The 71,300-nt window shown below is 36.8% G+C and overlaps 7 protein-coding genes, 2 long non-coding RNA genes, 1 other non-coding gene and 1 pseudogene across 14 annotated transcripts in view; 3 read left to right on the plus strand and 8 right to left on the minus strand.

The window, feature by feature from the left end:
* Positions 1-1,055: 1,055 nt before the first annotated feature.
* On the plus strand, positions 1,056-3,052 carry LOC110939459. The gene is made up of 3 exons (XR_002592270.2): positions 1,056-1,184; positions 1,816-1,905; positions 2,843-3,052. It is a non-coding gene; the product is annotated as an uncharacterized LOC110939459 (long non-coding RNA).
* Positions 3,053-5,224: 2,172 nt separating this feature from the next.
* On the plus strand, positions 5,225-5,331 carry LOC118492839. The gene has a single exon (XR_004894840.1). It is a non-coding gene; the product is annotated as a small nucleolar RNA R71 (small nucleolar RNA).
* Positions 5,332-8,237: 2,906 nt separating this feature from the next.
* LOC110939458 (long-chain-alcohol O-fatty-acyltransferase) lies at positions 8,238-9,518 on the minus strand. The gene has a single exon (XM_022181061.2). The coding sequence runs from the start codon at positions 9,435-9,437 to the stop codon at positions 8,355-8,357; it is 1,083 nt and encodes a 360-aa protein (XP_022036753.1). The 5' UTR covers positions 9,438-9,518; the 3' UTR covers positions 8,238-8,354.
* Positions 9,519-11,348: 1,830 nt separating this feature from the next.
* LOC110939457 lies at positions 11,349-11,762 on the plus strand. The gene is made up of 3 exons (XR_002592269.2): positions 11,349-11,402; positions 11,516-11,572; positions 11,690-11,762. It is a non-coding gene; the product is annotated as an uncharacterized LOC110939457 (long non-coding RNA).
* Positions 11,763-22,202: 10,440 nt separating this feature from the next.
* Positions 22,203-23,858, minus strand: LOC110944091 (long-chain-alcohol O-fatty-acyltransferase). The gene is made up of 2 exons (XM_022185806.1): positions 23,094-23,858; positions 22,203-22,472 (listed from the first exon to the last, which is right to left on the minus strand). The coding sequence occupies exons 1-2, from the start codon at positions 23,856-23,858 to the stop codon at positions 22,203-22,205; spliced, it is 1,035 nt and encodes a 344-aa protein (XP_022041498.1).
* A 4,870-nt stretch (positions 23,859-28,728) lies between these two features.
* On the minus strand, positions 28,729-29,853 carry LOC110942099 (long-chain-alcohol O-fatty-acyltransferase). The gene has a single exon (XM_022183815.2). It carries the CDS (start codon positions 29,796-29,798, stop codon positions 28,776-28,778), a length of 1,023 nt encoding a protein of 340 aa, XP_022039507.1. The 5' UTR covers positions 29,799-29,853; the 3' UTR covers positions 28,729-28,775.
* Positions 29,854-31,842: 1,989 nt separating this feature from the next.
* Positions 31,843-34,736, minus strand: LOC110944090 (probable long-chain-alcohol O-fatty-acyltransferase 5). The gene is made up of 2 exons (XM_035990066.1): positions 33,836-34,736; positions 31,843-31,853 (listed from the first exon to the last, which is right to left on the minus strand). Exons 1-2 carry the CDS (start codon positions 34,734-34,736, stop codon positions 31,843-31,845), a joined length of 912 nt encoding a protein of 303 aa, XP_035845959.1.
* Positions 34,737-36,535: 1,799 nt separating this feature from the next.
* On the minus strand, positions 36,536-39,872 carry LOC110942098 (long-chain-alcohol O-fatty-acyltransferase). Its single transcript, XM_022183814.2, has 2 exons — positions 37,672-39,872; positions 36,536-37,332 (listed from the first exon to the last, which is right to left on the minus strand). The coding sequence occupies exons 1-2, from the start codon at positions 38,000-38,002 to the stop codon at positions 36,635-36,637; spliced, it is 1,029 nt and encodes a 342-aa protein (XP_022039506.1). The 5' UTR covers positions 38,003-39,872; the 3' UTR covers positions 36,536-36,634.
* LOC118479412 lies at positions 36,552-44,186 on the minus strand (annotated as a pseudogene).
* A 2,977-nt stretch (positions 44,187-47,163) lies between these two features.
* LOC110942097 (protein ENHANCED DOWNY MILDEW 2) lies at positions 47,164-60,490 on the minus strand. Its single transcript, XM_022183813.2, has 18 exons — positions 60,351-60,490; positions 58,632-59,043; positions 57,407-57,503; positions 56,501-56,551; positions 56,270-56,418; positions 56,072-56,174; positions 55,449-55,547; positions 55,117-55,364; positions 54,149-54,247; positions 53,543-54,058; positions 52,552-52,699; positions 52,298-52,492; positions 52,161-52,202; positions 51,166-51,279; positions 50,944-51,015; positions 50,715-50,833; positions 50,020-50,089; positions 47,164-49,277 (listed from the first exon to the last, which is right to left on the minus strand). The coding sequence occupies exons 2-18, from the start codon at positions 59,039-59,041 to the stop codon at positions 47,307-47,309; spliced, it is 4,503 nt and encodes a 1,500-aa protein (XP_022039505.1). The 5' UTR covers positions 59,042-59,043; positions 60,351-60,490; the 3' UTR covers positions 47,164-47,306.
* Positions 60,491-70,935: 10,445 nt separating this feature from the next.
* Positions 70,936-71,300, minus strand: part of LOC110942096 (protein ENHANCED DOWNY MILDEW 2) — a 5,970-nt gene continuing 5,605 nt past the window's right edge. For all 5 annotated transcript variants that reach the window (XM_022183809.2, XM_022183811.2, XM_035990407.1 and 2 more), the window contains exon 7: positions 70,936-71,251. In XM_022183809.2, the coding sequence (XP_022039501.1) occupies positions 71,143-71,251 (109 nt within the window). In that variant the 3' untranslated portion in view covers positions 70,936-71,142. The remainder of the gene's footprint in view (positions 71,252-71,300) is intronic.

Consider the following 71,300-nt stretch of genomic DNA (forward strand, 5'->3'; position numbering starts at 1 on the left):
TATTAATGAATTTTGCATATCTCCATATTACGATACTAGTTTATAGTCCCGTGTGTTACGTGATAAGATTGGTTGTATTCGAAGAATAGAATAATTACAACATTTGAATTATTCTTGATATTGCAAATGTTAAATAAAAATTTTGATATAAACACATATTACCCTAACATGAACTATCTATACCAAGTTAAAGAGAATATAATATTACTCGCCATAAATGGCGCATTTAAGCAAATACTTTATATTTACTTGTTACTTTAGTAATAATAATTAGATATACATAATATATATATATAATAATTAAATTGATATATTATGTTATGACACGTAAATAATGTGAAGTAAATTCTTAAATCTCATCTTTATCTTAGTGAATGAGACGAAGTAGAAAAAAACTGATGAACAAATAAAAGTTTCTTTAAAATTTTGAGATGATAATGAGAAAACTCTTAAATTTTAATTGAGATAGAGTTGGTGGGGATAGGGATGGATTGTGGTGACTTGTTATTGAAGTTTAAAGTCAAACAATTTACTTTCTCTTTGACTTTCGCTTTAGCTTTAGCTTCTGACCATTTTGGTCAAGGTAAAGTTCAATCCGAACTTTCCTACATGATCGTAATAACATTGGTATGATCCCTCTGTGACCATGTGTAACACCCCGAAAACGGGTTTGGTAATCAAACCCCGTTAATACTAAAAGGCGGGTAAAATACTGTTGGCGCTAAAAGTAACCCAGAAAATATTAGGATTTAAATCAATAAACCTAATATTATATAAAACGTGAGTAAAAGCTTTTAAGAAAATAAAGTTTACAAGAAGCCCGGGTTAACGGGACTTAAAATAAACTTAGTCATAAATATTCCTAAACGCACTAAATTAACTAGGAGTGTTTAACCTAGTTAATAAGAGGAATATGGGTTTAAAATAAGTAGGTTGTAACCTACTTAATATTAACCAAACAGGAGGGACCAAAGTTAGACAATTGGAAAAAGGGTTAGTTTATAAAACAAAAAGAAAATAAAACACCACACACACTAAGTGTGTGTGTATTCTAATCGATCAGGAGACAAGCTCCATGGGAGCTAACCCTAAACTCAACAAAACCTTCAAATTGGAGGATCAATCGAAGGCCAAATTCGGATTTGAATACATAGAAACGATCACCAAGTCAAGGGGATCGTAAGGTATGTCGAATTTCTAACATTCATGAAGTTGTGAAAATTTGTTAACCTTGCATGATGCGATCTATGTATGAATCATAGAGGCTATGGCCGAATTAATGAAGTGTTATTGCTTAGGAACAAACCCTAAGTAGAAATTGAAGTAAAATTTGCTATGATTTGAATAAATTGATGATTTACCACACTTAGACAAGTGGGTTTTGATGATGTAGAGAAGATGATGATATACACTTAAACAATTTGCAGGTTTAAGTATTTGATCATAAGTGATAGTGGTTGAATTTTGATGTTAATCTTGGTAAAAATGACTAGTTATGAACTAGTTAGCAAATGTGTAGAATTATGCCCATTAGATGTTTGTTAAAATGCGTAAATGAGAAGTAAAGTGTTGAAATTCAAGTGAAGCGCGTAATTGGCAAGCTTGACTAATTACATGAGATATAGGATAAAACGGGTTCTAATTATAATGTTGATTTGCCTTAATCGTGCATATTATATGATTAAAGTTAGTTGACTTTATAAAGTCGAACTAACCTATGATGAAGTCGAATAGAAGTTTCGACATAAAATCCGTAAGATGAAATAGTCATAATAATGATGACTAATCTAATCATCTTACGAATTATGATGCTAGTTTGACTCTTGACAAGCTAGATGGAGGCTTGGGGAAAGAAGCGGGTCAAACAGATCGTATACGCGGAAAAGAGCATAACCCGGATACAAGGTAAGTAAAGCTTACATTCTAATTATTTAATACCTATTGGTTTGACCGGTCATGAATAGTAAGTCTTGTTTTAAATTATGATGTTCCGACATGGCAAGTGCGGTCCGGAACAAAAAACAATGGTCATAAATCATGTTTAATGGATAAAAAGTGAAATATGCGAATCTTTGGGTCAAAGGACTCTATATGGGTCTTTGCCGGAAAATGATAATCCGAGGGGTAAAACTCGGAATATATAGATATCCACGTTAAATCCAACACACATATAGTTGTGGTGGAAGATTACTTGATAAGAAATGTAGGAATAAGATGCTAGAAATGAATGAAAGCGATTTCAAGCTTTAAAGTGCTTAAATACCCTTAACGGGTCAAAATAAGCATACGAGCGAAAACGGGTTTAAATTGTGTAAGAAACCTGTGATTAGAACCTAACATGGTAGATAACATTAATTTGAAGATGTGCATGTGAAATATGGATCAAACAAATATGTCTGTTTGATAAAATGCATAAACGGGTTAAAATTCGGTAAAAAGGTAATGGGTCGAAGGTTAGAAGTCTCAAAACTTATTATGTCGGATGTTGGATTTTAACTCCATAAGATGGAGAATTAAATTACGGACACATAGGAAAAAGAATCGGGTAAAACGGATTAAAAATGAATGAGTTATGCTCGTTTCCGTGAAATCGAATCTTGTTGGGAATTATGCAGCACCAGCAACAACAATCTGTCGAAACAAGACCGTGGCGTAGCGCCACGGACAGGCATGAAACCCGTCGCACGACACGACGGGTGGTGGCGTCACACGAGCACCTCCGTGGCGTAGCGCCACCGCCCAACAGTGTGGATTTTTCTTGTTTTGTTACGTTTAAGCTCGAAACTTGTTTATACTCGATTATTAAAGTGTCAACTAATTATTTACATGGTTTTGACCGTAGGTGAAGATGGACCTAATCCGGATGAAGATCAAGCGGCGAGCAAGAACCGAACACACGTTAAATGAAGCTTCCGCGTCAAATCTTGATTTGTGTTGTTATAAGTGAATTATGTAAACACTTATAAATTGTTTTTGAAATGTTGTAAACATTTGGGAATGTTGGTATAACAAGTTTTTGTAAAGTCACATTTTAGCATAAAAATGTGTATCTTATTATTAAAATATTAATAAAACCAGACGGGCGTTACAAGTTGGTATCAGAGCTCAAGGTTAAAAAGAATAAAGTGTTCAGTTTGAGGCTTGATCGCAAATCCGGTAAGTACATGTATGTTAATGGTTTAGCATGTTAAAGTGTTGAAAACAACACATAGGGTTATCGTGTAATACACGTTACCCTAATTAAAATGATTGATATAGTTGACGAAAATAAGCGCGTTGACACGTATAGTAGAAAAAGCCTTGTATTATAATACGGGCGATTATTGAAGTTGATATTATTAACTCTTGTAAATGTTTAAGTTGAAGGACACTCGCATCTAAAGATAGCGGGAGTCTAACAAATTGTGGACTTGACGGAGGAACGGTCCAAAGTACGACAAGTAGAACATGCTCACCAAGGACCTAAATCGCTTAGCGATCGCGAACAAGGCTAATGGCAAGAAAAGCCTGTCAGGGCAAGCGTTACCAGGTGCACATTTTAAATTTAATTGCACATATAGTAATATGCAACAAATACGTAGAGATTGAAAGTTGCATATGTAGTGAATAGAAAACCTATCCGGGATATTGTTTCCAAGAGAAACGAATAGAGGCATTACTTACATGGGGTGTAATGTGAAAATTATAAAAAGGTCATGTATACCAGGTGTTGATCGCTTACTCTGGCCAAGTAAGTGGTGAGCACGTGGTACCATGAACTTTTTATGATGGACATACTTATATCCGATGTAGTAAGGACAGGGTAAATGGGACAAATTAAAAGGTACCCAAATGAATCAAATGAGCAAAATATTTGATAATAATGTAAACGCACAGCCGAGTGACGGAAGCGTATTACAATAGGATAATGAGCCCGAGTGAAGGGACAAGGATTAATGTAAAATGATTAAGATATGCTTTGGGAGGGAGTGTACTTACACTCGAACCCGGAAAAATCCAAACATGTAAAATGATTAAGATATGCAATGGGAGGGGGTGTACTTACACTCGAACCCGGAAAACACAAACATGTAAAATGATTAAGATATGCAATGGGAGGGGGTGTACTTACACTCGAACCCGGAAAATACAAGCATGTAAAATGATTAAGATATGCAATGGGAGGGGTGTACTTACACTCGAACACGGAAAATACAAACATGTAAATTGATTAAGATATGCATCGGGAGGGGGGTGTACTTACACTCGAACCCGGAGAATACAAACATGTAAATTGATTAAGATATGCATCGGGAGGGGGTGTACTTACACTCGAACCCGGAGGATACAAACATGTAAATTGATTAAGATATGCATCGGGAGGGGGTGTACTTACACTCGAACCCGGATAATACAAACATGTAAAATGATTAAGATATGCATCGGCCGGAGGGGGGTGTACTTACACTCGAACCCGGAAAATGCAAATATGTCTCTTAACGGGTGATGTGCGTGTAGTGTAATATATTTTTGGTATATATTTTAAGCCATTTTTACACTTTTTAGCCAAGTTTTAAATTTATAAAACAGGATATTTACTAACACTAAACACACATATGGGCAAGTGCACCTATCGTGGACGTAGTATAGTGTTGGTAAGATACCGAGGTCGTCCAAGGACACAAGAGCTTTTAGTACCGGTTTATCCTCAACGTCTAATCAAATCAAAATGTTAGAAAAGATTTTTAAACTAAGAAAATAAAACTAACTAAATTTTCATGTGGTTGTAGGACCCGATGGCCTAGGTTGGAGGACCCGATGGCCTTGGTTGTAGGTGCCAGTTGGAGGACCCGATGGCCTAGGTCTATTATCAATGTAGTTTACCGATTCTTGTTGATCGTCTGTTTCTTTCATACAACTCCAATTTTCATGTGGCCCACCACACCCTTCACAAGCCATAACCGAGACCGTTTTTGTTATTTCCAATTTTTTTATTTTTGAAGAAAGGGCCTCGATTTGGGCTTGTAAAGAAGTGATTTCATCAACCTTATGGGCGCTCGGGGCAATGGATTTATTGCCTCGGGGAGTGTGCCACTGAAAATTGGTTTGAGCAATTTCCTCAATTTGATTATATATTTCATGCGGGCGACGATTACCTAAAAGTCCCTCGGAGCTAGAGTCCAGTGTTTGCCTTGTGTGTGGCAACAGCCCATTATAGAAAGTGGACACTTGTTGCCATATCGCAAGGCCGTGATGTGGACACTTTCGCAATAGCTCCTTGAACCTTTCCCAAGTTTCATATAAGGATTCCCCGTCCTCTTGTGAATATGTATTCATTTCAGTCATTAATTTAGCCGTGTTAGCGGGATGGAAATACTTATATAGAAATTTTTGGGCTAGTTCATCCCAGGTATTTACCGATCCAGCTGGGAGGGCGTTAAGCCAAGCTTTTGCTCGGTCTTTTAGTGAAAAAGGAAACATTCGGAGGCGGATGGCGTCATTTGATGCTCCATTGATCCGAAAGGTATCACATATATCTAAGAAATTAGTAATATGTAGATGGGGATCCTCGTCCGCAAGCCCATGGAAGGTTGCGGAGTTCTGAAGCATCTGTATCAAATGCAGCCGAAGTTTGAAGTTATTGGCTTCAACATTCGGTGCATTGATAGCGGCGCCGAGATTACCTATGGTGGGTCGTAGATAATCCATGAGGGTACGTTGGTCCGCCATTGGAAGTGGGTTCCCCGAAACCTTCTCTTGGTTTTTGGCTTTTAGTCTTTTCTGAGAAAGCGTTCGGGTTCTTCTAGAGGTTCTTTTATGTCCTTATTAGAATTGGAGCTCATACACTACGTAGGGTTGGCGTCTGGTTCCAAGTCCTGCAACAAAAACAGAAAAGAATGCTGGTCAGAAGGTTCACCACGGCCCCGTGCTCAGTGAACACGGCCCGTGGTCGGAGTTACAGTGATTGTTTTCCAGATCCCAGTTACTGGAGAGTTGGACACGGCCCCGTGTTGCACCGACACGGCCCCGTGGTCAGCCTTCTGTAACTTGGAAAACTAAAAACTTCCAGTAACAACGCTGGGCACGGCCCGTGCTGAGCTCTGCAGAATCTGAAAAACTAAGAAAATCCTAAAAAAATTAAAAAGAAAATTAAAAAAAATGATTAGGCCGTTGATTCCTAACTTTCTTAAAATCCTTGTGTCACCGGCAGTGGCGCCAAAAACTTGATGTGCTTGTAGTGTAATATATTTTTGGTATATATTTTAAGCCCTTTTTACACTTTTTAGCCAAGTTTTAAATTTATAAAACACGATATTTACTAATACTAAACACACATATGGGCAAGTGCACCCATCGTGGACGTAGTATAGTGTTGGTAAGATACCGAGGTCGTCCAAGGACACAAGAGCTTTTAGTACCGGTTTATCCTCAACGTCTAATCAAATCAAAATGTTAGAAAAGATTTTTAAACTAAGAAAATAAAACTAACTAAATGCTGAAAAATAAAAAAAACAAAAAAAAAAAACAGACAGACAAGATGAATCACTTGGATCCGACTCGTGTATTAATATAACCTTTGATTATTTTCGCACTTTTGCACTTGTTTAAGAGATTGTCTTAGTTATTGTAGTATGCCCCTCTTTTGAAGGCGACGTTACCCTCAACCCAGTAGTTTGAGTCAGCAAGGATACAATCCTAAAGGGTCGGATTATTGAAAGATAATGAATTAAGTTATTAATGCAAATTATGGTAGGCCCCTCTTTTGGAGGTGACGTTACTCTCGACTAAGTAGTCTGAGTCAGCAGGGATACAGTCCTAAATAGCCGGGTTATAGCATTAATAGTAGTTAACTTATGAGGGGGTCAAAGAGTTTGGATCCCCGCCATCCAATACCTTTGGGTATTGAAGGAGATCCTACTAAATTTGACCCAGGTCTCTTGCAGGACCTCTAAACGCTGAACAAGGGCAAGACCTTTACCAAACTGTTCCCTTAACCCCCGACCAGGTAGCCAACATACCTCCATATAGACCGTGGAGATATGAATGGTGAAAATCTTTTATTTTATATAGACAGTAAAATAATGCCAAGACACCACGGACAAACGATAAGGAAAAGTCACCTTCAACATATTAAAGTCATTAATACAAAATCAAATAAAAAGTGCAAAAGATTAAAAATAAAAAGTATTATACTAAACACTTGTCTTCACCAAGTGATGTAAGAGACTTAGGCAAACATGGCCTTGATTGTCAAGAACTCTTACGATCAATCTTGGATCCCGAGACGACTCACACACTCTATGATGGACAATGGATGATGGTGGTGGATGATGGTGTTGTGATGGTGGTGGGTGGTGGATGAAGTGTGAGAGAGGTGTTGTGCCAAGGGATGAGTTGCAATGAAGCCAATCACTCCTATTTATAGGCTGAACAGAGGCCTGGGCACGGCCTCGTGTCCGCTGGGCACGGCCACGTGCCCGTCTGACACTATCTCTCCTCATTAATTGTAATTCGCAATTACAATTAATGCGTCTGCAGTACTTTGGGCACGCCCCCGTGGTGAGCAATAGAAGCTTCTACAGGTTTGTCTTTTCTGTTGCTTCTTGGGCACGGCTCCGTGCTCGCTGAGCACGGGGCGTGTTCAGTCTTCTGCCTTCTCTGTGTTGCTTGGGAGGATGCTGTCGAGGGGTCGGGCAATCCACTTTTGTTCCTTTTCTTGTATTTATGTTAGATTTAGCTGCCTTTTTGCTTCTTTTGTTAATTTGAGCTCATTTAATCCTGAAAATACAAAAGGAAGACAAAAACACATTTTTTCCAACATTAGTACTTAAAAAGGGTTAGTTTTATGCCTCATTTGATGTAATTTATATGTTGCATTTTACACACATCAACGGGCGTTTTTGTAAAACGTCAAACTTGAGGACAAAGTTGGAATATAAAAGCGAAGCGAGGTCTTAATGTATACTGGGAGGGTTGCAATAATAACGACTTCGGTAAAACAACCGGTTGATGGGTAGGAATTTTAACGCATGTGTAAACCAAGAGGCGTGAACACAGGTTAAAAATCAAAAGACTTAGATTATGAGTTATGACTATGATGATGGCGATACCAAATTCTACCTAGGGCTTTTTCTAGTGATGGGTTGTGAGTTAATAATGCAAGATTTGAAAACAAAAGTTGCAAATCTGAACACAACCTTACTTTTTTTTAACGATAGAAGCTTTTGTTGATTATAAAAATATTTTACAAGCTTCTGGCTAGAGCATACAAATACATACTAAAAGTAGCATTTCTCATGATACAATGTAGCATTTCCCTTAAATTAATATTTCTCACCATTATTACTTCCGAGTTATACAAAACTAAAACTCATTCAAAGCCCCTTTAGACCCAACAATTTTAATATCATTGAGTGCTCATTTATAACCTTTGCATCCACCCCATTCCTCAACGGTTGTGCAATGAGCAACCAATCACCCGTCGCTACAACAAACGCCACCGTAACCGGCCCCGACACCATCCTATGTAACTGAAACCTGCCGTTAACCGCCTTCTTAACAGCCACCTCAACAGCCGTACACACCCCATGCAGTACAAAAAAACATGTCACCTCCCATGTTGGCCGAACACGCAATATATATAAATACATCAATTCATGCATGAGCCCCGACACTGCAAATGTCACAAAAATCGCCAACATCTGCCCACACAGCCTACCAAGAGTCGGCGTCCAGATTGCGCGAATTGGACTATACACACTAGCCCGAAGGATGCTAGACGACATAAGGTTCCAGCGGCGGCCCCAGAAATCCTGAAGCGATGTAGCCAGGTAAGGTTCATTGAATTGCGGTTCGATTTTGAAACCGAATCCGACAAAAATCTTAACCAAGAAAGCAGCGATGGCGAACCAAAACTCTAAACCAATGTACATATGGATAAAGTAGAAAACTATAACCACATCCCAGGGAAGGTTATCTTTGTACTTGTAAAAATGTAGCATCACATTGAGAATAACAGCTTTAACCGCCAACAGAATCGGTTTATGTGATGGATCAACTGAATCCGAGAGTTTGTTATTGGGTTGTTTAGGGTTGATTGGAAGGAGAGCAATGGCGATGAAAGGGAGGATTGGTAAGGGTGGTGTGGAAGATAAAGGGCCGCGGTTGAAGGCGAAGAGTAGGAGTTTGAAGTTACCGAGCCATATGAGGAAGAAGAAGGCGGGGAAGGCGAGATGGACGGTGGAGATTGGCAGTGGGAGGATGAAGAAGAGGGTGATGATGGGGAGAAGAGAGAGTAACCGCGGGACGCCATGCGATATCCGAGGTGGAATCAAGTAGCAATAACATATGGAAAAGATGGCGATAAGCCATAAGTTGATGAAGGTTTTGAGTTCTTCGTCAAGTTCCATATTTCCTTTGTGGAAAATTAACATGTTAAAACTATTGTATATATCCATTCGTTTGCATAGCACAAGTATACTCACCTTGCTTAGAATATAAAAGGGTGAGGGAGATCCGAGGTGTGGATTTGGATGGTTGAAGGGATGTTTATATCCTGTTCAATTAATTAAAAGGTTGCATGGGTGTTGATTTTTTGTTCGATTAATTAAAAGGTTGAATGAATGCGGGAAATGGGAGGTGGGGACTTGGACGGTGGGTGGGTGGGGATTTGATCAGAGATGGGTGTTGGTGGTGGGGTTAGAATTTTCATTTTCAAAACAAAACAAATAAATATTATATATATACAGATATAAAAGACTAATTATCCTTATGTGATCGAACTTAATTGATAATTTTAACTGGGTTAATGTTAAAGGACTTAGTGTGTAATGTTTTTAATAAAGAAAGAACCGTGACTGTAATTATTGAAGTTAAAGGTTATTCATTGCAATCTGATACAAATATAAAGTACGACAATTGTAATTTACCCTAGAAAATATTGTACCCATTCGTTTACATGGTACAGTAGGACATGGTGTTATAGGATGATATTTTGTCACAATAGTACAGCAATTTAAAAAAGAAATAAATAGGTAAATATGAAGTTACAAGTGAAAATACATAACGTACAAGTATACTTGCTTTTTCTGTTACATATTATCATTAGGGTGAGCGGGGCACTCCCCTAAGACGGGAGTCCCCTCTCTTACGCACACCGAATCAGGTTATGCTACGTCAACTCCCCTCTTAAACTCCCCTCACACCCCAATTTGATGGCGACATTCCCCTATTAGGTGACTTGTTTTTTTATTAAAAAAAAAAGAAAATGTTTTGATTGGTTGAAATAACAGATGGGCCCACCATCTCCTCCCTCTTCACGCGGTGACTTCTCCCCAATTCCCCTCCCTGCACCCCCTCCCCGCACCAACGACGGCGGTGTTCCCGCTAGGTGACTTGGGTCACCGAAAGGGGTTACCGCTGGTGCCCCGGATACCCTTAGCTTATCATAGAGGACATCTATCTATTATACTAAAGCAAAATAAAGGTTGACTTTTTGACTTTGATGTGGCTATTCTCTTTGGCCAGAGAATTGTGAAATTGGGCGCCATTCTCATATTCTACCTATTTCCTTCAATTTCCTTCAATTCCTTCAATTCTCTGCGCGGTTTCTTTAGATTATATATGGAAGGTTGCAATCTTATTCAATAATTGGAAGTTTTATTAGGAAATTATAGAACCGTCTCCAATTATATCGCCTATATACAAATTTTTTCTTTTAATCGGATGTTTGAAACGATCACTGAAGAAGCCTACTATGTTTTATGTTCATCATCAGACTTCGAAATACAAGGATCGGTAAGTTGGATTCCACCTCTGTATGTTAATTTTTAGTTTTTATTAGAAAACCCTAATTTTGTTGTATGATTTGTATGTTGTTGTTGATTTTAACGGATCCGCTAATTGTTTTTGATATGAGATTTTAACCAGTTGATTGTTGTAATTTGTCTGTTTATTGATGTTCTAATACACCGTAATGGATTTCTATTTGTTTCTGGTTAATCCTCTTTTCTTAGTTTTCCAGTTCATTCATTCCATCATAAACCCTAATCGCTTATTTTGATTATGTATACAGATTTATTATGTTGCCATGTTGTTACGGAGTTTGAAAATTTAATAAAACAGATTTTTTGTTCTGTTTATTTGAATATAATATTGTTCTAATTTCAATTTTTTTGTGTGTATTCTTATTTTCTTTGCAGATATGGAAGTTGGGTTTCTGGTTCATATGACGGATCCGTATAAATCTGAGTTGGTTAGGAACTCTGCTTTATTTGCCAATTTTATTTTGTTAGATGTTATAAAGTAATAGAAATCCATGAAATGCTATTACGAATTCGTTTCTCAAGTGTAGTATGGTTTTGTGCAGTTGTTCTGCTGACAGCAGGCTTCTCTTGAGTGGTAGCAAGGACTCTACCTTGAAGGTAACATTAATTTTGTTCATAATTGATTATAAATAATGAATAATCCAGATCAATTCTATAAATTTACAAGTACTGTTTTAATTTTCATGATCTTAAACATGTTATATATTTAGGTTTGGGATGTGAGGATACAGAAATTGAAGCAAGACCTTCCTGGTCATGAAGATGAGGTTATTATTTTTTTTTAATTTATATTGTTTTTCTTAAAAAAAAAGAAGGTTAACAAGAATAAAGGTCATTTCAACAAGATGATAATTATTATCATTCTTTTCTTTCAATTTGTTAAGGTTTTTGCTGTGGATTGGAGTCCGGATGGTGAGAAAGTTGCATCGGGTGGTCGGGATAGAGTTTTGAAGCTATGGATGGGTTAAAAAGTTAAGAAAGCTTTTTGTATGTACTTCAAGGTGTACATGAACCATCTATTGCTCTCATATGGGTTGTGTTTCGTTATTAAGCATCAAACGCTTTACGTTCTTAGTTACATGTTTCCATTGTAAAGAACAGACATATGTAGACACATAGATGTATTATATGCATTTGTTATGTTTAGAATTCAGTTTTAAGTGAATTACAGTGAAACATGATGTAGGGATGTGATGCATCGGTGCTTTTGGATCATACTGTCTTTATTGGGAGTGAGAAAGACACTCTACCAAATCAGTCTTTGAGGGGATTTATGATGTAATCCGATTAGAGCATCGGCCGATTCTCATTTTCATTCGAAATCTTCAATTTGCAAAGAGCACTGGAAAGAGCTTTCATTATACAACTTCACCTCATCTTCCTACACAGGTTTCCACTTTATTCAAATGTTGCCCGAAACTCATATCAAACCCTTTATTCCTTTCTAAACACCAATTGTTGATATCTTATCTTCTAGGGTTATAGATTGTTTATGGTTGAAAAGTCAAAGATTGGCAAGTCTCTTACAATCAGGTTTCTCTATGTTCATTTTGTTAATCTTTTTCAAGTGTTATTGTGATCTATATTTATTTGGAGTGATTATTTAGTTGCTAATGATAGCTACCGCATGTATTATCAGTGTCTTAAGTGACACGTTGTTAGGGTTCAGGTTTCTGTTTGTTTAAATTGAGTTAGGGTAGGGTTTGGGAGTGCTGAATTGGATTGGAACTTATGTTAGGAGCATTAAAGTATGGGTGCAATAAGTTAATAGGGTTCGACCTAATTATGTTTTTGAGTGGAATTCGTGGGTTCCAAAGAAGGTAGGAATTGTGGCATGGAGGGCTGTGAAAGAGAGAATGTTGACTATAATTTTGCTGCTTAGAAGGAGAATCCAGGTTCCCTCAAAAACATGTGTTGTTTGTGGTGAATACAATGAAACAAGCTAACATTTTTTTTGTTTCTTGCCCATTCGCCGAGTCGATGTGGCAGGCCACACTAGCAGTATTCAATACTACATTGACAAAAAAATGAACATTTTTATACAACTGGAGCTATTATCATAACAGGTAAAATGAGCGGAACCGAGTATTATCTAATCTTGAAGGAACATTGTCATTTTAATTTTGTCACCTGCTTCAGGATAACAAAAAAGCCGTTGGAAGGATTTCATATAATTGTGGATGCTGGCAATGGAGTTGGTGGTTTTTTTGCTGTAAGTTTTTTTTTTTAATCTAAAAACGGGAGTTATGTGCCAATTAGTTTGATTTTCTTTTCTTTTTTTTTTTTCAGGGGAAGGTGCTGCCTTTAGGTGATGTTACTTCTCCCAGTCAATTTCTAGAAACCTGATGATAATACGCTGTTTTTTAATATATTTTTTTGCAGGGAAAGGTGCTGCCTTCAGAGGAACTTAACTATGACCAGGTAATTTCCGTTAATTTTCTTTTGCAAAGTCACCAATATGCACCTCATTTAACGGGTCAATTCAGGCTTTAATTTTATTTGATATATGTAAAATATTAAAAAAAGACGTAGCAAAATATAAAATGGGTACAAGTTAAACGGGTCAAAATTAGTCTAACTTATATTAAAATTCGTATAATGTACTAAATTGTTCTATTTAAAAGAGATTAGATTCATAGATGTCAATAGTGGTAATAGCGCCCACTATAGCGCGTGCCGTAGCGTTGCGAGGTTTTGGCGTTATTCGCTGGTTAGCGACTAAATAGCTGAAGAATACCAAATTTTATGGTTTTTTTATTTTTATAAAAATTTAGTTTATTATATATGTAAAATTCTCTTTTATTTCAACTTAATATAAAAGCTTGCGAGTCGACACGAATTTCGACCTCCATATAGTGTTGAACATTTGATAGGTTAAATTCAATCTAATCAGCAGCTTTAGAGTTTGAGAAATGGAAAAAGGGATTTTAAAGTAGATGCTGAAAGTACTATAGAAAATGAAGTTCAATATGCCAACCATGGTTTGCTTTTTGATTTTGTTGAGTACATTAAGGTATGTCTTTGGTCTTATTAAATAATTTAACTTAATGTGTAAATTGTTTTCTTAAAGGTAATGGGTTATAAAATGATTTCATGATATCACGTACATGCTCTTCAATTTGCAGAAACAGAAATGTGTTCCACTGGAAGATCTTGCTGCAAAATTTAAAGAACTCAGGTGTGTTTTTGTGTTCTACTCAAAGTGCCAATGTGGTTTGTTTTACTTTCTATAAATTACAAGTGTGTATTTATATTTTGAAACAGTTGATAATTTTAAACAAATGTGTCACTTTTGATCATTTACTTTTATGTGGGTTGATTTGGGTCACCAAACTTCATCCAAACAACCTCATCAACCGTTTTGTTCAAAGGTTACGATTCTTATTTATTGTGATCTATATTTGTTTGGAGTGATTATTTAGTTGCTAATGATAGCTCATGAGTTGCCGAAATATGGTCTTAAGGTTAGGCTCACATATTATGTTGTAGGTAGGTATGTTCTAATCCAATTTTATTGTAACTTAACTACAATAATTACGAAATTAGAAAATTATTAGGTGAATTCATATGGGAAAGAACATAAACTTTTAGACAACCATCTTTCATATACGTGCTATTCTATTTTCTCAACTTCTAACCTGTCGTGCCTATGCCTATGTGAGCAACTGTTGTCGAAACGAGCATGCCAATGTTCATCGTCATTATTATTATTATAATTATATCCAGTTCCAATTGAATGAAAGTGATTGTTTACTGAAACAAAGTTGTAAACTTTGAGGGAAATTGACAACGACTTACTTAAAACAGACTTGGAGTCATTTTTATCTGGTTTAGGAAGTAAATCGAAGCCTTGGACCTTGGACTAAGTTTTTCAGCTTCTAAATCTAACTTGGCTATAATCGGTGATGAATTGTTGGTCGCTAACGAGTAGAAGAACTCCGAGACAAGTCTCTGCCAATTAAGGTGATTTTATATCTTTTTTCGATGTTATTTGGTTTTTACAATTGGGCGTTGATTCGATTTCATGGGTTCTATTCTTTCAGTTTTATAGGAACCCGAAAATATAATTTATAGAAGAATTCAACATTCAGATTATGCCAGCTGCATTTCAGGATTATTCAAATACTCCCTGTTGATTATGATTTTAAACTTGACATATTTACTTATAAGCGGGTCAGCTTACAACACATCAAAGGGGTAATTTGTTTATAAAAAAGGCTAAATAGGTTTGGGCCAAATGAGTTAAAAGTCACCCATTTTCATATTATAAAACCTAGAACCTTTTAATCGGTTAAAAGAAGACGGTTTGAATGCGTCAAAGTGTCAAACGGTTGAAAGTTGACGAAGTCTGTTTTAATGCACACAATTTCTAAAATTGTTTAATTCAAATGTTAAGATTATTATTGTATTAATATGGTTTTTGTAATACTATTTAACACAATAAATACTTATTAAGAACAAAATTGGACAAAAACATATAATGTGTTAAGCTTTCTACTTTGATTCATGATTTATTTTGTAAATGAATTCACTTAAAGTTTCAACCAGTTTTTTAGTTTTTGGCATGAAATTTGTGGACTTGGGATTAAACTCACATTGAATGTTTATTGACTGTTTATTTGCTGATATGTATTGTTGGGTTTGGTGGTAAATGCAGGTTATTGGACTTGGGTTTGACTTGAATGATGGCTAGAAGCTTGAAGTTTGTTGCTGTTGCGTATGAAAGCCGATAGAGTTTTGAAGATTGATGTTTTTTGTTTGAACTGTATTTAGTCTTGATTTTGGTTGTTTTCGTTTGGAATTTTGAATAGGTTTTATGTTTGTAATACTTGGGTTGTGTGTGGTCGTGAGTAGAGTTAGAAGTAGTAATTGTTATTTGTTAGAGTGGTTGGGGTAGGGGTTTGTTAAAACCCGTTCTGTAAGGCCTTAGGCGTTTTTGAGGTTGGTGTTCTTGGGGTATGTCTCGGAAGACCCAATGCTCTTTAGGTGTAACTATTATTTTTTAATTTTATTAATAGAGTTTTGACGGGGTGCCGTCCCCGTTTAGAAAAATAAAAGATTGAATTAATTACTTTAGTTGCATGCCTAATTTGAGATTTTCTTTGTAAATAGGCTTCCTTGATTTTTTTTATGGTATGGGATGAGTCGGGTTGGGTTGACACGCAAACACAACTCCGATCATCGGATATTTCAACTAGATACAATGTTGGGGCCTTTTTGTTTCTACTCTTAGGGGAATCATTGCTAATGTAATGTGGAAGGCCTTCAACACTAATTCGAGGTTGGATCATTATTTATTTTATATCTATGGGAAAATTATGTTTACGATCAATATACATAACTTTAGGATGTCAAAGAGAAGCACTCAGTTACTCTCTTATAGCTCAATATCATCAGGATGTAATAAAGTATTTACGTATTAAAGTATATTTTTTTTTGTTGTTTAGCCACCCGTGTATTACACGGGAACTTAGACTAGTACCATATAAATACATTTGATTAAAAGGAAAATGAATCGTTGTAGAATATTCTATTTACATGTCCTTCGTTAATTAAGGGTGAGGACAACACGAAGAACCTTCAATGCCAATTCTAGTCCAGTTTGTTTGAGTTGACTCAATGCACTTATTCCTCCACTTGGCACTCAAGAAGCAATCAACTCCTATTTTTATGTAAGCATTCATTCTCATCATGGGTCACTCCCTACATTCTGAATTAAAAAAATAACTTAGTTGGTACATAAGGTTATACTTTTTCTAAGTTATCTTATCCACCCTCGTATACATTCAAAAATAAGTTAAACTAGATTTATCACCCGCCGCAATGGCACCAATACCACACTAATACCATACCACCGCCAGCAACAATCAATACTGAAGTTATGGTGTATTAATGTAAAGAAATTAGACTGCAACGTAAAACATATAAAATAATAATTAAGTCGATTTAGGAACCCGCATGTTGTAACGAATCTGTCAACAGGGAAAAGATAGATGACGTAAAAACGTTGAACCACACACGCACGTTGAGCCGTGTTAACTCGCAAAATCTAGTACGAAGCGTAAAACGAAATGTTATAATGTTGAACCACACACACGTTACGCCGTGTTAACTCACAAAATTTAAAACGAAAAATCAGCGAAAAATGAAAAGTGTGGGGACCAAAGTTGAAAGTACAAAAGTTGTAAGGTTGAATTGTAAGAGATGAAAACTGTTTGTGTTATAAGTAGAAAAATAAATAGCTTTGGGTTAAAAATGAAACAACAATTTTTTTTTTCTTCTGAAAACCACCCTAAGCATAAGGTAAACACCTATATGCATACAAATGTTGTTTATTTATAGTTTGTTAATGATGAGAATGAGAATGGCTTTCATAGTACTACTATCCAATTTGCCAAGGGTCGTATTATTGGCACACCTGAATCATTAAATCGACACCTTCAATACAGGTCGTATAGGCCTATACGGGACGTATTGCCTTTTCAATTTTCAATAAAGACTGATGTGTTAGATTTTGTCTATGGACCTATGCAGGTCGTATAAGTCTGTATGGGTCGTATTGGTCTATACGGGTCGTATTGGTTGAGTTTTTTTTTATTTTTTTATATATTTGTTTATGGTTTTCTAAAAAATATTTATTTTTTTAAGAGTTAAATGCCATTTTAGTCCATGTGGTTTGGGCCATTTTGCCAGTTTAGTCCAAATGTTTCATTTTTAACCTCTGGGTCCAAAAAGGTTTCACAGTTGCCATTTTAGTCCACTGGGTTAATTTCATCCATTTTTTCTGTTAACGAGAAGGCCAATTTGGTCATTTTGTATGTAATTCTGTTAACTAAAAGGGCAATTCATCCATAAAAAAATGGCATTTAACTCTTTTTTTAAATAAATACTTCCTTAATTTTTTTAAGAATACCATGTACGATGTAGTATAGTATAGGTGAGGTATAGGTCACGTATGACCATATATAGGTGTAGTAAAGGTCTAATATATGTATCGTATAGGTTAATTTGTAATTTTAAAGGTATTTTGTTTGTCTAATGTATTTAAAATGTTTTTTGTTTGTTTAATGGATACAACACGTAAAGTAACCGGCAATATACGCCAAAATACGACACCGTATAGACATAATACCCCATAATACAGAACAATACGACAAGTAGAGACATACTACGCCATCATACATGATAACATGACACGTATAGACAATCTACACCCTAATACGACATTTACAGACTATAAACGTGGCAATACCAAACGTCACCGACACGACACCACACGACCCGTACGGACAATATATGCCATAATACGAAAAGATAATGACAATATACGTCATAATACGATATTTAACGACAAAATACGTCAATTAATGATACCGTACGAAGCGTATACATACAACACGACACAATAGAGTACAGGTGGATTCCAAACAAAATTACACGTAATCATAGAATACGATATCACACGGAACCGAAACGACTCGTATAGAAGGTACTCTTCATAAAATGACACGTAATGACAAAATACCACACGTATACGTATCGAAAAGGCAAAACCTAAAATTATGAAATTTTGATTTTACACCTATACGCATCGTATAGGTCAAAACTGGGTCGTATAGTACTCTAATACGAATCGTATAGACCGCCTGAATTCTAAAAAAAAACAAGGGGTTAATTGATAAATCGTGCTACCAACATTTGGGGGTCGAACCGTGCTAGTTAGAAAGTCAACAACAACTAAAACAGGAAAAAAGCGTAAAAGAAAAACACGGATTATAACACCAATTAACTGACGTGACATAAAACGTAGACGACCTTGCATTTATACCAACACGTATTAAAAAGTCGAAGGGGTCAAAAAGCTTTTAGAAAATGGAGGGACAAAAGTGTCAACTTTGAAACTCAAAGGGGAGCAAAGTAAACTTTAACTAAGTAACTCACATGATGTAAAACATAGAGAAACTCGCATTTATACCGAAAAGTATTAAAAAATTGAGGAGGACAAAAAGCTTATAGAAAATGAAGAGACAAATATGACAACTTTAAAACTTAAGGGAGTAAAATAAACTTTAACTGAAAGACAAAAAAGATTAAAAAAAGAAGAAGAAGAATTAGAAGAAACAACAGTAGCTAGGTGAAAGTGATAAAATCTTAGGCCGTGGGGTATGGGGCGGGGGTTTGGGCGTGGGTTGGGGTAAAACGCCTAAGACACCACCCCGGGTGGGCTTGGGTTGTGGCGTGGCCCCTTGGGGCTTGGCTTTCAAGCCGGGCGTGAGGCGGTTTGGCCAAGCTAGCTGGCGGACTATCATTTGCTCACCCCGCCACGTCAGGCTGTCACCACGCCACATCAGGCGGTCAAAATTTCAAATTTTGAATTTAAAATTCAAACGGTCCTCCCAATACCACAAAACCGCCACCCCGGTCTCCCAAAAACCCTCTATATATTTGAGCCAAGAGGACCGGGTGGCGGTGGCGAACATAGAGTTTCGAGGCAAGGAGCGAATGGCGTTCTACAAGATCGACTTTTTTGAAATTTATTTAACGCTCTAGGTTTATTTTGTAATTTTTATAAATTACGTAATTTTTAGGATTATGTAATTTTAAATTTTAATGAAGTTGTAGGTTTTTTTTTTATAAATGTTGTGTGATTTTTTTTAAATTTTTTGTAATTTTTTTTAATTTATGCCACCGGTGCACCCAACCCAAGCCCAACCCACGCCCCGCCATACCCCGCGGACACGTAACCAGACGGTGGGGGGCTCCCTTTACACGTGTCACCAAATGCCCAACCCAAGCCCCACCATACCCCATGGTCTTAGTGATAGAAGTGTAATTAACATTCTATCCTTGTGTAAATAATACACTGCAGATAAAATGATACCTTAAATGTTATATTTAGTAATGTAAGCAACAAATTAAAATCTTATAGATATATGCACTCTTATTAATTAAAACACTGAAGATACACATTATTTCTTTCTACCTTTTCAATCAATTTTATCCTCTAAAATAATATACAATTATATAAATATTGTTATAAATAGTAATTATATTTTTATAATAATAGATAACTTTTTTTTCTTTTATTTAATATATTATAATAGTTTATTATTATATTTACTTTTAATAACATATTTTTTATTTTTTCCCTTTTTCAAAACCATATATTTCCTATACCATTTTTTAATAATTCTTTTTTAGAACATAAATTAATTTATCGATTAATTTGATACTTCTTTAATAATTTACGTTTATAGCTTTTTTTCATAAAAACTTAAGTACGTACTTGTGCTTGATTCTTCCCCGACATTCTGTTATAAATTTTGTTAAAAACGAAGTTGTACACAAAATAAAGTATTTATTTAGTATCTGTTTGCGAAGAACGATAAATAATAACTTTATTTTCATAATAATATATAGTTTTTTGTTTTTCTTTTATTTAATATATTATAATAGTTTATTATTACATTTACTTTAAAAACATATTTTTAATTTTTTCCCTTTTTAACCATATATTTCCTATATCATTTTTAAATAATTCTTTTTTAGAACATATATTAATTTATCGATAAATTTGATACTTCTAATAATTTACGTTTATAACTTTTTTCTAAAAAAACTTATGTACGTAGTTGTGCTTGATTTTTTCCCTGACATTCTGGTATAAGTTTTTTTTTAAAAACGAAGTTATACTCTAAATAAAGTATTTATTTATTTGGGAGTTAAATGTCATTTTAGTCCCTGTGGTTTGGGCCATTTTGCTAGTTTAGTACAAAGGTTTCATTTTTAACCTGTGGTTCCAAAAAGGTTTCACAGTTGCCATTTTAGTCCACTGGGTTAACTTCATCCGTTTTTTCTGTTAACGAGAAGGCCAATTCGGTCATTTTTATGGCTGAATTGCCCTTTTAGTTAACAGAATTACATACAAAGAAACATCTTCAAGAAATCATTGTGAGAGAAAAAATCATATATCATCTTGTGAATACCCGTCTCCAAGAAACATGAAAGTCTGATCCGACCGTTGAATTCTAATAACTATGTGAGAGAAAAAATCATTGTTCAGTGCACAACGAAGAGAGAGAGAGAGTATGATGTACCTTGATAATGAGCACCATGTACAGAAAGAGTTTGGAAATCCAATCAAAGAAACTCAAGAAAGTGATCTATCTTTCAAAGAGGTATCTAATAACTCGCTGGAAATAACTCGCCGGAAAACTCGTCGGAAACCTGCAACTCGCCGAAAATCTCGCCGGACGCTTCAGAAACTTGCCCGACTCATCCCGTGCTTGAAGGACGCATCTCGTCCCGTGCTTGAAGGACACATCCCGTGCTTGAAGGACGCATCCCGTGGCCACGTGTCCATTTTTTATTGGGTTTTGCTCTAAGGACGCATCCCGTGCAAGAAGGATGCATCCCGCGCATAATGTGCCGCTCCAAGGACGCAGGAGCGTGACAAATTTGAAAACATGTTTGGTCAACCGACATTTTTCGTAATTTCCCTAATATTTTAGATGGTGCGTCAAAAAAGCAACTCCCAGGCTGTCGATTTCAAAACCAATTTTGAAAAGGCTTTCGACTTAATCCTTAAAAACTACTAACAACCTTGTGTTACCGCTGACGAGGGACATTCATGTTTTCTATGTTTATGTAGAGTCAATAGACATTGATGCTTCGAAAGGAGGTTAAAGGTTTTGGAATGAGACTTTGGGTTCGTAAGCTCTTGCTAAAGCATGGCGATAAGATCAAAGCCCGGGGGACTTGATTTTTATAAAGTAACTACCTTTGGGGAATTCATGCCCGCCAAAGGAACCATAGTAACAAGTAATTTTACCTCTTAAACTATTTTCTTACTTAATACTAAACCGACATATACTTTCCCTGCTGATTGGGCAATGTCATTATGGTTTGAACCGACCTTGTGTGGCGTTTCACTATTGATTCAAAGCAATATAGTCGAGTGTGTAAGGATCCCTAAAAAAGAACTAAACAACTTTATACATTAATAGTTACAATTTCTCGTCTGACAATCAGGCTCTCTTGTTATCTGTCACACCCCGCTAAAGCAAAAACACGCGGATGTAACCAAAAAGGTTTTTATGTCCTTTTTTTTGTTTGTCTAGTGCGGTGTTGTACTCTGGTTTATTTTAACCTTCTGTTAATATATGAAGGAATGCACTCTTATTAAAAATTTAAAACATCAGTGTGGGCCCGATTAAGACAACGTAGTCTGGCTAGAGTGTGGTTAGGGCTTCTATTTAGGAGGGTGTGAGATCTCTCTTTCAACTGTTAAAGATTCTTACCGTTAAAAAAATGAAAATAGTTAAATATAAATAAGACAAATGCACTGTTATTAAAACAATGCTTTCTATATTTCAAACTTATCACATCTCACTCCCGTTAATTTGCCTTAAATATTTTCAATAGAATTGAAGATTCGTTTATGACCTTGATATCCATACCGTTCCTTAACGGTTGCGCCAAGAACAACCAACCAGCAGTCACAAACACAAACACCAACGTAAGCAGCCCCGACACCATCCTATGTAACTGGAACCTGCCTTTAACCGCTTCCTTAACAGCCATCTCAGTAGCCGTACACAACCCATGCAGTACAAAAAACCACGTGACCTCCCACGTGGGCCGAACACGCATCACATAATAAAACATAGGGGTGTGCAAAAAACCGAATTAACCGAACCATAACCGAATTAACCGACAAAACCGAACCGAAAAAACCGAACCAAATAAAAAACCGGTGGGTCGGTTAATGGTTTTTTTGAAAACCGAAAGTAGCGGGTCGGTTATGGTTATCATTTTTTCCATACTCACCATAACCGAACCGAACCAACATGTAATAAATTTTTGTAGGATTTAGGACTTTTCACCATATTTTTAATATTTGATGTTTTTGACTGAAGAATTTTAGTTCTTATTGGTTTTTTATATCTTTTTGTGGTTTTGGTGGAATGTTTATTTGAATATTCGATAATAATTGGTATTAATATTATAGATTATATGTATTTTTTAATACTATGTAATATACTAATATATACAAATATGCAATAACAATTTATTCCATGTTAAAATAATTAAGTTATTTTTAGCTAAGCTAAATACACGGTTAACCACCCATAACCGACCCGCTATAACCATCAAAATCGAATAACCATAACCACCATAACCGATCGGTTATGGTTATGGTTATCCAATAACCGACATCGCGGTTATGGTTATGGTTTTTGGTCGAAACCGACCCAAACCGACCCATGCACACCCCTAATAAAACATCAACTCATGCATGAGCCCGGACACCACAAATGTCACAAAAGTCGCCAGCATCTGCCCTCGGAGCCTACCGAGAGTTGGCGTCCACATCATGCGAACCGGATTGTACACAGTGTCGCGGAGGATGCTCGACGACACATTGTTCCACCGGCGGCCCCAGAAATCCTGAAGCGATGTAGCCAGGCAAGGTTCATTGAGCTGCGGTTCGATCTGAAAATCGAATCCTAGAAATACCTTAACCGCAAAAGCGGACAGGGCGAAACCCAACTCAAAAGCATTGTGCATATGCGAAATGTAGAGAACCCTAACCACAGTCCAGTGGAGGTTATCTTTGTACTGATAAGCATGTACAATCACAATGAGAATCATAGCTTTAATCGCTAACCTAATCGGCTTAGGCAGTGAAAATGGAAGCGGTTTTGTGATCTTCTTAATAGGTTGTTTAGGAATATTGATAGGAAGGAGGGCAAGGGAGATGAAAGTGAGGAGTGGTAGCGGCGGTGTGGAAGATAAAGGGCTGCGGTTGAAGGCGAAGAGTAGGAGTTTGAAGTTACCAAGCCATACGAGGAAGAAGAAGGCGGGGAAGGCGAGATGGACGGTGGAGATTGGTAGTGGGATGATGAAAAAGGCGGTGATAACGGGGAGAAGAGAGAGTAGCCGCGGGACGCCAGGGGAGATCCGAGCTGGAATCAAGTAGCAGTAGCAGATGGAAGAGATGGCGATAATCCATATGTTGATGAAGGATTTGAGTTCCTCGCCAACTTCCATTTCTAATGGTAATTACTTGGTGGAATCTGAAAATTTTAGTGCATGTGTCCCCTTTTATATGAGAGAAAAATAGTATGGATAATGAGGCTGCTTTGGCAAAAGAATTTGATGCACGTCAATCTTGAATGGAAATTCTAATAAAGGAAATTAATGAGGTCATTCTCATGACTTCTTTTAGCAATGAAGAGATCAAGATAGCGGTCTTTGATTGTGGCGCGGACAAAACCTTTGGGCCGGATGGTCTCAATTTCAGGTTCATCAAAAGGTATTCGAATTTGTTTAAAAATGATATTTTTTTTTTAATTTGCTAGCTTTCTTTTACAAAAGTGGTGGCATTTCCAACGGGTGTAGCTCTTCTTTCATAACTCTAATCCCAAAGATTAAAGATCCGGTACACGTTTAAAGTACCCATATCAACCAAACTTCTTTGTGGCTTTAGTCAATATATCACCATATTATCTCAAATTTTATTATTATCTCTTATCTCTATAATGAAATAGAAGGAATAGTAATTCATTTCTATTGGTCTACCCCTTGTGTTTGATCTGAAACAACTAAGCCAATGAAGTGTCATTCAAGAAACTAAGATCTACTTCTAATGTGGTGTTGTAATCTGGTCTGGATTAACACAATATTAGCAGTCCATGCCTTTATGCCTTTATGTCTAGTGGCATCTTAGGGTGATATAAGACTTTGAGACCAATAGGTCCTGGGTTCGATTCATACAAGAGGGTTTTTTCCCAAATTATTGGGTTTCCTCTTGAATTGGTGTAATTATGCTTAATGGAGATGGATATGATCGGGTGGTTACGCTGGTGACACGATGATACTCCAATTTTCCGTCAGTGATCAAAATTTGTCGTTAAAAAAACTCAATATTAGCAGTTAAAAAAATATAGAGTAAATTACAAGTTTTGTCCTTTTTGTTTGTCTCAAATTTCAGGCGCTATCCTTTACCTTTAAAATTGATGACTTTTGTACTTAATGTTTGAAAATGTTGCACGTTATGTCCTTTATGACAAACCCAGTTATAATTTTCAGTTAAGTTATGTCATGTGCACTGCATATAGGGGTGCACTGCACATAGGGGTAGAACGATCATTTCACCTCCCACTAGTCTTTCCCCCTTTTTAATACCCTGATATAACATCCCAATCTTTCACATTTGTAAATTTGGGCTCATCACCACCTGCATATGCATACAGTCAAATCAAATCACCACCTGTGGTGTCCCACGATCAAATCAACAACAAACATCCGATGATCATAACCGCTCAAAAAACGATTAACATCGAGACACTGATGGAGACGATCGACGTCGTAGGTCGGAACACGAGAGTTCTTCGTCTCAACCCTGTCTCTCTATATTTCTTTTCGATTCCCGGCAACTGTACAGCTTCTGGCCAGCCTGTCGTTGCGTCAAACACAAACCAGACCCATGTTAGTTGGTCTCCACCCACTACCGCTGTCTTTCGATCACCGGCTTCGTCGTAGCTTCTATTGCGGGTCCTTCCGAACACACCTTTCAGATTTACAGTCTATGATGTTGGTAAAGCTCCAAAAAAATCAAAGTAAAAACAAAAGATCAGAGGTCTTGATTTTCTGCTGGAACTCACACTTTTCATTCTTTGAGTATACGTACATTAAATAAGAAAAATAAAACTTGTACCTAAAGATTAGGGATATTAACCTACCCACTAACCTATTACTTTGACTAACAAATAACTAACCTATGACTTAATTAAACCACTAAAAACTAAAAACATGTGATTAAAATAAACTTCTAGAAACTTTCTGGATGACCGGTACCCATTCGTTGTTTCGTGACCCGATTTGACCCATACTCGACCCAAACTCATCAAGATTATCCAACATTCACCCCCATAATCTTGATCTCGGTTCTTTCTACTTGCTTGCATTCGTACTTGCTTTCTTTTCTTGCTATAACCGGAATCGGGTTTCTGGCTACACTTGCATCTTTCTTGCTTGATTCGAATTCGTTCTTACTTTCTTGCCTCGAATCATCTTTCTTGCTAACTTGCTATTCGAACCACAAAGGTTCGATCTTGCTGTTGCAATACGAATCACTAAGGTTCGATTCTTCTTTCTTTCAGTTGTCGATTTTTCTTTCTTTCTTTCTGATCGACGCCCATTCTTTCTTCTTCCTTACCACTGCTTGCACTTTCTTTCTTACCGCACCGGTATCTTTCTTACTTTCTTGCGAGGCCTTCTTTCTTTCCTGCTAAGCGCGCCGACCTCTTTCTTCTTTCTTGTGGCGTCTCATCTTTCTTTCTTTCTTTCTTTCATAAGGATTCAAATATTTGAATCTAACTTTCTGTCTAGCTGATTTTGCTAGTTAACTTTCTTTGAACATGCTGATTTTTTCACTTCTTGCTAGCTTACCAGTTTTTTTTTAGCAGCCCCATTCCACTCACTCGGTACTTTATCTTCACTGTTTCATCCCCAAACCACATTTCTTTTCTTCAAATGGTAGTGAGAGAATTAAGGAGTCTACCTGGTTGCTTATAATCTTGGTGAGAGAATTGAGGTATGTGCTTGCCTGCTTAAAAAAATTTTGCTTGCTTGATTCCTTTCACAATCTCAGCCGCCTTTTTTTTTTCATGACATGCTCTCCCTTTCTCTTATGCCGTCCATGATTTCTTTCAATTGATCAATCAAACTTGCTGATCAAAACCCCTTGCTGCTATCTTCGGATCACTTGCTGCTCTTCTTCCACTTTTTCATGGTGAACTGCTTTCTTTTCTTTCTTTGATCACCGACGTTGTTGTCTCGTTCTTGAACACCCTCTTGCGAATTCTTTCTGTCTTCCATATCTTGCAGTTTAGAGGGCTGCTCCCTTCTTCTCCGAAAATCGACTCTCAAACCTGCCCTCTTTCTAAACCTCGCTAAACCCACGATACAAGCCCTAGGTCTCTGATACCAATTGTTGGTAAAGCTTCAAAAAAATCAAAGTAAAAACAAAAGAGCAGAGGTCTTGATTTTCTGCTGGAACTCACACTTTTCATTCTTTGATTATACGTACATTAAATAAGAAAAATAAAACTTGCACCTAAAGATTAGGGATATTAACCTACCCACTAACCTATTACTTTGACTAACAAATAACTAACCTATGACTTAATTAAACCACTAAAAACATGTGATTAAAATAAACTTCTAGAAACTTTCTGGATGACCGGTACCCGTTCGTTGTTTCGTAACCCGACTTGACCCATACTCGACCCGAACTCATCAAGATTATCCAACATTTGGTATCTTGATAAGTTTGATTTGTAAAATACAAGAAACAATATTTAGTTTGCAGAGAGAAAAGTAATATGGAGAAGAAGACTTGCTTTATTCAAATGTTGGTTTAACCTCTCAAACTTAACTCACGAAAGATTGAAGATGAAGTTTGATTTGTAAAATACAAGAAACAATATTTAGTTTGTAGAGAGAAAAGTATTATGGAGAAGAAGACTTGCTTTATTCAATAATACTAGTGGCTAAAAATAGCCTTACAGTGCCCTATGATCAACATGAAAATAGCTAATAAAAAAACTACCTACTAACCCATTCTACCTTAAGAACCGATACAAAGTCAAGACCACAACGTACACTTCCATGTAAATAGGTTAAACCCTATACCAAACTCTTACTTATTCAAAGTTAAAAACATGCAGAAATAAATCGACCTATGACCCATTAACTACTAAACCATAACCCGAGTTGACCCATGAACAAACCCGAATAACCCAACATGTGATTGAGGTAACCATCGAATGAACTCCTATGATCAATTTATGTGTATGTAATGTATGTTTGATGAACATTAAAAGTTTGATAACCAGCAAATCCAAAATATATGTGACGACGATTCAAGAACCCGTATGATAAATAAGGAAGATAAGTTAGTTAAATTTCATCAATCATAATCTCATACTCAGCTAATAAGCTAAAAAGGGATTATCATATTGTACTAATGAATCTATGTATAACCAGAAGGAAACCCCATATAGTTAATTGATATATTCATAACTTAATAAGAAATATTTAAATTAATGCGTTTAAGAAGGAAAAGATCTAATTGATAAGTGAAGAAGTTAAGTGAAATGATTGGGTGTAATCAGGATATTAAAGAGGGGGAAAGACAAGTGGGAGGTGAAATGACTGTTCTACCTTCATATGCAGAGCACATGACATAATTTAACTGAAAATTATAACTGGGTTTGTCATAAGAACATAACGTGCAACATTTTTAAACATTAAGGACAAAAGTCATCAATTTTAAAGGTAAAGGACAACGCCTGAAATTTGGAACAAACATAAAGGACAAAACTTACACTCTTATATATTTTTCGCCTTAAATAATATGATTATTGTTGAGATGATAATTAGACATAGAGTGGATACACGCACTCTTATATATGCACTCTTAGGCTATAGGGTTATGACCACCATGACCCTTCATGTCAATATCATGTCACTCACCTCTAATTCACCATCCAAAACCACTACCTTAAGGTGTGGTTATGAACCAAACCACTATGCCCTTATTTATTTTAATTTATTTTTGTTTAAAGAAAAAAGAAAGGAAATCTTAGAAAATGGAAAAGAGAATCATGATTGTAATGGTTTAATCCATGTGAACTATAGTGGATCAAGTAAGAAGGTGGTGTAGTCTTCTATTTATGTTCCTACGTAACGAATCATGTGTTAACCAAGAGCCCGATCCTTCAGCAAACATTCTCATGATTAATGATTATTGCTTTCTATATTTCAAACTTATCACATCTCACTCCCAAACATTCTCATGATTAATGATTATTGCTTTCTATATTTCAAACTTATCACATCTCACTCCCAAACATTCTCATAATTTATGATTATTGCTTTCTATATTTCAAACATTGTCTTTCATATTTTCAATAGAACTGAAAATTCGTTTATAACCTTTGTATCCAAACCGTTCTTTAACGGTTGCGCCAAGAACAACCAACCAGCAGTCACAAACAAAAACACCAACGTAAGCAGCCCCGACACCATCCTATGTAACTGGAACCTGCCTTTAACCGCGTCCTTAACAGCCACCTCAGTAGCCGTACACAACCCATGCAGTACAAAAAACCACGTGACCTCCCACGTTGGCCAAACACGCATCAAGTAAAAAAACATCAACTCGTGCATTAGCCCGGAGACCACAAATGTCACAAAAATCGCCAGCATCTGTCCGTGCAGCCTACTAAGATTCGGCGTGCACATCGCGCGAACTGGATTGTACACGCTAGCCCGGAGGATGCTTGACGACACAAGGTTCCAACGGCGGCCCCAGAAATCTTGAAGCGATGTAGCCAGGTATGGTTCATTGAACTGCGGATCAATCTCAAAATCAAATCCCAGAAAGATCTTGGCAAGAATGGCTGTGATAGCAAAACCCAACTCGAAACTGAGGTACATATGCGTAAAGTAGAGAACTATAACCACAGTCCAGTGGAGATTCTCTTTGTACTCATACGCATGCAGCACAATCACAGCGAGAATCGCGGCTTTAACGGGCAACAGAATAGTTTTAGGCAATGAAAATGGAAACGGATTTGAGATTTTGTAATGGGATTGTTTATGGTTGATCGGAAGCAAAGCAAGAGAGATGAAAGTGCGGAGTGGTAACCGCGGTGTGGAAGATAAAGGGCCGCAGTTGAAGGCGAAGAGTAAGAGTTTGAAGTTACCAAGCCATACGAGGAAGAAGAAGGCGGGGAAGGCGAGATGGACGGTGGAGATTGGCAGCGGAAGGATGGAGAAGACGGGAATGATGGGGAGAAGAGAGAGTAACCGCGGGACGCCGTGGGAGATCCGAGCTGGAATCAAGTAGCAGTAGCAGATGGAAAGGATGGCGATAATCCATATGCTAATGAAGGTTTTAAGTTCCTCACCATCTTCCATTTCTTAATTGCTAGACTCTAATATTTTCATGCATGTTCCTCTTTTCAAATGGGATATATATAAAATGGATCCTGAGGCAGTTTTGGTAGATGAATTTAATGCATGTCCTTCTAGAATTGAAATTTACTTTGGATACGAGGAATGTACGCACAAATTCACAATTGTGCCCACTATGTATGTGAAGAAATGAGGGAAACTATAAAAGAGTATTTATGCTAATAAAAAATCCAAAAATCCACTATTAGAATAGAACTTTTATCGTTTTGTAGATAGAATAAGAAAATCGCGAAAGTATATTCGAAACTTATAAAACATTATATTATATTAATAAAAAAGGTAATCGACGTGATTTTATAAAAAATCTATACATATAATAAAAGAAACCAATTGATGGACACGTGTCGATACGAGAGGCATCTACTTTTTAGTTTTCCCGCCATATAACTATGTTTATATTTATCTTAAAAATTACAAGTTTTAAAATAATTTATCAATTTATCTCATATTTTAAGTCGATGTTTATCTATAACTATATCTCTATATTTATATTTATCTTCTAATATAATCTTTATACTTATCTTTATTTTATTATTTTGCGAGTAAATTGCACAAAACGTCCTTTATGTTTTCTCAAACTTACAGGTTCCAGCCTTAAGGTTCAAAACTTGCTAAAAACATCCTTTAAGTTTATTTTTGTTGCTGGTTTAATCCTTTATGACTAACCAAGTTAATTATCTCAGTTTATTTCCCTCACACGCCTAACATGTGGGGGTCCCACTATCGTTTGATGACCGACATCAACTGACTCGCAAAATGGAACGGAGATGTGGTGCAAACGCAAAACTGCCTGAAACCAAGCAAAATTGCCTCTGTTTTCACCGGAGATGTAGTTTAAACACAACTGGATCTCTTAAATTTATGGGGCCATTCACATGGAGCAAACCTCTTTTCATTCCGAGCTATCAACATCCACTCGGAGGAGAGATCCAGCCCACATTTCGCTGACTAAATGCCAAACAAACCATATTTGCAGGTTGATAGCCTCACGTTAGTTCTGTATGTGAATTCAAATTGAAAAGTGCATATCATTTTCTGTAATTGTTTTCCTCTTTAGTTTTGATTACTTGATTGAGATTACATGTATTAAATAGGGAAGACTAAAAACTAATATTTAGGTACAAAGCAATGGGCCATGAATAGAGGAAGAAGAAATAAGTGGATTTATTGGACTGAATGTATATTTGGGTGGCTGAGAACCTGAGGCTTTTTATTTTTTATTTTTTACACTTAATAATAATAACTATTTAATATTTTATTGATCCGGCCACATGTAACACACACGTTTTTAACCTGTTTATAAATTAAAAAACAACAAAGTAAAATGTTATAATTTTTGTAATACACAAGTTTATAACCTAATAATAGAAAAATAAAAAAAAACAAAGTAAAATGTTCTAATATGTAAATCGTATATCAAAGTTCTTTTTACCAAAAATGTATTTTGACGACTGTGTGTGTTAACTGATTACATTATATTTATTCAAGCCGTGTAGTACACGTGCTTATTCAACTTATGTTATACACGAGTAATTAAAGATGTAACTTTTTTATTATATAAAAATATATTTAATCAACCCGTGTAATACACGGGGTTCTAACCTAGTAAAAATAAATAAATAAAACTAAACCGATACTAGATATCGGTAATATTAAAAAAGAAAACCATTAAAAAATAAATTTAAAAATCAAATAATAATCTAGAGTAGAATGCACAAAACGTCCTTTAAGTTTCATCAAACCTGCAGGTTACATCCTTTATGTTTAAAACTTGTCAAAACCATCTTTAAAGATTAATTGTGTTACGGGTTTAATCCTTTATCACTAAGCTCGTTAGTTATCCTGGTTAAATGCCCTCACATGCATAGCATGTGAAGGTAAAATAGTCTTTTTCATTAGTTATCCACCAAGTTGAAACTCATCGTAATCAATTGTGACTTACAATTAGGTCATAAATCTTTTTAGATCATAAATAAAAAACAAAGCTTCATTCATAATCTATATATACAAATACAATTAGGTCATAATGATAAACAGAGTATCGGTTGTGAGACCAGTAACGTAATCATCAATTGTGAGTAATCTTATCTTTTCAATAAAAACACAAGAGTTTTGTGATTATCTTTTTAAGTAGCTGTCAATACTAATTTCAATGATTTAAGCAACAAATTTCGAAACTACTTACGCTGACATTGATAACCACATATTAAATTTACGTCAATTTGTCAATGGATTTAATCCATTTAAATTAGACCTAACTGCAAAAAACAAAATGCAATAATTTCATCACAATTTGAGATCAAAGGACATGTTTTAAAATATATAATCATAAAAAATGCAAATCTATTGTAGACTTGTAGTTTCGTATATATATGAAAGAGAAAATTTTGAATCTAGAATTTTGATTCTTGACTTGAACCTGATGAATATGATTCGAAACGAGAGAATCCGCCATGGATATAGCGCAACGCAGTGGCAAAGCTTGAGATATCCGACCGGGGGTCAAAAACGTATATACCCAAAAATTTATATAAAACGGGGGGTCGAAAACGTATATACCCAAAAATTTCTATACGAAAACTACATACTCTCCACTACTGACGAAAAGTTCGGGGGGTCGGCCGCCCCCTCCCGCCCCCGCTATCCTTCGCCCATGGCGCAACGGAGATCGAACTACGTGTTGACGCGAATCTGGATTACTGAAATCAGACCGAAGATAAATGGCAACGGCGGCATCGACAGACGATCACCGGCGTGGAGAAGGGAATGCGTATGGGTAGAGTATCGCCATGTAAGGTCAAGAGGAAGCATCGACGGGGGAAGAGGGTAAACAGGGGTGCGTGTACAGTGACGTTACACAAGTTACTTATTTAAATATCTTGAGTTACCAACATAAAAAAATAGGGGTTACGGGTAGATGTTCTTGGGTTTGTCCTAAACAATTCCTCACATGCTATGCATATGAGGGCATTTAACCAGGCTAACTAACGAGGTTAGTGATAAAAGATTAAACCCATACCAAAATAAAACTTAAAGGATGATTTTGGCATGGTTTAAACATAAAGGATGAAATCTGCAAATTTGATGAAACTTAAAGGACGTTTTGTGCATTTTACTCTAATAATCTATTATATTATAACATTTACATAATAAAAGCTTTAAAACGTATATATTATTAAAAAAAATTACGTTAGGCTAAATTAGGACAATTGATTGGTCGAGTTCTTATATGACTACCACATAGTCTAAACAAGTTGGTTGGTTGCAGTAACAAGTTAATTTGGTCAACTATTAATTATGCAAATTAAATATACCAACACAAATAAACCCGTTTAGCTGGTTGGTTGCAGTAACAAGTTAATTTGGTCAAGCTATTAATTATACAAATTAAATATACCACCACAAACAAACCCGTTTAGCGACGTGCTATAGATTGTTATAGATTAAAGATATTAAAAAGTGCATTTCCTAAAAAAAAAAAAAACTAGTAGTATAATTTTACGTAAGCTAAATGTGACAATCAGAGACGTATCTGAGAATTCACGAACTGTTCGTGCTTGAAAAAATATGTGATTCCGTAATGTTTTATTATTATTTAAAAAAAGATCAAACTAGTATGGGGCCCAATAAACCTAATGCCAAGTAGACTAAATTCTAAAATCTAAACCATAAAATATGATTTGTAAATGAGCTGTACTGGAATTGTTACGTGTTTACTATTTAAAAAAATAACATACATACATACATATATTTTTTTTAAATCACGTGTCCCTCAAAATTATGAGCCTTATACAGAAGTCCTCTCCGCACACCATCAAAGCTGCCACTAATGACAATAATAATGCAAAATTACATAAATTTTAAGGACATTAAAGTGTTAAAAAAAATGACCTTAACAAAATTGATAACCGACGTATACTCCTCAAGGATTCTCACATCTAACCGGCTTTTAATCAACGGTGGAAAAAACAACCACATACCAGTAGCCGCAACAAACCCCACCGTCAACAACCTCGCAACAAACTCCGGCAACCGCCACCGCCCACCGACCAAACATCTCTTTACAACCATCTCCACCGCAACACACACTCCATGGATCACAAAGAACCACGTCATCTCCCACGTGGGTTCCTCACGTGACAACTCATAAACAAATAACTCATGCATCAATCCGGATACAACAAACGCCACGATCACGCCGGCAAGTGGGGCCCACTTATAGTTAGAAAAAACTGACCGAACGGGTTTGTATACGGTGTGACGCAGAGTATTTGTTACCATGAGGTTCCATCTCCCCCAAAAGTCTTGCAACGATGTGGCGAGATAAGGTTGATCTGAGGACGGTTCGAGCTCTAAACCGGTGAGAAGAAAGAGCAGACTGTTTGACACGTCAGCAACGATGTCGATTATTAAAAAAAGTAGTCCACAGTAGACTACCATAATAATATTGCGATGAATATGGTGTTTGTAAGTCGATACTAGTTTAACAAGTATGGAGAAAATGAGAAGCTGAAACACTAACTTGAACCGGAACCGGTTTGGATCGGTAGGACGTGCGGTTTTGGATTTGATTGGTAATGAAGCGATGGTGATGAATTTGAGGAGTGAATGGGATGGGTGAAATGGGGAGTGATCGAGATCGAATGCGAATCGGATGAGTTTGAAGTTTGTGAGCCATGTGGTGAAGGAGAAGGTGATGGCGGTGGTGAAGATTGAGGTGCAATGGAGGGGTAATATGGTGAAAAGGTAGATGATTGGGATGAGAGAGATGAATCTGTAAAGACCTTTCGGGAGCTTTGAAGATATGAAGTAGCAGTAGGAAAGTGATGCGGTTATTGATGAGATGTAGATTATGAGGTTGTTAGCTATGGATGATCCCATGGTGTATGTATTTGGGTTTTTTTTCTTTTTCTACGGAATTGTTTGGTTGACTGGTTTTGATCGAAGTGATTAGATTGAGATAAACAACTAGATGTTTGTGGAACTTTTTTGTGTTGACTATTTGTAGTTTTGTGGAGGTATTGTTTGACCCCTTCTGGTTTTGTTTTTTAACTAGGTGATGCACCGCCCACGTTTCGGGGCGATCGTCGAATAATTCTTAACCAATTAGAAAAACAGTACTATAGTTTTGCTAGAAAAAAAAGTAAAAAGAGTGTTAGGCAGGTCCTTGACACGATTTTTAGCTAGGGGCAAAGTCATATTTTTATTTTTACTTGGGAGAAAATCAATTTTCCCTAGGGGAAAACCATATTTTTATTTTGCACTGGGGAAAAACGTAATTTTGAATTGAGGGTGATATCGTAATTTTGAACCGAGGGGAAAATCGTAAATTTTAGTTGGGGATAAAAGCATAATTTTATTTTGAACTGGGGGCAAAGACGTAATTTTAAACTGGGGGCAAAACCGTAATTTTAAAGTATATAAAATAATAAACTGGTGTAAAATCGTAATTTTGATCCAGGGGGAAACATATTTTTATTTGAACTGGGGCGAAAACGTAATTTTAAAGTGGGTATAAAATAATAAACTGGTTGGTCCAATGGGTATTGCTCGCCGCCCATTTGAACCAATGGTAGGGAAACACTATTCCGGGGCAAAACCGTAATTTTAAAGTGTGTATAAAATAATTAACTGGTTGGTCCAATGGAGAAGGATTGGCCGCCCATTTGAACCAATAGCAGAGAGATACTATTCCCTGCCATATTCTTTGTAATGTTCTTTGTATGTGTTGAAAATGAAAATTAAGCTTAAAAGTAAAAAAAGAAAAATAAAAAAAGATAATAATAAATTTGGGGCAGCCGTCCTTTTAAACGAATAGGATGGCAAAACTATTGGCCCCCCATATGTTTTGTATATGTTGGATAATGGATAATTGGATAATTGACATATAACCCAAAAAGAAATAATAATCGATACATATGAAAAAACCAAAGGCTAAAGAGTATGATAGCCTTGAAATCAAATTAGAATACATATTATGTTATTAGTTTTATTTGTAGGTTGATGTGTGGTTATTCTGTGAGTAATACAATGGATTAAGGACAAGAATGAGTTAAAACTTATCGTTTAAATTCAATAATAAAATTGATCAAAAGTGAAAACAAATTTCTAATCTAGTTTTTCAAGGAGGTGATGAAAATCTCGAACTTTAAAGGTATTAACTTAAAAGTTAAACCAACTGTCTCAATATCTCATTAGGTCAAACATGTACCTTCTATATGTAAAATCAATTTTTTTCAATATCTCATTAGGTCAAACATGTACCTTTCTTATGTAAAATCAAATTTTTTTTTCAATATCTCATTAGGTCAAACATGTACTTTCTATATGTAAAATCATTTTTTTTCTCTCTGGTATTTCTAGTCACTTTTAGGTGAGTTTAAGATCAGATTTTTAGAGATACGCATTCTAACATGGAATTCGAAATCATAAAAAACTACATACAATTATAAGCCATGGCTTTATACTTTTTTTAACGAAAAATTTGAATCATTGACGGACTACTAGAGTATTATTGTATCACCCAAAACCTAATGGTCACTAAGTCTCATTCCACTTTCAAAATGGCACTAGACCATAATGTCACGGGCGTTTTGTACTTAATATGAGACTATGATTAATGAAACGCGCTTCATAGTTCATAACCAGCCCATCGTCACCTGTGTAAGAAAACAGAAAAGTAACCAAAAAAAATCATTTGGATAGAATTTTAAAGAAAAAAGTAAAGGTCCAAATGCAAAACAATTTAGTACACTCTACATCAACACGATTATCATATTTTACTCCATTTTAGACTTCAAAAAGTTCACCACAACTTTATATTCATCAATCGCCTTAACATCCACACCATTCCTCAATATTTGCGGCAAAAATAGCCAAACACCAGTAACCGCCACAAACGCCACCGTAACCACCCCAGACACCGCCCTATGCAACCTCAACCTACCATCAACCACCTTCTTAACCGCCACTTCAACCGCCGTACACACTCCATGCACCACAAAAAACCACGTCACCTCCCACGTCGGCCTGACACGTGTAAAGTACCAATATATCAACTCATGCATCAATCCAGACACCACAAAAGTCGCCACAATCGCCGGCATTCGGCTCCACGTTTTACCGATCACCGGCGACAAAACCTCACGCACCGGATCGTAAACCGTCGGCCGGAGGATCCGCGTCACCATAAGGTTCCACCTCCGGCCCCAAAAATCCTGCAGCGATGAAGCTAAATACGGTTCGTTGGACTGCGGTTCGATTTCGAAATCAAATCTGAGAATAAACCTAACGAAAAAAGCGGTTATTGCTAATACTAGCTCAACACCGAGATAAACATTACAACAATAAAAACCTAAAATCACATTCGGATGTAGATTATCTCTGTACTGATACGCAACTACAATTAGAGCGAGAATCAAAGCTTTAACCGCTAATAATATCGGTTTATGCGATGAAACTGAATCCAGATCTCGATCTGCAACAATAAAAACCAAAAATCACATTCCGATTCAGATTTTCTCTGTACTGATACGTAACAACAATTACAGCGAGAATCAAAGCTTTAAGTTTTTAACAGCTAAGTCGCTAACAGAATCGGTTTATTCGAAGAAACTGAATCCAGATCTAGATCTAGATTTACAGCAATAAAAACCTAAAATCACATTCCGATTCAGGTATTCTCTGAACTGATACGCAACGACAATTACAGAGAGAATCAAAGCTTTAATCGTCAATAGAATCGGTTAATTCGATTAAACTGAATTCAGATCTAGATCTGGATTTGAAACTTTGTTAACTTTGTTAACTTCGTTACCTGTGTGTTTCGGATTTATCGGAAGAAGTGCGATTGAGATGAAATTGAGGAGTTTTAACGGCGGTTTGGAGGATAACGGACCGCGGTTGAAGGCGAAGAGTAGGAGTTTGAAGTTACCGAGCCAGACGAGGTAGAAGATGGTGGGACCGGCGAGGTGGATGGTGGTGAGTGGCAGTGGGAGGAGGAAGAAGACGATGATGACTGGTAGGAGAGAGAGTAAGCGCCGGAAGCCATGGGGGATGTGATTTGGAATGAAGTAGCAGTAGCAGAGAGATGCGATGGCGGTAAACCAGATTTTGATGAAGGTTTTGAGTTCTGAATTGTCTTCCATTTCTGTTCGTTTCTTTTTTTCGTTGAAATAAATTTGACACGTGGTAGTTATGTTTAGAGCAAAAATGAGCTCGATTGAGCCTGACTAGTGACTAGGCTTGAGTTCGGTTTGTCATATTTTTATGAAGCTCGAGCGTGGCTCGGTTCGAGCCTATCTATTTGAGTTCAAACTCGGCTCGTGAGCAAAACTCAAAACTCGAGCTCGGCTCGAACTATTTTGAGAACAATCTCAAACGGGCTAAAAATTCGGTTTGAGCTAGTTTCAATATCGCTTAAACGAGCCAAAGCTGAGATCGTCAATGTTATCATCATTATTATTATATCATATACAAAAAAAAACTAAAACTTTGTTTAGGCTCGTCTAGACTCGCGAGCCTAAATGAGTTTTGTATTTCAGGCTCTATAACTAAACGAGTTTTATTTCATGCTCGGGCTCGTTCAAACTTTTAACCGAGCCGATCACGAGTATCACTCGAGCTTTTGGGCTTGTTTACACCGATAATTGTCCATCCAACAGACTCTCAAGTCAGCATGACATATCATTCCAAACCATCACCACTCCAAACCACATGTTTTCCTCTAACAATAAATCATTTCAAACATTCACATCACACCCCGCTTTTCACCCTAAAAAAGGAAAAAAATATATATATTGTGAGTGAGTGGTCCCCATTCCTTTCAAACCATACTCGTCCGGTTGAGTGGACTGCGGACCACCTCCTCCAACAAGGAGGTTTGCTTGTGTGGTGGTTTGTGGGGCTAACCAACCGAGTGAGGTGATGCCCCTGGGTGACGTGGCAGTTTACATGAAGGCCCATCAACTAGTGATGAACCACCTCTGCACCTAATGTCGTCAATCAACACCATACCCCTTTTTGCAAGCGCCTCAACCGTTGGGATACGATCCAAATCCGCACGCCAAGCAAATATGGTGTAGTATAGATGAGATGTTTAGTGAAATCAGGGTTGTTAGTTTCTTTTGGTTCAAGCATAGAGCTAAGAAATGTAGATTTGAATGGAGGGATTGGTGTAAATTTGTGAATATGTAGTTTTGTTTGTTTTTCCGTCCTGGTTTTCGGGTTCGACGTTGTTAATGAAGTTCTCGTTTCATTAAAAAAAAAAAAACCTCCGCACCTAATGGTCTTGTTGTTTATTTCCTAGTCAATATTAGAAGTAATTAATACAAAATTTATTGGTTTTGACTTTTCATTTCCTTTAGTAAATGTTACCTCTGTTTTATTTTATACAAATTATTCTAAATTATTCCTATTGCTCATGTTTTAACCAGAGATCTTTTATATTCTATCAACTAGTTTAAGAACCCGCGAGGTTCGCGGGTGGACTAAAACACAAATGAATAAGTTTAATTTATTGAAGTAATCCTTTGAAAGAAATAAACGTTCAAGCAACGAAATCATCCCTCTACCCCAGGTACGTAATGTATCAAACCCTCGGATACGTAATGTATCAAACTTAATCCCGTAAATTGATTTCAACCAACAGAGTAAACCTTATTTCCAATTGTTAATTAACGATATACAGAGTAATTCAAGATATATGTTCTAAGGGGCATTTGTGATTGCTTAATAAAACTTGATGTTGGCTTATTGGTTTTGAGGGTGTTTTTGATTGCTTATCCAAACTGCTTATTTGATTATTTTTTAACTGAAATAAGTTTTTTGAGTAAACTTCCGTTTTGCTCCCGGTGGTTTGATCATTTTAACGGTTTTGCTCCAATAGTTTAAAAATAGCCATTTTCCTCCCTGATTTTTCTATGTTATCTTCATTTTGCTCCCAACCTCTAACTCCATTAGGGAGGAAACTGGCGACAAACTCGAAAAAGTTAGAATGGTCAAATGTAAGACAGGGTATTATATATACCTGCCGCTAAAAATCGACTTTTGACCTAGCAGTGGGTGTGAGAAACACTTGTTTCATAACAAGCTCGGTTTGCAGAGCAGCTTTACCCAAACTTGAATCAATTATCTATTGGGACAGTACGCCAGCCGAGAACCGTGTGCCCGAGTGACAGAGCAATCTGCAAATAAATTTGTAAACTTTTTAACCAAATTCACACCATAAACCAGGCAAAGATCAAGAACCTTTTTTTAATTTAAAGTAATCAATTTAATTGTTGAGATACTTTGTAAGCACAATCTTGCTTTGCTCCCTTCTGGTATGTACATGCCGACTGCGTATTCACCAGGAGGCGGTACCTCAAACCCCTCATCCTTTGCTACCTGGTGAAGTAAAGTAACTGACTTTTATTATTATTATTATTATTTTATATTATATACAAAATAATAATATAAAAGCCACTAAGATTTGTGACCAATAGATACCCAATCACCGGGGAGTTGTGCTTCTGTTTGCTCTCCTCCTAATGGAGCAAATTGACCAAGATGCTTGTACCTGCATATTAAATCATGAGGCGTTAAGTGTTCGATCCCAAAGTCAGACTTCATGTTGACTTTCAATAGTCAAAGATGTCGAGATCAAACCTGAAGGGACGGAATCTATGCCTACCAGACTCTCTGAAACGAATAGGACCTTCGGGTTTTGTCGTGCATTCTTCCATGCGGTTGAAACAATCAGCAAGATGCAAGATAGGAACTTTGCTGAGCTGCAACCTGTGAAACCATCACTAAACCGCATTAGCAAAAAGAGACCTATAGCTTAATGATTAATTTAGGAGTAAAATGCCATTTTGGTCCCTGAGGTTTGGCCAGTTTTGCGACTTTCGTCCAAAGGTTTGTTTCTCCGAATCCAAAAGGTTTGAAATCTTGCCATTTTCATCTCGGTCGTTAACTCCATCCATTTTTCTCCGTTAAGTCAAGGGTATTTCCGTCTTTTTGTTAACTTAAAGGGCAATTCGGTCATTTTCACTTTATGCAAAAAGACCGAATACCCCTGAAAAAAGACTGAATTGCCCTTAAAGTTAACAAAAAAATATGGAAATACCCATGATTAAGGAAAAAAATGGATGGAGTTAATGAGCCGGATGAAAATGGCAAGATTTTAAACCTTTTGTATCCAGATGCAGAAAAACAAACCTTTGGACGAAAGTCGCAAAACTGGTCACACCCCAAGGACGAAAAATGGCATTTTACTCTTAGTTTAATGATGTCATACCTGAGCTGTGGCGGGAAGATTCTTCATTTGTGAATCCACTTGAGAAAGAGCCGATTTAAATTCTGCAACGTTCAGTTCAATCGCTTCCTTTGCAACATCTCCTTTGGATTCCTTAGGTAGATCGACCAAGCTGCTCATTTGCTTATTGTTCAGATATAGTTTCACCTGAGGATACCTGTCACATGTCGTCAAGTGCTTCTTGGAACTCTTTAACTGTAAGTGTTCCCAAGTTGTCCTTGTCTGCCTTCTGAAATATGGCCGAAATATCCTCCTGATACACGTGTTTATTGCATGATTATTCAATAATATACCACTTTTCCTCATATTTTGTATTTCAGCTCATCAACAATAACATAAAAGGGTATATATGTAGTAACGCACCATGACTTTACGCTGATTAATTGTAGCACAGTCTCCAAGCGCATATATGTTGTTGGTCCCTTCAACTCGAAGTCATTCATCGGTAGCTAATACACGTCTATTTGCCTATATACGTAAGGATCACAAATCTTGTCACAATATATAGTAATCATGAAAATAGAAACCGAAAATGGAAATCCAGTGGAAAATACCTGGCCAATCTGCTTCATGAAATCCATTACAACCGGACGAGTTGCAATACCAGTCGACCAGACTGCCATTCCGTAGGGTATAGTAGCGATCTCTCCTGTTTTAATCACTTTGGTTGAAATTTCTTTATCTGACACTTTCACAACCATGGCACCGGTCCTCAAATCTATACCGTCTCTGTGAAACTTTTCTTCCGCAAATGCTGTGATCAGTTTGTCAAGCCTGCACGGAATAAGGAAGTAATTGCATAAGCATAAACATAAAGCAAAAAAATGAAGAGTAAAATGTCATTTTCGTCCCTGAGGTTTGGCCAGTTTTGCGACTTTCTTTCAAAGGTTTGTTTTTCCGCATCTGAATCCAAAAGGTTTGAAAGCTTGCCATATTCATCCGGCTCGTTAACTCCATCCATTTCTCTCCGTTAAGTCGAGGGCATTTCCGTAGTTTTTGTTAACTTTAAGGGCAATTCAGTCTTTTTTACTTTATGTAAAAAGACCGAACACCCTTGAAAAAGACTGATTGACCCTTTAAGTTAACAAAAAAGACGGAAATACCCCTGACTTAACCGTAAAAAAATGGATGGAGTTAACAAGCCATACGAAAATGGCAAGATTTTAAACCTTTTGGATCCAGATGTGGAAAAACAAACCTTTGGACGAAAGTTGCAAAACTGGTCAAACCTTAGGGACGAAACTGGCATTTTACTCAGAAATGAAAAAATAAAGTAATATTGGCTTTATGTAACCCGAATAAAGGCGTACATGTTCAAGATATGGTCGGTTGCCTCAAGAAGCGTTATTTTAACCAAATCTTTAACAGACGGGTACAACTTAACCAAATCCTCCGACACAAAATCATGAAGCTCGGCTGCAAACTCCACTCCAGTGGGCCCACCACCAACAACAACGAACTGAAGAATTCGTTTCCGCTCATCATCGCTCAAAGTAGGTAAGCTTACCTTTTCAAAGCAGTCGATCACAGTCCTCCTGATCTTCTGAGCATCTTCAACTTCCTGAATCCAATTAGTCAAATATATAAGTCAAACTATATTATGTAAGTGGAAGAATTTGTGAAGAGTGATTCACGGTTTACCTTCAAGTAGTGACGATTTTCTTCTATACCAGGAGTGTTAAACGTATTAACACGGGCTCCCATTGCGATCACCAGGTAATCATAGTCTACAACAAATTCTTCTTTATCCTCTTGACTTGAACGACAGTAAACTTTCTTATTTTTTGCATCGATCCTATAGCATTCAGCTTCCCAGTAATTAACATTCAAATTCTTCTGTTATAGATTAAACATTCATGAGTTAGTAGCTAATCATCACCTATTTCAACTCGGAACAAAAAGCTTATTTGTGCATATATAGTCACACATTATTAATATTCGTTATTTTCATTTGATATTAAGATAAACAAAGTTTAGAATTAAGATAAGCAGGCAATGGCTTGAAACAGAAATCGCCTAACCTCCACACCTAGTTTGTATAATTACCTGTAGAAATTGTACCTCTCGGACAGACTATTTGAAACTGGCTAGTGGCATGACAAATAAATCAATCCACCACCACCACCACCACCATTAATCCAAAGAGTAAACCCTTTGTCAATCGATCGAAAGTCAATAGCTTTTCAAGAGAAGCCTATTCCAGACCTTAATCATCTTCCTCACGTGAAGATTTTGAGGAAACATCCATACCGGCAGCTTTATATATGTAACTTCCATGTAATTATTTTCTATCTTTTTTTTTAACAACCAACACAACTTTCGTTCAATAACCACAAATAACTGCATCAAAATAAAGTCAAAGGTCAGCCTACCACAAAAGGGAGAAAAACAAATAGAAAATCCCTAGCCTCTTATTGTGATTTCTTGAAAGGTGATGATCTTTTCTTTTTCTATAATAAATAATATGAATTAAAAACAGATCTTGATAACATTGTATTGTTCTATGAAAACCCTATACAGAATCACTGTCTCTAACCCACTCATCCCACATCAACATACGTGGCAGTTCTGTATCCTCTGATTGGATTTTGTTCAGTTTTTGTGCAAAATAATAAAGAATAGGAGGTGAGACCTTACCTGCCATTTCAATTTCAAGAAGATAGATTTAGGGCTCAACTTCTATGATATGGGTATCGATTTAGGGTTTATCAATTTCAAGAGAAATATGAGACAATAGGAGGTGTGATCTTACCTGCCATTTCATCGGATAGGCCGCCGGTGGTCCGTCAGAAACTCATCGGTATCTTTCTAACCTGATTTGTCGAACCCTTTCTCTCTTTAAGATCTGAAAGCAAGTTGAAGTTGAAGATGATAAGATAACTGGATTAGAGTTTTTGTGTTTCAGACAATTGAAGAAGTATGAAATCGCCAGAGAATCACCTCATAATTAGGGTTTTTGAATAATACGTGTTTGAGAAGCAGCTTGTAAAGGAAAAAGAAGAGAAAACAAATTGCCGCTCAAAATCAATTTGTGAGGAATATTAAGTTGCCAGATGGCAATAATAGGATTAAAATAATGCCAAGTGGCACCAAAGTGTTTTGTTTTAATATAGATAATAGATTACAGAATTACGAAGCTTGCGTTTTTATTATTTTTAACAATTTTTCTTTTAATTTAATTTTTTTACAAATCATCCTAAACAAAGAATTAATTAAGAAACTGAATTGTGGGGCTGGTCTTTTTTTTTTTTTTTTTTTTTTTGAACGGCCAACAAACTCAATCTCGAGCACTCTCGGGGCACCAACTGGACAAACGGAGTACTCCGAGAGTAACCCGAGTCCACCACCAATTCCGGGGAAAACCCGGTAACCCATCCGCCCGTAGGCACGACAGTGAAATTACCGGTAAAACCCGTTTGGCTCAAGGATCCAACCCAGGTTTCCCTAGATCTCATATCATTGCCCATCAGTGCCTCACTCCGCACCAACTACTCTGCACCAACTGGGAGTTGAACTTGCATCTCTCAAGAGAAATGCAAGCCCTCCACCACTTGATCTAGAGATCATTGGCTGGGGCTGGTCTATTATAGGTGAAAACTTTTTTTTATTTTCAACAGTTTGAGGGTTCCCATTGGAATTCCAATAGCTAGTTTCCCCCTCTCGAGTTCGCCCCAAGCCCGCGCCCAGGTGTGGCGGTGTTTACGGGTGGTGCCACGACCACGTGTCTCCTTCCACGCCCTATAACACATTGCCTAAAAAAAACACATCATAGAGGACCGAAACACATATAGTTTAACTAATATAAACTCTAAATAAAGATACATCATATCCAAAAAATATTTAAATATTTACAAACTGATGAATTATAATAATTTAAAAATAAAGCTCTTATCCCATATTGAATCATCAAACTGTTAATTGCAGATCTTAAAGAATTCCGTGTTGTGAAGCATATAACTTTCAGTTTTAAGTCTTTTGTTTCTAATTTATATCATGTTTACTCAGAAAATATATCATACATCATTTATTATGTATACTAGGTTATATTTCCGTGTGACACACGGGTGTAACAATTAAAATTATATAAAACTTAAAGATATAAGTAATTAAATTATATATTAACCAAAGAAGGAACATAGATGAAAGCAAACCACAAGTTCAAAATAAAATGTATGTAATTTAAAAGTAGAGCAACTACATCTAAAATTTAGGAATCAAAAGTTTTTGCTTCTGATTATTCTTCTCCTCGTCATTTAGTTTTACTCTTTCTACTTTTTTATTTTATTACGATTTATTAAGTTGTTTTTTTTTTATTTTTTAGGATCTATTAAGTTGTTTTTTTTAATTTATTAGGATTTTATGTAACTTTTTTTCTAAAATAGTGGTGTGTTTTATTTTATAAATGTCAAAATATAAAAAAAAATCCACATGTCAACCCAAGTCCCCAACCCACGCCCCCAAACTCACGCCGCTACGGCGCTACCACACCCCACTTTTTTGGGTTGGCCTAGTGGAGCTCATCTCCGCCACATGTCAACCCAAACCCCACACCCAGCGGTCTTATATAGCAAGATGAGTAAAAAAATAATAAAAACCATATGATGAACCAAGCATAAAAACAATACCTGTGCATGTTGCTTACACATATTAACAGCAGCATTAGTTGCATCACTTGCTGAAACTATTTGAAGACACCTTTAAGGATCATTACTATATTATTTAAAAACTCACCATCATTAAACCTCTACACCGATTAAAAAATGAAAAAAAATCCGGAATCCATTTTATTTTCATTACTTGTCATAACTCATAAGTGTCTTTTAACTTTACAATTTATATTTTAAAAATCTTAAAAATAATCTAGATATGTGAAAGTAATATGCGCGACTTGAGACTACCCGACGCCAAATCGCTTGTCCTTCAGATTCACTAGTTCAGCCGGTCTGATCAGTTTTCTTGATTTCTTTTGTTATTTGGCTGTTAATAAGTGCTATAATACAATGAGAAATATTATTGTCAAAGTGCCATTATGCTATAAAGTATAAAGTGTTAAAAACTTAAATTTTAGTTTGTTCTGTAGCCTGATATTGTAAATTTACCCAGCTTTTATAATTTTTAATTATTATTACTTATTTAAATTTACTACAATTAATTATTTTGGCTAGCGGTACAGCCTCTTACCTATTTACCTTCTATTTCTATCTTAAGTTTGCTATTGGGAAATATTTAATGATGAGTATAGTAACATTGATTTTGCGTATTATGACTTTACTCATGTTTTCTAAATAGGATTACTAATAATATAAATAAAAAGTATATATGTAAAAACCCTATCTTGCGTTCATTGGACTTTACACAGCAAATGATACCGGGTACCGGCAACGTTTAAAAAAACGAAAACGAGTTTCGAGGCGTTTTTCCCTTCGCCTCACGAGGCGTAAGCCTCGAGGCGAACCGAGGCGTAAGCCCGAGGCGGAGTTAAAAAATAAATATAAATATTATATATATATCTTATAAAAATAGTAATACTAACTAAATTCATCATCAAATTCATCAAAATAATCAAACACACACATAAAAAAAAAAACATAAATTGCTTGAAATTGACACAAAAACTCAAAAACATCAAAAACCCCTAAGGCGTAGCCTTTTCAGCGCCTCGGCCACTCTGAGGCGCACATACAGTATAAACCCCCTGAGCCTCAGAATCGTTTTTTGGCCGTTTCGCCTTGAGGCGCGCCTCGAGGCGCACGCCTCAACCATTTTTTAAAACCATGGGTACCGGTACTGAATTTCTCAAACCGACTCGATTTTCAGTACCGACATTTAGCGTTCCGGTTCGGTAACGCTTCGGTACCGGTATTTACCTTCACTTTTGAGATTTCGATAAAAAGTTCGTCCAAAGTTAAGATCGGTATGAACCGTCGATAGTTTGAGTGGTTCACTGTACCATACTGGTATAAACAATATAGTTTGAGAGGTTCACGGTATCCATACCGGTATATAGGAGCGTTTCGTACTCGCATTCAAACACTTCTGATTTTCTAACAGTCATAAAAAAACTTATTTAGCCGTTCCACATTAGTTAACCATAAAAGAACACTAGTTGCTAAACAGTCAATTCACTACATAAGTCTAGACCACACCAAACCGGATCACTCGTACACCCAACCACCAGATGAGTTATGTTGATTGGGGTGGTACGGACCGGGTACAAACCCCATCGAGTCCATACGAGCCCCTGTTCCATTTACAGGTGGATAATAACCCCCAACACCCCGACTCGCCATAGGCGGTTCAGGTTGTCCCAACCCGCCCATCCTGACATGGTTCAGCTCATCAAGCCTGGGCGCATACCGTTGTGTTGCAGACGTGCCCGTCCTGTTATATGGTGTTGCATCTGAAGAACCGTACCTGGTTAACCCCGGTTCTTGACGGCCCATTGAATAGCTACCACCACCACCACCTCGTGCACTCGTTTCATCAAAATGCGGGCCCCTATTAACAACCCTTTCATAGCCAGGAGGATATTGAAGGTGGTCGGCTCTCACTGGATAGCCAGGTGGCGCATGGTTAGCACTGTCTAGCCGCCTATGACTTGTACCACCCATGTAAGGTTCGTCATTCGCTGGAGCATACTTCCTCATTAGATAATCGTCGTATGATTGAGCGATATCGTTCTCCAGGCTAAACGTCGATTCATCAATGACCGAGTCGTACCTTTCCTCCGAACGTTGATCGGCATCAACAAAACTAAAATCCGCATTTAGGGTTTCGTGAATCTTTTCTTCCCGAGTGCGAGGAGAAGGGCGCTTATTTTCAAATTTCTGAGCTTCGAATTCACGAGATGGGCCCCATGTTTTTTCCTGTTTCGGTGTTTCCATTTCGCGAGACGGAGCTCGAGCTTTGTCGTGTTTCAGAGCTTCAATTTCACGATATGTGGGTTTTGGTTTCGGGTCTTCGAATTCACGATACGGAACTCGAGCTTTTTCATTTTTCTGAGCTTCGATTTCACGGTATATGGCTTTTGGTTTCGGGTCTTCAATTTCACGATACGAAGCTCGAGCTTTTTCATGTTTCTGAGCTTCGATTTCACGAGGCGGGGCTCCAGCTTTTTCATGTTTCTGAGCTTCGATTTCACGAGATGTGGCTTTTGCTTTCGGGTCTTCAATTTCAAGATTCGGAGCTCGAACTTTTTCACTTTTCTGAGCTTCGACTTCACGAAAAGTGGCCCTTGGTTTCTGGTCTTCTATTTCACGAGATGGAGCTCGAGCTTTCTCATGTTTCGGAGATTCGATTTCATGAGACGTGGCTCTTGGTTTCTGGTCTTCAATTTCACGAGACGGAGCTCGAGCCTTTTCATGTTTCGGAGCTTCAACTTCACGAGATGCAGCCCTTGGTTTCTGTTCTTCAATTTCACGAGACGGAGCCCGAGACTTTTCATGCTTGCAGGATTCAAGTTCACGAACAGGAACCAGAGTTTCTTCATGTTTCTGCACATCAATCTCACGAGATGGAACCCGAGTTGGTTCATGTTTCTGAGCTTCAACGGGAGCCCGCGTTTCATGCTTCTGGACTTCAACAGGAACCCGCGTTACTTCACTTTTTTTAACCTTAACGGGAACGTGTGTTACTTCAGATTTCTGATCTTCAACAGGAGCCCGTATATTTTCACGTTTCTGAGCTTCAACGGGTGCCCGAGCTTCCTCCAACTTCTGAGCTTGATCTTCACGTTGCTCGATTTTTAAATCTTGATTAATACGGGTTTTCTTACTCGAACCCTGATTACCTTTTTCCTCGATAATCTTTTCGCTTTTAGCTTTGGATCCAACCGAGCTTTCTTTCTTCCTTTTCTTATTTTTGGGTTTATTTGCTTCATTTGAGGTTTTTAAATCTTTGTTTACAACAGGAATGCGGTCTCGTTTGGTTTCATTTTCATCAGATTTGGTCTCGTTTTCTTCAGATTGCAGTCGTTGTACTTGGGGTATATGACCATGCTTCTGGGCTATAGACTTGTATTTATTGGTCCAATCGGGCCGACTCCAAAGGTATAGCGGTGGTACTATATTGTTCCATTGATCCATTATTTTGTCGTTGACATCAACCGATCCAGGAAGATAAAACGACTGAAAGTAATCAATAAAAACAATGTAACAAATATGGATGTAAGTACTATCAACTTAATAATCAATGGAACTGTTAGGGCTGCAAACGAACCAAACGTTCGGCGAACAGTTCGTGAACCGTTCGGCGGGAAGTTCGTTTGTGTTCTGTTCGCTTATTAAACAAACAAACACAAACAAGAAATTTCATTCGTTTAGTTAAATGAACTTAGTTAAATGAACGAACATGAACAGAGGCCGCGTTCGTTCATTATGTTCGGAACGTTTGGTAACGTGTTCGTTTGTGTTCGATTGCGACCGATAGTTCATTAGTGTTTTTAGTTTTTATATTTAATTTACATACTTCAAAACTCCGACAAATAAAATATCTAACAAGTGTCATTGTATTATATATTCTGTTCATGAACGCTTGTTTGTGTTCGTTTGTTTCCATTTGTGTTCATGAACATTAGTCTGTGCTCATTTGTGTTCATCAGCGTTCGTTGCCTAAAATTAACAGACAAACACAAACGACGAACACGAACAAGTTCATTTCCTCTGCAAATGAACACGAACATAAAATCTCGTTCAGTAAGCGTTCATGAACAGTTCTTGAACACATATATTTCTTAACAAACGAACATGAACAAGGTCTTGTTCATGGTTGTTCAGTTCGTGTGCAGCCCTAACCGTCAGATCAAACGTTTAATGCAACTTAAATATCGATCAGCAAGAAAGACATTGAAAGCTAAAAGAAGTAATGTACCATGCCAGCTAACAATTCAACATCCTCCCAAATCAGATCGTATGTAGATGACTTCTTAGAACTGTCTAATCTGTGGTCGAAGACGAGCATATGCATGAGTAAATACATAAACAAATATACATATATTTCTATAAGGCACCCACATATACACACATGTACATATATATAGGCGCACTCACATGTATATATGGGTAGTGTGAGGTTCATTGGGGAACACTAAAAAAGTGGGGAACAGTGGGGAACCGACTCAAACGAACTTTGATTGGACTCATTCCAGCGGCGTTGGAACCGGCTCGTCGAACCCTAACTAGGATGTCTTAACCCTAAACCCTAAATCATAACCCCTAAACCCTAAATATATTAGGGTTAGGCTTTTAGGGTTTAACTTTAGGGTTTAGCTTTCGGGTTCAACTTTAGGGTTTAGCTTTAGGGTTTAGGGTTTAGCTTTAGTGTTTAGCTTTAGGGTTTAGCTTTAGGTTTAGCCTTTAGGGTTTAGCTTTTAGGGTTTATAGTTTAGATTTTACGGTTTAGCTTAGGTTTTAGCCTTATTTTTTAGCTTTAGGGTTTAGAGTTTAGGAGTTAGGATTTAGGGTTTAGACTTAAGAGATCTTAGTTAGGATTTGACGAGCCGGTTCCAACGCCGCTGGAATGAGTCCAATGAACCTTCTCCTATATGGGTATAACTATATTTATACCTTTCAGTTTCTGGAGGAACGATAAGAATGATAAGCTTAGGCTTAAATTTAAGAGCACTGTCGATGAACTTATTAGCAAGCGCGGCATTTTTTCCAAACGGAGGGTTTAGTCCCATAACCTGCAAAAAATGAAACAAACATCTGTTAGAATTAATCGCACACAAACAAACCGAAAGCAATAAACCAAAAAAGTAAAAAACACGAGCGATTTAACGTGGTTCGTTTTTACCAATCGAGACCCAGAAGGCAATTCCTTTGGTGAAACCGTCATCCAATCCCTCTTCTCAAAGTTGAAATCGTTCTGCCAAACGCATTCAGATAATTGTTAAAAACGAGAAAAGTGAACCAGAGTGAAACAAGATATAAAGCAACCATGTAAATAGTTTCTTCGCCATCCTATTTCAAAACGTGATTTATCAAAAACCTAACAAACGAAAGTATCTAATTCTACCTTTGGTCGATGAAAGTCAAAATTTTTGTAGGAGCACTTCTTTTTTCCGGTCTCATCAAGCCGTTTCTTCATCAGGCAACTGAAATCATTTGCCCCACAACAAAAATCGACTATCTGCACAATGATAAAATAACCGCTAACGTATCACAACCATTTCGAGAAAAAAATACAGAACATAGTTGTCGATGACGAATAGCGACAAGGCACCTATAGGCTACGTAGCGAATAGCGACAGCTATTTTATAAATACCGATTACACTAGAAAAAGAATTTTGAAAATTTTTATATGTATATTACATCAAAGGGTAAGGATAGTGTAAAAAGGGCCTAAAGTGTGAGAAGTGTATTATAACACTGTATATAATACTATATAACACCATATAGACACCGTATAACAATATGTAATACCATATAACACTATTTAACACTATATATCATTATATAACAAATATAAAACTATACATCTATCATAAACATGCTATCAGACAACCTATAGTGTTATATTTGTTATATAATGATATATAGTGTTACATAGTGTTATATGGTATTATATGGTGTTACATATTGTTATACGGTGTTTATATGGTGTTATATAGTATTATATATAGTGTTATAATACACTTCTCACACTTTGAGCACTTTTTACAGGATCCTCTACCTTACATCAAAATACCCTTGTATGTATGATATTTTACATGTATATTTAACAAAAACCTATAAATCCAGCTATTTTATAGCTATATCTAATTGATATTAACATCAAAAAAAAAAAAAAAAAAAAAAAAAAAAAAACCTCAAACTGTCGCTAAGCTCACTATTTATCACCATAACCAACATAGCGACACATAGTCGCACCGCCATAAAGCGCGCTATAGCGACCGCTATGGTCGCTATTAACAACTATGATACAGAAGCATATGTAGGTTCCATTTAAGATATGTTTCATGGATACATGAAAAATACAGTAGACTGAAGTTGTCAACTCGACGTCTTACCGTGTCACCATCTTCAACATACCAGTGAAGTTTATCAACTATCTGCACACCGAAAAATCACACATAAAATAAATTAGTTAATAAAAAGTAACAAGAACTAAAGATAAAAATGAGTAAAATGATCAATAGTCGGTCACCTTTTCCAGCTTTTCCACTTTTGTAAAATGGCGACCATAGGACGTATACCGCATTCCGTGCAGAAACGGTGCAAGATACACTTTAAGTTTCTCCTTCCACTTCAGCAACTGTTCGATGACACCGCGCTCACAAACAGCCATCGCGTCCTCAACACTGCATCCTTCATCAAGCTTCTTTAAAGCTAAATTAAGAGCCTGCAGTAACAAATAGTTACAGAACATAAAGAGGCATGGTAAAAAAAAAATTACTATACCTCCACAGAACCTTCAACCCTGGCTAAGATGATGGATTTGTCGACCCGTGACGAATGTGCGTGTGTCGATGGAACTTTTCCTTGATGGTACTTCTTTACCTCATCCAGCGTAACGGAGGACGCAGCTTCTTTCATTAATGCCATTATTCTGCAAGGTATGATGGTTGGGTGTTAACGGTCTGGGCAGCGCGTTTACTAAATGGGCCACGTGCAGATTGAGTCGTGAATACACAGGTCGACTCGCCAGCCCGTTTACACATACAATTTAAAAGATGAGTAAAATGTCGTTTTCGTCCCTGAGGTTTGGTCAGTTTTGCGACTTTCGTCCAAAAGGTTTGTTTTTATGCAACTGGATCCTAAATGTTTGAAATCTTGCCAATTTCATCCGGCTCGTTAACTCTATCCATTTTTCTCCATTAAATCAGAGGTATTTCGGTCTTTTTTGTTAACGGTTGGGTGTTAACGGTCTGGATCGTAAACCGGCCAGCGCGTTTACTAAATGGGCCATGTACAGATTGAGTCGTGAATACACAGGTCGACTCGCCAGCCCGTTTACACATACAATTTAAAAGATGAGTAAAATGTCGTTTTCGTCCCTGAGGTTTGGTCAGTTTTGCGACTTTCGTCCAAAAGGTTTGTTTTTATGCATCTGGATCCTAAATGTTTGAAATCTTGCCACTTTCATCCGGCTCGTTAACTCTATCAATTTTTCTCCATTAAATCAGAGGTATTTCTGTCTTTTTTGTTAACTTACAAGGCGATTCGGTCTTTTTACATAAAAAGAAAAAGACATAATTGCCCTTTAAGTTAACAAAAAAGACGGAAATACCTCTAACTTAACGGAGAAAAATGGATGGATGGAGTTAACGAGCCGGATGAAAATGGCAAGATTTCAAACCTTTTGGATAAATCGCAAAACTGACAAAACCTCAGGGACGAAAATGGCATTTTACACTTAAAAGATTGTAAACTATATAAGACAATAAAATACCTCTGTTTTGAATCCTCATCTAAAGAAGGTAAAATTTCCGTCTGTTGCGATTTGGCTGCAACGGTTTGGTTGGTGTCGTCAACAGACGTCTCATCGTTCTCCACGTTGTTTGATTCGGTCCCTGTATACAAGTCAAACAATCTACTCCCGAGGGTTGGTTGACCATCATTCAGTTTCGGTCTGGGCTTCTTGACCTTTGTTGACGAGCTCCTCCTTAACGGTTTCTCAGAACCATCTACTACTTTCTTTTTCTTCGAAGATTCTGGCACGGATGAAACTGCAGCTCGCTTTTTGGAAGAGCCTTCGGGTTTAACGGCAGAGGATCGTTCATCGCCCTTTTGTGAGTATAAAACAGACTTCTTTTTCGATGGGTCTACTGAACCAGAACCTGAACCACCAGCTGTCACCTTGACAGCAGGTTTCTTCTTGTTTGGTTGCTCTGTACTTCCAGTGAGAATATTCCTGAATATTATGGTTCTTGCAGGTGTTTGTAGTTCAGGGTCGATCTCGTGCTCCCTGACAAATCCGAAAATAAACGTTAGCTAAAAATAGCAGTTCATGCAAGTTGCGTAACTAATTAGTGTCCAATATAATGTAGAGACTTACATGCAATATATCAATGCGCGGGATTTAGACAAAAGTCCATCCCAAGCCCTGATTTCATCATCATCGTCATCACCGACTTGATGCTCAAACTTAATATCCCTGTAGAAACATCACCAAAAATATAAAAATTAATTACACGTAAAAGATGATGGTAACAAAATGAGTAAAGTACACAGATGGTCCCTATGGTTGACTAAAATTTTGGGTTTGGTTCCCAGCTTTCCAAAAGTACACAAATGGTCCCTATGGTTTGCAATTTGTAACGCATTTAGTCCCAGCTTTTTTTCAAAAGTACATGGATGGTCACTGTGGTTTGCACTTTGTAACGCACTATGTAGCACGGGGACTCCATTTATGTGGCCGTACCCGTCTCGGGTACTTTTCGGGGACCGAAACACCATGGGTACTCGTCGGGGACGTTTCCTAAACGTTTCCAATGTCGGGGACGTATCTGGTAGAAGTATTCAGCCCGTTTCCATTTATTTTTAGGGTTTTAACCCTTTCAAATTCCACAACCAGCCATTAAATAAATAGACCTATCATATTCGGCTTCTCTAATCTCTAAACTCTCAAGTCTCATCATCTCTAATTCTCTAAGAATTGCCGATCTCTCACTAGATGAACCGGAATTTGAAAATGATCTGATTATTTTGGAATTTGTTTAATGTATTTTTTTTTTATTTTTTATTGCCGTGCCCGTATTTTGGAATTTTGAGTTTTGCCGTTCCTCGTTCCCGTATCGTCCCCGTACCCCGGTCCCGTACCCGTTTCAGTGCTACTTAGGTAACGCATTTAGTCCCTAACTTGGACATGCTAAAACCTTTAGATTTGTAGGCTGGGGACGAAATGTGTTACAAAGTGCAAACCACAAGGACCATCCGTGTACTTTTAGAAAGCTAGGGGACCAAATCCAAAATTTTGGTAAACCACAGGGACCATCCGTGTAGTTTACTCGAAAAAAAACCTACCTAGGTAAACATTTCCTGTGGTATGAATTTGGACATCGCCTGCAAGTAGCAAACTGCAAATCTTCGACTTTTTCGTTTTCGGTTTGCTTACAGACGGCACACTTGTGAGCTGGACATATAAACGGTTCCCCTGCAGCAATCTTTTCTTGAAGCGTCTGTCGCTCGGTCTTATCGTTTTTCTGGAGCAGCTTAGCTACACATTTCGGGTGATAAAAGTGGCCACACATTGCGGAACTACAACGAAAAACCTACACAATGATACCAACAGATAATTGCTGAATATCTCATTGGAAAAAAATGACTGAGAATATATTTTCTCGAGTGTTACGTACCTCTGTATTTGAAGATTTATCAGAAGACCCTAGTTCACCACAGACAAAGCACTGGTGCAGACTATACTGGCAATTTTCACACTTAAATTCGTTTTGGCTCTGCAAATAAATATTTAAAAGAATAATTAAATGAAACAATATATATAAGTTGGGATTAGGATCAAATACAAAGGATCCTAATTGTAAGAAGTGTAAGAAGGATTTATAAAGTGACAAGTGTCCAATAACCTAAAGAAAACCCACTACACAAAAATAGAAAAAAAAAAAAAACCCCTTAAACATCCACCACCACCAAAAACCCAAAAAAAAAGTGAGGGTTTAGGTTTTGGGGTGGGGGTTTAGTTTTTTTTTTTTTTTTTTTTTTTTTTTTTTGGGGGGGGGGGGGGGGGTAGGTTTTTGGGGGTTTTTTTTGGTGAGGTGTAGTTTTTTTTTGTTTTCTTTGCCACGCGCGGGGAGGGGGGGGTGTTTAGGTTTTGGGTGGTGATGTAGTGGGTTTAATTTTAGGTTATTGAACACTTGTCACTCTATAAATCCTTCTTACACTTCTTACAATTAGAAGCCTTTGTAGAATAACTTGACCCAGTTAAGTTGATATCATCCAAACTCGTATACGGTTAACTAACCTCCAGTACTTTAAGAGATAAACAAAGAGATTCACAATTAGAGTCTTGTGCCTCTTCGGAATCTGAGGTTGCGTGAAACGACCTAAAACATCTCCCTTCACAACTGCAATAGACGACAAAATCGTCAAAAAACCATCGATTAAAAATCGTTGTAATTTTTTTTCTCAAGGAAATGAAGACGTGAAGTGAAAGTTGTACCATGTAAGCTCGCCGCCATTATCGCATATCGCACAAACGGAATCGAAATGATCATCATCATCATCTGACTCGCTATCGTCGTTGGTGATGTCATCATCTTGCGTTTCACCGTTTATATCATCAACTATAAAGCTCGGTTTTGTAACATCCTACAAGATATTTTCAAGAATGTCAAAAGATCAAAAGAAATCAGTGAGGAAAAACGGAGACAAACCAGACGCCGTAATATACCTCATCAAAAGCGTTCGTTTTTCCGGGATTCTCTATAAATGCATCCAAAAACTGTTCCAATAAATTATAGTCAAACTCAAACCAAAAGTATAATTTTTTGTCTATCAAACTAGACAATAATATTATCGAGTTCTAACAAGTAGGGCTGTAAACGAACCGATCGTTCAGCGAACAGTTCGTGAACCGTTCGGCGGGATGTTCGTTTATGTTCGTTCGATTAGCTTACCGAACAAAAAATTTTGTTCGGTTAGCTTAGCGAACGAACACGAACACAGGTCTCGTTCGTTCGACTGCGTTCGTGAACGTTCGGTAATATGTTCGTTTGATTATATTAAAAAATAATAAATAATAAACCTTTTATCTAAACATATAGAAAATTAAAACCCTGTTTTTTTCTAAGTTAGCTAAAATTTGGACATTCCAAGACATTTTTGGGGATAACTATGTCTAAGTTAGTTAAACTTTATTCGTCGTTTGGTGGTGTGGTAAACTTCTTGTGTTTTGATTTATCATTTGATGGTTGTATTTAACTACTGATCTCCAATGTTTAATGATAACAATATTTTCATTTTTTTTATTTTCAAGTTAAATGTTCGTTTGCGTTCATTTTTATTTGCTTGCGTTCGCTTGTGTTCGAGACCAGTGTTCACGAACTGTTCGTGAACAGTTGAATTTCCTTAACGAACGAACACGAACATAAACTTATGTTCGGTATGCGTTCGTGAACAGTTCGCGGACATGTTAATTTCCTTAACGAACGAACACGAACATGGCTTTGTTCGTGTTCGTTCGGTTCGTTTACAGCCCTACTAACAAGATAACAAGATATAGGTGAAGTGGCCAAAAAGTAATCATCCAAAAAAGCTGAACCATTAAAACGACACAAAAGTTATAAACAAGAAAAACCTTGGATTTTGTCAATGTTTCATCCCTCTTAATAGATTCTCTAATGAAGTTAATATGATCTAACAAATCATTCTTTGAAGGCCTGGGATCATACAAGCTGCAAAACAGAAAAAAGATAATCCTGAATAACCCCACAAACAAAGATTATATATAATCCGAATAACACAAACAATCGATAACTAGATTGTTGCCATAGGCCGCATGTTGCGGCGGCAACACCTTAGTTGTTCATAGCTAGTGGCACGTTATGAAAACACGCATTTCGACGTTATCCAATCCATAGTTATTAAAAGCCATCGCCTCTAGCGCCTAGGCCCATTTTTCAGGCGAGGCGAGGCAGTTGCGCTTTAAGTCGAGGAAATTGCGCTTTAATTCTCCAGGTGATGGTTCAGGCGCACATTCCGGCGAGATTCCTAAATTCCGGATAGTTTCTGGCCAAATTCTCTAAATTCCGACAAGATTCTAGCTAGATTTCAACTTTTATCTAAGGAAAATTACTTTTTCTACACGAATACACTCATGTTTTTAGAACTTTTGGTTCTAGATAGATGATATATAGTTTTATATAATAGAATTTGTTTATTTTATTTGAAGAATAGTATTCTTTTTCTGATACATAATATATTTATAACTTTTTTTCATTATGCACTTAATTTTTCTCAGTCCGTTGCTTTTTTTGCGCTTTGCGCCTAGGCCCCAGGCGAGGCCTATGCGCCTTGAGTGCGCTTAGCGCCTTTAATAACTATGATCCAATCTAACATATTGTAACCTATATAAGCATTGCGGTTACAGTGTACGATGATGACAATACCGTATGGTACCCACATGTGACATTATGCATTTTTTACTTTATTGGCATCAACGTGATTAGACATAGATAAAAAAAGAGTATGTCTCGGTCGTTGCGGTGTAAAGTTGTAAAAGTAATTTAGACAGTGGTGTAAAGTACTAAAGTCGTAAAAAGTAATTTAAATACAAAGAGGTGTCAAGTTATTAAGGAGAAAACGTTGGCATCAATGTTCTCAATTATCAAAAGCTAGAAGTGAGTGTATAACTTACTTAAAGATGAGGGTTAATAGTGTTTCATGTCAAAAGTTGAGGGTGTGAAGTGAAAAAACCAAAAGTTCTAAAATGAAGGTTAAACTTGTCATTTGTTAAAAGTCTAGGGGTTGAAAACGTCGGTGAGAAACCCCACGGACCTTTCATTTTAAGATAGTAGTAATACCTGAAAACTTTCGATAGGTAGTCGCGTAAAGATTTCCCTGAAGCTTCTGGTTTGCTTTTACAAAACCAGAGGCAATGCACGGAGATCAATATCGACCGAATCAACTCTTCGTAACTCTTTCTCGGTTTTTTCAGCTTGATCCAGTGATTATCTTTGGTAAGCACTGAAATTTGAGGTTTCGTTGCCGTGATATCATACTTCCATGCTTTCACCTGCCGGTAAAACGGTCCAAGACCGTTATCGACTTTGCCTTTTAAAAAAATGGGCATGACATTAACACTCGAACTTTCGTTGTCGTTCCATTGAACGGGTAGCTTTGAAAATGAAAGGGGTTCGTCATCTTTGTTACGGAAATCATATTCCGACACAGCGTCTGGAAACGTCTCTCCTTCGTCGTCTGAAGATGCCATAACTAAAACATCAAAACATCAAGTTTTAAGTTTAACAAATTCCACCATTTCACAGTCAAGGAAAAAAAAACTCACAATTTATTTATTTGCTATAATATGGTAACGACTTGAAAAAAAATTAGTCGGTAGCATCAAGAAGATGAGTTTACACTACCGTATGAGTCGCATGCTACTAATCTACTATAAAGTAACCACATCAATCATTAGTAAGCGAGAAAGCTTTATTATTACTATTGATCAAGGCCAACAAAATCAGTATATATAAACGATAAAGCAAATCGATTCAATTCCAGTTGATCTTCATATGAGAAAATAGTAAAAAGACAAAAGATCACTAAGTTTCACTAAAGCATGCAAAAAAACTCTAGTCAAGATTCAAGAAACATGTTTTTGCACTCATAGGGATTCATGAGTCAAGGTTCACAATAAGAAATTAAGGCTTTTATCAGATAAAAATTAAAAATAACAACATGGAAAACTATAAACAAAATCTTGATTTAAAAAATTAAAAAAAAATAAAAATAAATAAAAACTTTAAGAAAAAGGTAAGCTTTTCATTAGATAAAAATAACAATATGGAAAACTAAAAACAAATTCTTGGTTAAAAGCATAAAAAATAAAAATAAAAATAAAAAACCTTCAAGAAAAAAGTAAGCTTTTCATGAGATAAAAATAACAATATGGGAAAACTATAAACAAAATCTTGATTTAAAAAAAAAATACCTTCAAGAAAAAAGTAAGCTTTTCATAAGATAAAATAACAATATGGAAAACTATAAACAAAATCTTGATTTAAAAAAAAAATACCTTGAAGAAAAAAGTAAGGTTTTCATAAAACAAAAATAACAACATAAAATCTTGATTAAAAAGAAATAAAAATAATAGTAATAAAAAACTCCTTCAAGAAAAAGTAAGGTTTTCATAAGATCAAAATAACAATATAGAAAACTACAAACAAAATCTTGATTATAAAAAAAAAAAAAAAAAAAAAAAAAAAAAAAAACTTTTGTTGTATGGTTGCAAAAGCAAGGCACTTTAAAAGTCTATTTTTCTAACAGTTTAGGGTTAAACAAGTGACTTATCGTGAAACAACTTGTTGTTTTGCTTGTAAAATATATACGTATACGCACAAAATACCCTAAATTTATAGAATTTCAAACCTCCAGGTACCTAATAACCACAGATATCTCTGTGATTTCAAGAACATGAAGAAAGTAGAAACAAATCCCCAAAATTCACATGAAACACAATTCGATGACGATAGGGTTCAAATTAGAGATAAAAAGATGTAGAAACACACATATGATACCTGTATATATGGATTTAGAGAAGTGAATCGGGGAAAAATTAGGGTGGCAGGTAGGATTCCTGCCGAGACGAAAGCTAGGTTTTCTTTTTCGCAGCACGGTTTGGATTTTGTAGTGATGTAAAAAGTCTTCACAAAACCTTATAAGTATTTATTATAATTAAAGGTTTTATTATTATATTGGTTATGATTAAAAAAAAGAGTAAATTACGTTTTTGACCCTGTGGTTATATCATTTTTACTATATTAGCTTAAAATAAGAATTTTTAACATATCTGTCCCATGGTTTCTATAACTAACCATTTTGGCCCCTAAGTCTAGAGATCATGGGGGCCAAAATGGTTAGTTATAAAGACCATGGGGGCTAAAATGGTTAGTTATAGAGACCATGGAGGCAGAAATGTTAAAAATTTTTATTTTAGACTAATATAGTAAAAGTGATATAACCACAGGGGCCAAAAACGTAATTTACTCTTAAAAAAAGTTTCTAGATAAACTTACAGTTTTATTTTCCGTTTAAAGCTTTAAGAACGTGGGGTATGGTGGGGCGGGAGTTTGGGGCGTGGCCAGCCCAAACGGCTATTTTATATTTTTTAAAACAAAAAATTTAAATTTTTTAATGTTTTTAAATAAAGAAAATTACATACAAAAATTCCTAATGCTTATATTTTTTCTTTATCTCTTCTCTCGTCTCCAACATTAGTTCCAACTCTTCACCTGGTAGGTGATCAATGGGCTGGGCTAGAAATTTCATATCATCTCGTCCTTGTTTCAGGGCATCCCTAGCTTCTTTGCTCTTCCAAATTTCGGCCCTTTGTTGTTGGAATACGTTGAATGTATCTAACTTGCTTGCAATGTCATCCAACTGCTCGCTGTATACTCCCCTACGCGAGCTCGAACTCCCAACTGAAGGCGATGTCGTACCCGATCTTGATTTTTAAGCGCGCCTTTTTGCGGTATCTCTTCCGTATTCAGGCCGGTTTGGCGAATCATCCAAAAAGTCCTCCAACTCTTTATCTTGTGCATCCGATTGGGCTTGGGACGAGGGTGTCCTTGACCTTTTGGAAGACGTGTTAGTTTCGCTACCACTGGGGATATTCGTCCACTTGGGATGGAACTTACAAATCTCCCAACAATGCATGAAACGGAAGTCGCTCCCCACATTTGTTTTGAATGTAACCAATGCATTTGTCACAAAGTCGGCTTCGGTTTCACCACTTTTTGGGTTTTGCTTTGCTTTATTTAAAAAAGCACTAAATTTGGTGACTTGCCCGCTTATCTCGGTCCACTTCGATGATAAGCTATCGTTCTCACGATAAACCTCCCTTTCCATTTCTTCATGGAATGCTTTACTAATCGCTTCCCACAAATGGCTTCTATGTTGAGAATTTCCTATTTTAATCAAAACAATGGATGAGGCATTTGATGATTGGGTGGTGGGCTAGGATTTTCTTGGAATGCCCACGGGTTGTTCGGGTCAAAACCACGATTATGAGGATTCATTTTTGGTATTATAGAATGAGAATATAGATGATTATAGAAGAAGTGGAGTGTATTGTAGTTGGATGTGGTAAAAAAAAGAATAGAAGTGTGAGTTTTATAGTGAAAAAATAAGTTTTTTTTTACACATAGCCGTTGGCCAACGGCTAGGTTGGTTTGGCCATTAAGAGCCTGCCATGTCATATTGATAGACCCGCCCCATGCCCGACCTTAAACTCCCGCCCCTTGGGCCACGCCCAAACCCAAGCCCACCCGGGGTGGTGGCTTGGGCGTTTTCAGCCAATTCACGCCCCAGCCCCAACCCCTGCCTCATACCCCCCACAGTCTAACGTGGAAAGATTAGTGTAATTTTGAATTGTAAGTTCTTATGTTCTTTGGTGCTAGTGCCTTGTTAATGTCTCCTTTGAATGAAATATTGTTGTTTAAAAAAAAAGTAAACTTTACAAGGGGATAACCGATATAACCTTAATTATATATTGAGTTAATTGCCCGGATGGTCCCTGTGGTTTTATGTTTTTTCACGTTTAGTCCCCACTTTTTGGAAATAGCAGGTATGCTCCCTACGGTTTGTCATTTTGTTACTCGGATAGTCCCCTGATTAAATATCAGGGGACTATCCGAGTAACAAAATGACAAACCATAGGGAGCATACCTGCTATTTCCAAACTAACTGACATCTACTCAGGGACTACCTGAGTAACAAAATAACAAACCATAGGGAGCATACCTGCTATTTTCAAAAGGTGGGGACTAAACGTGAAAAAACGTTAAACCATAGGGACCATCCGGGCAATTAACTCTTATATATTTATCCAACTTAAAATTTAAATTACATATTTTTACTTAAAAATTGAATTGCATATTTTCCTTAATTACATGTCCTTAACCCTAGTTACAACAATTACCTTACTTTTAACGTTTTTTTACTCATTTACCATGTTAAAAAAAGTTAACGACGTAGACATGAGTTGGACGATGACATGGATTTTTTATCTTTTTGTTTTATTTTTCTTCTTTATATTAGAAGTAATATAATAATAATTAAATTATTTATCATACACACACTCCTTCTCTCCTGAAATCAGAAACCTTGACCCACCACCATCTAACCACCACAACCACCGATCGTTTCGTCTGACAACCACCACCTCCACTAGTCGTTCACCACCATCTGACCACCACCACCACCAGTCTTTTCTTCTCCACATTCTTTCTCATTGTTTCACCGTCGAACCTTAGGGTTTGCTTATATCTAAAAAAGGTTAAGGTTTAGGATCAGAGAGAAAATTAGGGGGGTTGTAACGGTGGAGATGGTGGGTTTTGGAGGGTTTAAGGTAGTAGTAGTAGTAGTATTAGAGGTGGTGGAAATTGGTGTACGGGGGTGTTTGTAATAGTGGTGGTGATTCCACATCAGTAAAAAACTAACGACGTTAACTTTTTTTAACGGGGGTCAAAGGAGAAAGAATAGTGTTTAAAGTTGGGACCGATAACAATAATATTCTTATAACAATAATATTCTTATATTGAAATATTATCAGCCAACTGCAAAAAGTGAGGATTATTAAAATCTAATTTGCCTATCATTTTACACAAACGTGTGCTACATGCTACCCTATATATCATTGTCTTGGTTGTTTCAATCTACACTTCAAAATTCCACCTGTTTTACCCTTCAAACTTTCTCCCTAGATGTCTATTAAGCATTACTTATATATGTGTCTATATATATATTTGTATAATATAAAGTAATATTGGGAATGTATTTTTGTTGATAATAGTCAACCTGTCATGTTAAGATATAGTGATGAGCTCGGTATCGAACCGGTACCAGAACCGAAAGTAGCGGTACCGAATATATCTGGTACCATACGGTTCGGTACTGGTACCGGTATTTGAGGGTAAACCGGTAAATACTGGTACCGAAAATGTACCCGGTTCGGTAAATTCGGTACCGGTACCGGTTCGGTACCGGGTACCATTTGCTCATCCCTAGACACGAAACCAAACATGTTACTACCGAATGCATATAAATGTTCCCACCCAATGAGTCATCAATGGGGATCATAATTGGTATGAACTTAATGATATGATATTCGATTTAATGTTGGCCTAACATGTCATAATTCCAGTTTAATGTTGGACTAAGATGTTGTATTGGAAACTAAGTTCTCATAATCAATTATCAAATACTCCCAATTATCAATCCTTTGTGTAAGTATTTAAGGGGGAAAAATTAGTCCTTCAAAAAAAATACTCCCAATTAAGAACTATGAACAAGTCATTTACATGTGAATGAGCCATCTCCCAAAGTAACTTTATGAAAGCAAGTTATCACATTCGAGAATGAGCTACTTTCATCTTTGATATGTTGTAATAGTCTAAGGTCTATAGTATAAATAAGTCTAGGGACTGATATTGTAAAATGTACTTAGTTCAGGGAGTTAGTTGTATCTTGTTTAGTTAGGGGGTTGTTGTAGTCTATAAACCCTAACGATCTATAGCAGAAATAACCATCGATTTGGTGACCAATTCTCTCTCTGTATCTTCTTTCATTCATTCTGTATCATTGGTATCAGAGCTGCTGATCCTTGGCACGCTCTTGATTCGATCAATTTCATCACAATTCATTCAATTCTGAGGTGTAATTTGATTCAATTCATCGGATTTGATCATCATTCGGTCAAATTCATCTTCATTTCGATTCAAATTGATCATTGATTTGGTCAATTCAATAGCAAATTAACACAAACTCATCAGATCTGCAACAATGGCTACGCGTAATCGAACAGATTTGGAAAAAACAGTGGAAGAGCATGGTGTTACTCTCTTGAAGGTGGATGCATTCATGCAGAAATCTGAACAGACATTTGCAAGCCTTAATGCGAATGTTCAAGCATTATTGGCTAAACTAAATGGGAACCAGTCATGAAATGGTCAATCGCACAACAGGTCCAAGCAACAGAAATGAACGGCTACACAGGATTGGAAAGATTGATTTTCCAAAGTTCGATGGAAACGAAGTAGATGATTGGATTTACAAATGCGAACACTTCTTCAATGTCGACGAAACACCAGAGAACTTCAAGGTACGTTATGCAGCGATTCATTTAGAAGGGAAAGCGGTAATATGGCATCAATCGTTTTTGAAGACAAAAACAATACTCATTTCTGAAATATCATGGAAAGAATATTCAGAAGCCATTGTAAATAGGTTTTCTTTAATTTTGTTTGAAGATGCAATGAGAACCCTAACTTCACTCACTCAGAATGGATCTTTAGAAGCATTCTGTGATGAGATGAGTTTGATGCTTGTTTACTCAAGGTCTCTATTCCAGAACTTTATGCAGTGAGCATCTTCCTCAAAGCAATCAAACCAGAAATTGGTGGACCTGTAAGAATGTTCCAGCCTAAAACCATGAAAGAGGCGTTTTATTTGGCTAAGATTCAAGATGCAACCAATAAGTCTGTTAGTCATGCAAGTGGGAACATGTATAATCCTAACAACTCTTCTTATGGTAATAAGGTTCATAGTGCGGTTAAACCACTTGTTAATGTCTCTCACTTACCACTATTACCGTCTCCACCGGGTGCTAAAAAGTTTCCTAATACTAAGCAAATTTTCAGTAAAGAAATAGAGAGCAAAAGAGCTAGGGGTGAGTGCTTTTGGTGTACTGAAAAGTTTACACCAGGTCATAAATGTCCAAATAAGCAGTTGTTTGTGTTGGAAGTCATAGGGAGTGACGATGATATTGAAATAATAAGTGGGGTTGAATCAATGGATCAACAGGAATGGCCTGACCCACATATTTCTATTCATGCTTTAACTGGCATGCAATCTTTTTCGACAATGAAGGTACTGGGCACTATAGCAATATCCAGTTAAGAATCTTGATTGACTCGGGATCCACTCATAATTTTTTAAGTGAAAAATTAGCTCTCAAATTGAAGTGTGTTCTTAAACCTATTGGCGGCATGACTGTTGGTGTAGCTAATGGGTCTGGTATTAACTGTGCAAGTTATTGTCCTGGTTTTCAATGGTGTATGCAGAACATGTGGTTTACCACTGATGTGTTGGTGATACCCTTAGACAACTATGATATGGTTCTTGGGGTTCAATGGTTATTGACTTTGGGGGCTATCTTGTGGAATTTTGTGGACCTCACTATGCAATTTAAGATTGGAGATACTGAATGTAAATTGAAGGGTATAGATAGCAATGAGGTGTCTTTATGTTCTGCTACTCTCATGAATTCGCTGTTGGGCCAGAAGGATCAAGTAGTTGAAGCTCACTTATTCAGCCTGCAGTTGCAATCCTCTCAAGAAGGTTTTCAACATGAAACTAAGGTGTTAGATACTGTCTATAATGAACAATTGCAAGACCTTTTGCAAGAATTTGATGATGTCTTTCAAACACCCACTACCTTGCCTCCTAAACGAGCCTTTGATCACAAGATTGTATTAAAGGATGAGTCTAAGGTGGTGAATTTGAAGCCTTACAGATACCAGTCAGCACAAAAAGATATTATTGAAAGATTAACTAAAGAATTACTAGATACAGGGGTGGTAAGGGGAAGTACTAGTCCTTTTGCTTCACTAGTAGTATTAGTAAAGAAAAAAGATGGACCATGGAGGTTTTGCATTGACTACAGAAGATTGAATGATGCAACCGTCAAAAACAGTTATCCAATTCCTTTAATAGATGAGTTGTTTGAGGAGTTAGAAGGTGCTGTGATTTTTTCTAAACTGGATCTCAGATCTGGTTATCACCAGATTCGGATGTGTGATGAGGACATCCAAAAGACTGCATTCAGAACTCATGAGGGTCTCTTTGAGTTTGTAGTAATGCCATTTGGGCTTACTAATGCCCCAGCTACATTCCAAGCACTAATGAATCACACTTTTAAGAACTATCTCAAGAAATTTGTGTTGGTGTTTTTTGATGATATTTTAGTATATAGCAATTCTTGGAAGTCTCATCTGGAACATCTACAACAAGTTTTATATGTGCTAAGGTCTAATCAGTTGTATACAAGGAAGTCTAAGTGTGCATTTGGGGGCACTACAGTTGAATATCTTGGTCATATTATTTCTCAAAAAGGTGTATCTACAGACCCTAAAAAGCTGGAAGCTATAAAGGAATAGCCTATACCTACAAATGTGAAACAATTAAGGGGGTTCTTGGGTTTATCTGGGTATTATAGAAGATTCATCAAGTCCTACGGTGTTATTGCTAGACCATTGACTGATCTATTAAAAAAAGATGCTTTCTCTTGGACCAATGAAGCTACTGTTGCTTTTGAAAGCCTTAAAGCTGCTTTGGCTTCTCCACCAGTGTTAGCCCTGCCCAATTTTTCTAAACCTTTCATCCTAGAGACTGATGCATCTGGGAAAGGTATCGGGGCAGTGCTTATGCAGGAGGGACACCCAATTGCTTTCATTAGTAAGTCTTTATCTGCTAGACAACAAGCTCTGTCAGTTTATGAAATAGAGTTATTAGCTATTATCTTTGCAGTCAAGTATTGGCACCATTACTTAGCGGTGGGTCATTTTGTGATAAGAACAGATCAAAAAAGTTTAAAACATCTCGTTGAACAGAAGATTACAACTCCCTTGCAACAGGTTTGGTTGTCAAAGCTAATGGGGTATGATTTTGAAATTGTTTACAAACAAGGGAGTGATAATGTTGCAGCTGATGCATTATCAAGAGTGCAGTCTCCCACGCTATTATCAATGACTTTGAATACGTTTGATCCTGATGTTTAGGCCAGAATACAAGCAACTTGGTATTCCGATCCTAAACTCCATTCCATTCTCATTGACTTACAGGATGGGAAGGAGAGTTCTAAATATGTGTGGAATGGTCAGGCTCTATTCAAGAAAGGCAAGGTGGTTGTGGGAAATGATGAGCAATTACAGAGTCACATCATTACTTTGTGCCATAGCACAGCTACAGATGGACACTCGGGAGTTCATGCTACCACTCAAAAGATTCGTTCCATGTTTACTTGGAAGGGTGTACACAAGCAAGTGAGGAATTTCATTCGACACTGTACCATATGTCAAAAAGCTAAGTATGAAACTACTACTTCTCCTGGTCTTTTACAGCCACTGCCCATTCCCAACCATGTATTTTCTGATATTTCCATGGATTTCATTGGTGGCTTGCCTAAATCTCAGGGAAAAGATACGATTTTTGTGGTGGTGGATCGTTTGACTAAATATAGTCATTTTATGGCTCTGTCTCACCCTTATTCAGCTGCTCAAGTAGCACTGGTTTTCTTGGATCAAGTGTTCAAATTGCATGGATGGCCATATACAATTGTTTCGGATAGAGATCCCATCTTCATCAGCCAGTTTTGGAAGGAATTCACTAGTTTACAAGGAATCCAGCTGGCCTTATCCACAGCCTACCACCCTCAAACTGATGGTCAGACAGAAGTTGTTAATAGATGTTTGGAGACCTATCTTCGCTGCATGGTCATGGATAAACCAGCTGTCTGGACCAAGTGGTTACCCTTGGCGGAGTTCTGGTACAACTCCAACTTCCACACCTCTTTGGGAATTACCCCTTTTCAGGCTTTGTATGGGTACCCACCTCCTTTATTTGTACCTTACATTCCGAAAGATGTAAGAGTTGCAGCTGTGGATGAGATGATGTTTGATCGGGAAGAGACTATAAGGTTACTTAAACATTCCTTATCCAGAGCACAAAACAGAATGAAACAGGTTGCTGACCTACGAAGAAGTGAAAGAGAGTTCCAGGTAGGGGATAATGTTTATGTCAAATTACATCCCTATGGGCAGTCAACTCTTCGAGCATCTCGTTTTAATAAGCTCGGTCCCAAGTTTTTCGGTCCGTTTTTTATAATAGAGCGTATTGGGTCGGTGGCTTATAAATTGGACCTTCCTACGGATACCCAAGTTCACCCAGTATTTCATGTTTCTTTACTTAAGAAAGCTGTGGGAGATGTCACTCAATCAATTCCACTTCCAACTGCTCCTCGTTTTTTATTTCAGCCACTTAATGTTTTGAATCGAAGAATGGTTCGACGGGGACATCGTACTTCAGCTGAAGTTTTGATTCAATGGGATAGCCTACCTATTACTGAAGCAACTTGGGAAAATGTGGAGGACATACAGATTCGTTTTCCAAACTTTAAATTTTGAGGTCAAAATTGTTTTGTGCGGGAGGTATTGATATGTTGTAATAGTCTAAGGTCTATAGTATAAATAAGTCTAGAGACTGATATTGTAAAATGTACTTAGTTCAGGGAGTTAGTTGTATCTTGTTTAGTTAGGGGGGTGTTGTAGTCTATAAACCCTAACATCTATAACAGAAATAACCATCGATTTGGTGACCAATTCTCTCTCGGTATCTTCTTTCATTCATTCTGTATCAATCTTAGCATTAGCTTAGCTTGTATGCAAAAGTAGATCATAGTATAGATTTATAACACATAAAGTCTATACTCTATAACTAGTATGTTACAAAATAAATTAAGCATGCAAGCTTTATTAAATCCAACAAACTATCAAATCTAACACTTACATACGAACCAAATACTTAGAAAATTTAGGCACCTATATTTAAATTTAGGCAATTTAAGTGGTTACATATAGTTTTGAAAACTCTATGTACCCACCTCAACATGTTTTAGCTCTAAAAATTACCTAATTTGTCAACCAAAATTCTATAAGTATGTTATTTTGGCAAGAGTGAATTTCAAGGATTCTCATTTATCTTTATATTCATTTTCAGGAACCGTCCTTTATGTTCAAGATTGACGAGTTTTGTACTTTATGTTTTCAAATCATACACGTTTTGTCATTTAGGCCTAACACAGTTAGTTTTTTCACTTAAATTTGGTCATGTGCAAAATTTTTGTCAATTCATATTTGCAGGGACTAATTGTGTAGATAATATAAACCCCAAACTCTCTCTCTCTCAAACCCTTTCTCTCACTAAACTCTCTCCCTCTTCTCTCTCTCTCTCGGAACACACCACCGCCCCATCTGCCACCATCTTTCATCAACCTTCACCGCCCAACATATGGATCTGGATCAAGTTTCTATAAACAATTGTGTAGATCCATACACCATAGACACATCATCAGATCCGTTCGGATTCACTGATCCCGATCCCAACACTTACTCTCTTCCGATCTCCAACGGTAATGACACTCACACCTACACTATCGGAGACGATACTGACAGAATCTTCACCTCCGGCTGTCCACTGCTTCCCCCTCCGACTGAAATGAAACGCGACGAAGGTTTCGTTCTTCGTGAATGGCGCCGGTGAGGTTCAATCTGCACTTGATCTTGTTCAATTTCTTATAGATCGTCTAGTATATGTTTATATCTAGTAGTATTGCTACCGGATCTGCTATTGTATAAATGTTGTGTTGCGATTAGCAAAACAATTGAACGATCATTTGCAACTGGTTACAGATTGAATTACTGTGAGAGAAAGGGTTTGAAAGAGAGAGAGAGAGTTTGGGGTTTATTATATTATCTACACAATTAGTCCCTGCAAATATGAATTGACAAAAAAGCCCTCCTGTGCAAAGCACATGACCAAATTTAACTGAAAAACTAACTGGGTTAGGCTTAAAGGACAAAACGTGTATGATTTGAAAACATAAAGTACAAAACTCGTCAATTTTGAACATAAAGGACAACGCCTGAAAATGGTTATAAAGATAAATGACAATCCTTGAAATTCACTCAAGTTGTTTTTAGATAAAACTATTATCAGTTACATAAATCCGAGTTGAGATTGGATTGTTTTTTTAGATGAATTTATATTTTATGGAATTTATAGGGTTAACTAGTAACCCGGTTTAACCGCCCGATACAACCTGGTTCAACTGGTTGAACCATTTTAGAGCCCAACCCGGTATGCCTTAAAAACCGGTTTTTTAAACATTGGTTACATTTATATATTGCAGCTTCATACCGCTGGTTCATACGAAGATTCCCCGCCGCAATGTGCGTGGGGAAATCCTAGTTATAAATAATAAATTACAATACATTATTATATGTTTGATCATGCATTCAAAATCTAATTCACATGAAAGTCACGGAATTAGTATTTGTGAAAATCAAGAATATTGGTTAAAAACATTTCTTTCAAAATCAGCACAAGTTTAAGGTCATGTAACTCTTTTCACATGATCATGTGATGTGCATAGAAACAAGATTTTCAACCTAAAGGATATAATTTAGTATATTTTCTCACATAACCTTGTGGCATGAAAATATCATTCAACCAAATTTTCAATTTACATAACCCTCACACCAAGTTTCTTCCTGTATGGTTGCTCTGTACTTCTGATAAGGATATTCCGAAATATATTATCGGTCTTGTAGGAGTGGCTACTTCTGGGTCAATCTCATGCTCTCTACAAATCCGAAAATAAATGCTAGTAAAAATTGCAGTCCATGCAAGTT

This window comes from Helianthus annuus, chromosome 5 (genome assembly GCF_002127325.2).
Source record: "Helianthus annuus cultivar XRQ/B chromosome 5, HanXRQr2.0-SUNRISE, whole genome shotgun sequence".
NCBI classification, from domain to species: domain Eukaryota; kingdom Viridiplantae; phylum Streptophyta; class Magnoliopsida; order Asterales; family Asteraceae; genus Helianthus; species Helianthus annuus.

Excerpts from the sequence above, each read along its gene's own strand:
- LOC110942097 (XM_022183813.2), bottom strand. The coding sequence starts at position 59,041 with ATGGCATCTTCAGACGACGAAGGAGAGACGTTTCCAGACGCTGTGTCG. Across the intron at positions 54,059-54,148 it reads CGCGCATTGATATATTGCAT|GGAGCACGAGATCGACCCTG; the intron begins GTAAGTCTCTAC and ends CGGATTTGTCAG. Across the intron at positions 50,834-50,943 it reads TGCCTTCTGGGTCTCGATTG|GTTATGGGACTAAACCCTCC; the intron begins GTAAAAACGAAC and ends CATTTTTTGCAG.
- LOC110944090 (XM_035990066.1), bottom strand. The coding sequence starts at position 34,736 with ATGGGATCATCCATAGCTAACAACCTCATAATCTACATCTCATCAATA.
- LOC110939458 (XM_022181061.2), bottom strand. The coding sequence starts at position 9,437 with ATGGATATATACAATAGTTTTAACATGTTAATTTTCCACAAAGGAAAT.
- LOC110944091 (XM_022185806.1), bottom strand. The coding sequence starts at position 23,858 with ATGGAAGTTGGCGAGGAACTCAAATCCTTCATCAACATATGGATTATC. Across the intron at positions 22,473-23,093 it reads CCGGGCTCATGCATGAGTTG|ATGTTTTATTATGTGATGCG; the intron begins ATGTTTTATTAG and ends TTGCACACCCCT.
- LOC110942099 (XM_022183815.2), bottom strand. The coding sequence starts at position 29,798 with ATGGAAGATGGTGAGGAACTTAAAACCTTCATTAGCATATGGATTATC.
- LOC110942098 (XM_022183814.2), bottom strand. The coding sequence starts at position 38,002 with ATGGAAGACAATTCAGAACTCAAAACCTTCATCAAAATCTGGTTTACC. Across the intron at positions 37,333-37,671 it reads GATAAATCCGAAACACACAG|ATCGAGATCTGGATTCAGTT; the intron begins GTAACGAAGTTA and ends TTATTGTTGCAG.